The following is a 72089-nucleotide window of genomic DNA, read 5'->3' as shown; positions in this document are numbered from 1 at the left end:
GCTAAAACTCTCTGCGCTTCTTGCTGTGAAGCACGGATGTCATGCAACACTTTCTGGAAATGTTTCCGTTTCTGCAATAATTTACTTGTTCTGTTGGTTACATTCTATTCCATTGTAAGACTAGTCATGAGGCGCTATACAGACATAATACGAGCGTCTGAATCTCCTCTACAAATTTAATTTCCATTATTTAGAAGATCTGCAAGGAACCAACCCTCAATATGAGGATCTAAGGACTCCTATGCTAGAACAGCTCTACTGTAATGTCACTTAGGCCACTTTAACACCACGTTTTTCCTGCACGTTTTAACGTATGCGTTGGGAAAGTTCCTAGCACATACATCAAACATAACCATAGGCTACAATTATACTGATGGAGGCCAAAAGAGTGTTCTTTTGGCTGTCGTCGGGCAGTATACTTTAGGTACACCATTTTTATGCAGGATAGAATAGCGTAAATGACTGCGCTGTTCTATTCAGAGGCATCAAGCAAAAAATGACGTACCACGCGGTGTATGTTTTATTTTTTTTATATGGGAGCCCATGGATGACATATGCATCTGTATGGCATAAGTTACAGGCATTTGATTGGCTTTTCAGGAGTTTTTCATGATGTATACGTTAAATGGAAACCATTGTAGCCTATGGTTGACCAATGCGCTAAATGGATGCCTAACAGTGGCATCCGTCGCCTATAGACTATAATGGTATCCATTTAACGAATACGTTATGAAAATTGTCATGAGAGTTCATGATGTATTTGTTAAACGAATACCATCATAGTCTATGGGTGGCGGATGCCACTGTTAGGCGTCTGTCGCATCCTACGTTTAAAATATACGTCTAGAGCTCTTTTCAGTGTATACGTCAAACAGACACTATAAAACGCAGTGTGAAAGGGGCCTAAAATGGGTTTGTAAGGAGTGAATCAGACCTGGTAATGGCCTGGCACCAGTTAACAACAATGCTCAAAAATTTATTATGGATGTTTTTAGATTACTTTATTAAAAGACAGGAAATATGTGATGCGATTTTGTAATCCAGTATACATGTAGTGCTAACATATTAATTTACACTTTTGGCCCTTGAACCAATGGGGCGCACAATCAAATTATTGTATGTTCAGCACAGGCATGTCCTAAGGTAATGAAACTGAAACGGTCTGTGAATGTATTATATAGGAATATGAAAAAGAACGAAAACCCATAACACAATGGGTTGGTGGCCTACATATACTATAGCCACAAAAAGTAAGAGAGTCATTATGGTACAACCTTGATATGACCATCATCATGGTTAGAGATGGGGTGGAGAGAAATCTCCCTTCTCATCAGAAAACCTGCTACCTCCACCCATTACTGTATGTGTTGCATTATTGCAGTTGTGTGTTATCAGCTACGAGAGGAAAAGTCTGGCAGGGAACAGAAAACAGCTATCTTATCCTAATACATTTCTAGGCTGAATTTTATTTGTGGGATAGCATGGCCTTCTTAAAGGGGTTGTCTGCTTTGGATAATCCCTACTTGTTAGAATGGTCCCATGACGGAAAGTTGATCACAAAGTTTCTCCCTGCTGGAACCCCCAGCGATCAGCTATAATCTGTGGGTAAACTTGACAGTAAACGCCTTTTTACATGAGTAAAATGATTGGGCAAACGAGCGTTCATATGAATGCGGTCCAAATTGGGCAGGGTAAAAGGACTCTAAGTTTTTAATTTCTCTGCGGCGCCCCCACAGTGGAAATTAAGCATTACACAGAAATTAAAGAGGCTCTCTCACCACATTATAAGTTCCCTATCTTGTAAATAATGTGATCGGCGCAGGGGCGTAACTAGGAAAGACTGGGCCCCATAGCAAACTCTTGACCGGGCCCCCCCCCGGGTGCCACAAGCAGCCCCCCTATAAATAGTGCCCCCTGTAGAATGTGCCATACAGCCCCCTGTAGACAGTGCTATATAGCCCCGCCTATAGACAGTGTAACACCCCATTTGTAGATAGCGCCCCCATCTCCCCCTTTTAGATAGTGCCATACAGCCCCCCTGTAGATATCGCCATAAAGCCCCCACTGTATATAGCGCTGTACAGCTCCTACTGTATATAGTGCCACACAGCCTCAATCCCTTGTATACAGTGCCCACAGCCCCCCCTTAGTAGAAAGTGCAGCACACAGACCCCTGTAGATTGCGCCACACTCAGCCCCCTGTAGATAGAGCCACAGCCCTCCCCCTTGTAAATAGTGCCACACAGCTCCCCATTGTGTGTAGTGCCACACAGCTCCCCCTTGTGTATAGTGCCACACAGCTCCCCCTTGTGTATAGTGCCACACAGCCCCCCCTTGTGTATAGTGCCACAAGGCAATGGCAGATCCGACAAAAGTTGTATCAGCCAAGGAGATGTCACTCAAATATGGAAAGTTGGGTTTGGAGGCAGGACTATGTGACTCTTCAGAATAGCTGCACCGCCCCATGACCCTCTAATGAGTAATTAGCATATAGTGTGCGTCGTTTTAAAAGTGGATTTTAAGGATTTTGCTGCATCTGAGAAAAAACATACAAGGGAATGTTCGGAAATATTGTCACGTCATGTATTACCGCATGGAGGCGGTTCGAGGGGTTAAAACTACCTGACAAATGCCTATTAAATTTACAATGAATTGAGAAAAATTCCATCTGCCCTGCAATTTTGTTATTATAAATATATCCTATGTAAACTACAGATCTAGAACCAAGATCTGACATATATATAGTACCACAACCAAGCTCAGCACATAAATACAGCACCAGAACAAAGCTCAGTACATATATACAACACCATAACAAATACAGCTCAATTTAGTGCAACCCCTGCCGTATAGGTTTGTACGGTGTATAACTACAGCTCCCAGCATGGCCCGAACAATGGTGAGGATATGCTGGGAGATGCTGTTTCACAAAAAAAATATCACATCATAATCATGTCGCTGCGGATTACATAGTGACTTCAATACTGATTAGAGGCAGAATAAACATTTACATTATGTGACTCACCGGTGATGTCTCAGATTCTAGTTCTTTTCTTCTCCCTCCGGTCCAGACCTCTAAGATGGATTTTTACCGACCATGACCCATTTCTGTAGTTTTCCGCTCAGATGTCTTCAGCTTCTCACTTTTAAAACATTTCTGCAACTATAAACAAAGTTAAAATTCTCAACACCTCTAAACATAATAAAGCGCCATACACTTCACCTCTAACTATAATAGCGCCATACACTGTGTCCCTGATTATAATAGTACCATACACTATGTCACACACACACCGTGCCCCCTGTAGATAGTGCCCCCATAGCTCCCTGTAGATAGTGACCCCCATAGAGCCTCTGTAGATAGTGACCTACATAGAAGCCCCTGTAGATAGTGCCCACATATGGACTCCAGAGCTGCAAGGCAATAGTGCTAACCACTGAGTCATCGTGCTGCCCTAAATATAGCTTCCCCTATAGATAGTGCTCCACGTATAGCCCACCTCTGTAGATAGTGTCTCACATATAGCTCCCCCTGTATATAGTGTCCCACATATAGTCCACCCCTGTAGACTGTGCACTACATATAGCCACCCTGTTGCTAGTGCCCCACAGGTAACCCACCCCTGTATATAGTGTCCTACATATAGCCCACCCCTGTAGACTGTGCACTACATATAGCCACCCTGTTGGTAGTGCCCCACAGGTAACCCACCCCTGTATATAGTGTCCCACATATAGCCCTCCCCTATAGAAAGTACCCTAAAAATAGCACCCCTATAGATAGTGCTCTACATATAGCCCACCCCTGTATAGTGTCTCACATATAGCGCCCCACATATAGACCCCCCTGTAGATAGTGGCCCACATATAGACCCCCCTGTAGATAGTGGCCCACATATAGAGCCCCCTGTAAATTGTGCCCCACATCCCCACATACAGACCTCCCCTGTAGCTAATGCACCACATATAGACCTCCCTCCTGTATATAGTGGCCCACATATAGACCCCCCTGTGTATAATGGCCCACATAAAGATGACCCCCTGTAGATAGACCCCCCACTATAGATAATGCCACTCACATTTTTATGAGAAAAAAATTAATAAACTTGACATACTCACATGCTCCCGTTCCCACGCTGTTCATGGGCGATGCAGACATGATCTCTTCTGATCATGTCTGTTGGAGGTGAACGAGCGTCGTCCAATGCCGCTGATTGGCGGGGCAGAATGACTTGCCCCGTCAATCAGTACCTTACAAGCATGTAAGCGGCGCGATGATGGAATCGCGCCGCTAGCCAATCATTGTCATTGTAAGACACTAGATGGTCGGGCACGGAGCATGCCTGGCCATTCAGTGCTAAATCATGTATTTGGCTGCCGCTAGCACCCGGGGCCCCCTCCGGTGCTAGCGACACCTACAGGCATGAGAGGGCCTGTATCGCCCAGCCCATACTTGGAGGCTCGGCGGCGCGGGCCCCATAGTAGCGGCGCTACCGCTGTAGCAGCCATAACGGCTGCTAGCGGTGCCACCGGGCATATGGGGGGGCGTGTCGGCTGGCCCCCTCAAGCCCCGGACCCCGTAGCAGCCGCTAAGGCTGCTACCGCGGTAGTTACGTCACTGGATCGACGCTGTAATGTAGATTACAGCAGTGTTTTTTGTTTTAAAAAACAATCATTTTTTATGGAGTTATGACCTATTTTACCTTTATGCTAATGAGTTTCTTAATGCCCAACTGGGCGTGTTTTACTTTTTGACCATGTGGGCGTTGTGGAGAGAAGTGTATGACACTGACCAATCAGTGACACATACGCACACACTAACATTACTCAAGTGTCCTGACAATGAATATACATTACCTCCAGCCAGGACGGGATGTGTATTCAGAATCCTGACACTTCGCTAACGTTTGTGGTTGATTTACAGCACAGCAGTCGTAGTCTCGCGAAATTACCCTGTAAACTGTAATTTACAGCGAGACTACGCCTGCTGTGCTGTAAATCGACCGCAAATGTTAGAGAAGTGTCAGGATTCTGAATACACATCCCGTCCTGGCTGGAGGTAATGTATATTCACTGTCAGGACATATCAGTAAAGTTAGTGTGTGTGTATGTGGCTGCACATAGTGTTCTAGCTAGAACACTATGTACAGTGTAAATGAATGGAGGGAAGTGTATGACGCTGATTGGTCACTGATTGGTCAGCGTCGTACACTTCTCTCCACAACGCCCACTTGGTCAAAAAATAAAACACGCCCAGTTGGGCATTAAGAAATTCATTAGCATAAAGCTCAACTAGGTCATAACTCCGTCAAAAATGATAGTTTTTCTAAATAAAAAACACTGCTGTAATCTACATTACAGCGGCGATCACATAATGTAAGAGATGGGGCACTTATAATGTGGTGACAGAGCCTCTTTAAGCAGGACAGGATAGTTCCTCCAGAGTGTGAGATGCTCTTCGCAACCTCTCACTATTCTTGCCAAGAGATGAGGATCCTGAGTAATGGAACCCCTCTATTAACTCAGCTTAGTCAAAAAGCTTTTTCGTAACACATCCATTAATATCTTCACTTCTTCTACAGCTGCAAGAGGACACAGCAGTTGCTCATTTGCACAAAAGATAACCCACCTGAGGATGCTAGCGTCTAGGCAAGAGGTATCTACTGCTGCCATCTACTCATCAACTGCCTAGTGGTGAGGAGTAGATCATTGCAATGTCAGGCCACCACTGATCTAGACTGTATATTTGCTTGTAAATTTTGGAAATTTTAAACATATACATTTGGGCATTGGTAATAAAAAATAGTAATTCTATATATATGTGTATAGACATTACCCTATAATAATCTTTTCATAAACAACATCTGAAAGCCCTGACTAATGTGAGTAATGCCATCTGATTGTTTATATGCACATTTCCTTGGTACAGCTGCATGAGCAGGTTGAATAATTCTCTGAAAATAGGTAAGCATCAACAAGAGGTTTAAATACCTCATTCTCTCTTCACTTACTAAATAATACCATATGTGAAGAAATTAAGACAGCTTGTTTATCGCTAGTTCATAACACACACAATATATATATATACACAGGTCCAAACTAATTTTATCCAGGTCTAGGAGCCAGCAACGTGCGAGGCTGGCCTTATATCTCATTTGAAGTTTTGCCCCCCCAGTAGTCAGAACAGAGCTTCCCTTGATAGTTACGGCAGTGTCCCTACCCCCTCTCCTATAGTGGTAAATGTTTCCCACACTCCTTCCTCCATTACCCTAGTAACAAATCAGGCTGCCCTTCTTTCTCTGGAGCCCACTGAATTCTCCTGTAGTCTAAGCAGTCCACCCAATTTCCTAATAGTCACTGCAGTCCCGCACTTCTTCAGTCGTTTCCGTAGGCCCTGTGTGTGTGTGTGTGTGTGTGTGTGTGTGTGTGTGTGTGTGTGTGTGTGTGTGTGTGTGTGTGTGTGTGTGTGTGTATATCTAGAATATATGAAGGTCAAATCCGTTATGCTATTTCCAGTTTTATTTTAGGATGTTATATAAATGATGTTGTATTAATAAGCAAGAGCCTGTTATGTGAGAATTAAGAATCATCCAGGACAGAGCGGTTGATGTTGACTCATTTCCTCAATTATTTTGGTGCCGTGATCAACTAAAGCCATTTCCTCAACTTCTCAAATAAAAAGGACAAAGCTGCAAGTATAAAGTAATATAAATTGGAAGACACAATGCAAACACAAGCTGTCCTACAATCTAGGGTGGATTATAAGGGGACATATTCTATGCAGTTGATGATGATGGTGACGATAATGATTAACATCCAATTTCATACTCGAATTATGAATTTTGCAGTTTGAAATGTTGTGAATCATGGAGAAGTAGTCACACATAGGGACAAACTCAGGAACAGCGTTCGGTACATTCAAGAGGTTCAATTTAAAGAGGTTCTGTCACCAGATTATAAGTGGCCTATCTCCTACATAATGTGATTGGCGCTGTAATGTAGATAACAGCAGTGGTTTTTATTTTGAAAAACGATCATTTTTGAGCAAGTTATGAGCTAGTTTAGATTTATGCGAATGAGTTTCTTAATGACCAACTGGGCGTGTTTTTTACTTTTGACCAAGTGGGCGTTGTACAGAAGAGTGTATGATGCTGACCAATCAGTGATCAATCAGCGTCATACACTTCTCATTGTTCCAGCCCAGCTTCTTTCACTGCACAATCGCACTGTAACAATCACACTGTGCTGTGGATTATGCTGGGCTGGAACAATGAGAAGTGTATGACGCTGATTGATCACTAATTGGTCAGCGTCATACACTCCTCTGTACAACACCCAGTTGGTAAAAAGTAAAAAACACGCCCAGTTGTCCATTGAGTAACTCATTAGCATAAATCTAAACTAGCTCATAACTTGCTCAAAAATGATCGTTTTTCAAAATAAAAACCACTGCCGTTATCTACATTACAGCGCCGATCAGATTATAAGAAAATAGACTCTGACCACATATTTGTTACAGGCTGGGTAAAGTTTAAGACACCAACTTCCCCCCATAATTTATCGGATCGACTACTCCATAGTTATTAGACCATACCGACGAGAAAATAGAGCTTATAGTCAAAAATTATGGAAATATATAAATTTTATTACACAAAATAACACACATTTAAAAACACATGATAATAAAGACTCTAGTACTAACACTGTGGTACATGGTTCAGCACGGAGACATAATAGTTAAACGTTATATTGGCATAGAATGCAGGCTATATACACTGCTCACATAGATACTGCACTATCACATCAGATGGATTGTGTATTGGTAGCCCATAGTGACCTCACAATCTTATAAAGTTTAAAGGCAAATGCCGGGTATAGGGAGGATCAACAGGGGCCAAACAATTGTTTAAGGTGGGCACTATAGCAATGCAAACTTACCCATTTTGAAGGGATGAAAAATATCTATGCACATCCGTGCAGGATCCACCACAGGGAACCCCAACGCGCGTTTCGCTGTTAATGGTTGCTTCCTCAGGGGGTACATAACACCCAGCATGTATATGGTCCTTATATAGTGTGTATGTTGTGTCTCAATTGAGTCCACGTCAGCGCCGAGACAAGGAGCGGCGCCTGCCCGCTGACGCGGCCGGAAGCGAGGCAGGCCCCACATCCGCCCCCACATGCTGGAGCGCATATCGGGAGTCCCGACGCGTAACGGGAGTTCCGGACATGCGCAGTGCATGTATTGGAGACGGAGGGGACCAAGCGTCGCCGCAAGCCACAGCAGCACGCATGCGCACGTCATCACGGAGGTGAGTGGACTCCAAGTGGAAAGATCAGAGTCCCGAGCATAATGCATTGTCAGATCCACTATTCTCAATAGTTCTGTCCGAAATTTAATGTGACCCTAAGACAACCTAATAAAATATATAGGGTATGGATCATCAATTAGTGAAAAACTAATAATATGCGAGGATACATAGACAATGAAGCAATAAAACAATAAAAGAGTTGTGTAAATAGACAGAATATATATATATATATATAGAGCATCAAAAAAGTTTTAATATTATATAGGATGAGTACTACACAAGTGAACAAATAACTAGTTATGATATGGCAGCGCACATACTCAGTATTGCGCTGTCATAAATTAAGTGAGTGCAAAAAATAATAACAACATATACTACCCCTAACGGTAACATAATTGTGATAGTGTGGTTAAAGAATTATTGCCAAATAAATCATAATATAATACCCCAAATGAAGTGTAGGGTCAAAGAAAGAAAGAAAGTGTAGGGTCAAAAAAAGGGTATAATTTTTTGTACCTGAAAACCGTATTTGAATATATGGGGAAGTAAAGAAAATTCCTTTCCCCACTATATCAAACATAATAGTAAAATATATAATACTACATATACAGATGTATCTAGATCGTTAAAAAGTTCTCACATAACAGATTTAGCATAACTTTAGCATGCGCTCCGTCCTATGCGAACCTGTTTCTCGGATTTTGGGAGAGGCAGGTTTTTCATGGGGACGGGGCCTGCGCCGCTGACCATGTGCTTTCCTGGACACGATATATTGACGACATTTTCTTTATTTGGCAAGGATCTGAGTCTGGGCTGATGGAGTTTATGCAGCATCTGAATGATAATCCATTCAATATTAAATTGACGTATAAACATCACTTACATCGTGTAGAATTTCTAGATATACAGATTTTTACAGATACTGTGGGCTTTCTACACACAGGTTGTCTTAGGGTCACATTAAATTTCGGACAGAACTATTGAGAATAGTGGATCTGACAATGCATTATGCTCGGGACTCTGATCTTTCCACTTGGAGTCCACTCACCTCCGTGATGACGTGCGCATGCGTGCTGCTGTGGCTTGCGGCGACGCTTGGTCCCCTCCGTCTCCAATACATGCACTGCGCATGTCCGGAACTCCCGTTACGCGTCGGGACTCCCGATATGCGCTCCAGCATGTGGGGGCGGATGTGGGGCCTGCCTCGCTTCCGGCCGCGTCAGCGGGCAGGCGCCGCTCCTTGTCTCGGCGCTGACGTGGACTCAATTGAGACACAACATACACACTATATAAGGACCATATACATGCTGGGTGTTATGTACCCCCTGAGGAAGCAACCATTAACAGCGAAAATCGCGTTGGGGTTCCCTGTGGTGGATCCTGCACGGATGTGCATAGATATTTTTCATCCCTTCAAAATGGGTAAGTTTGCATTGCTATAGTGCCCACCTTAAACAATTGTTTGGCCCCTGTTGATCCTCCCTATACCCGGCATTTGCCTTTAAACTTTATAAGATTGTGAGGTCACTATGGGCTACCAATACACAATCCATCTGATGTGATAGTGCAGTATCTATGTGAGCAGTGTATATAGCCTGCATTCTATGCCAATATAACGTTTAACTATTATGTCTCCGTGCTGAACCATGTACCACAGTGTTAGTACTAGAGTCTTTATTATCATGTGTTTTTAAATGTGTGTTATTTTGTGTAATAAAATTTATATATTTCCATAATTTTTGACTATAAGCTCTATTTTCTCGTCGGTATGGCCGATCAGATTATGTAGGAGGTTCAATTTATACTGTATCTTATTTCTTCTTTACAATTCTGATCCTGACTCTTGTTGTTACTGACCAGGGCCGGACTGGCCTACCGTAAAAACCTCCGATGGACCAGGGCTCTGACACCATAATGGGCCCCATAGGTTGAGCATGAGAGACAGCCCAATTTTCAGCTGAGTTTGGGGACAATGACTTGCCGCTAGTTTCTTATGGGATGCTTAGCAAATAACTTATTAGACCTTATTGATGATCTCATATAACAACAAAGTTTACCATGCAATTGTAAGTGGACGGGCACAGATTCTTTATCGATAGAAGGTAAACCCTCAGAATCATTTCCTCTGGTGAGCCCAAAGAACCCGAGTCTATACCATGCCCAAATAATATCACCATACAGTACCCACATAATAAGTTGTGCTAAAGTAAGACAGTGTGGCACAATATCACAAATAATATAATTATACAGTGCCCAAGTAATAGCCCTAAATAATGGCCACATGATACTGCCATTGTCAAAATGACAGAACCAACCATATCTGTGCCGATATAATAGAAACATCCATATTAATGCCCATAAAAAAGAAGAAAATACATATTTGCTCTACAATAGTGCCAGTCATGGTACCCATAATCTTGTACCAGCCATAGTACCCGTACAGTGTCTATGTACAGATGTAGCCATCTTTATCTTGACTTTTAACGCATTAAATACAAAGTGGCAAGAAACTATAACTTGACTTTTTCAATGACTTTTCTATGGCTTTTGCTGTGTGATATCACGCTGCAGCAAGTTATTAGAGTCAAGATAAACTTGGCTACATCTGTAGTATTAACAGTCCTAACGTTAATTTAATAATGGCAGCTACAGTGAACAGTATATACAATATTGCTAGCCATTGAAAAAGACCATTATAGTGAGGGCAGATTAAAATAATAATTTCCAGCAGGATGCACGCATAGATACATAGACACAAACTTAGATTTTGCCTCAGATTTTGTAGCTGATTTCACCAATTTCAATATAATGTGTGAACTTATTGGCAATCTCTGCAATGCCCAGGGCAAGCTGTAGGTGTTAGTTTCCGCATCATGCCTTAAAATCTGCACGGATTTCTTCATGTAAATATTTATATCAGAATTGATGGTCTTTTCAGTGACATGTTGATTTTGATCCCCCTTAAAATGATTGGCAGCCACATTGCCCCCATACTGGTGCCAGCCAGAATGCCCAGCTACAGTTCCCTGCCCTCTTCCTTTAGCAGCTATTCGGAAGTAACAAGCGAGCAGTGCAGAAAATGGAAAACATATTTTGAAGGAGTGATCAATGACTTATGTAAGAGCTGCCAATAGGACGGGTCTCCTGTACCTATAAAAAAAACCACGCTGGTTAAAGTTTTTTCTAACCAAAAACAGCAATTCTGGCAATGATTTTTAGCTTTTTGTTAACGGCGTTCACAGCGTGGGATAAATAACATTTTTATTTTATAGTGTGGTCGCTGCGGTTGTATTGATTCCTACTATGTAAAGTTTTTTGTTTTTTTTCCATGATAAAAGATTCTTAAGGGAAAAAAATGTTGTTTTGTTTTGTTTTTACTTTTCCTAATCAGCTCATTTGCATGGCAGACCAAGGAGCCTTTGTTAATAACCCAGGTGCCATGGCAACCCTTTGGCACCAATATGTACAGCGTGGTGCGGAAGGTACCTGCTCCCCGCGCCAAACTATAATAGCACCAGAAGGGGTTAAAGGCTTTCTTCTGGTTTAGAAAATGTATGCTCAAATTGCTGTATGAGAATTCTGACTTATTAGAGGAGGGTCCCCTGTTTAGGACCCTCATCTATTAGCCAGAGCAGAAAGCAGCTACAAACAGTGCCTTGTACTGTTGCATACCCATCACCATGTAATACTACATTTGGACTGCGGTGGCACTGCAGAGAAATTAAACACCTGCTCTCTGGTTCTCCCTCAAATTATAACTTCTACTGGGGGACCCAGCAGTATGAGACCCTCTGATCATCTCAAGGTCATATTATCCTTCTAACAAAAAATGTGACAAAATGGACAACCCCTTTAAATCGTTTTCAGTTGTATACAAATGAATACACTGGCTTACTCTTTTTACAAGTATCTCAGTATAATATATATATTCATATTCAGATTATTGGTATAATCAGGGGCCCGTGCTGTAAGGGCTTTGGGATAATGCTGGATTCTAATCCTATAATTTCAGAAAACATCAGACAAAATTCTAAGAATTTAACAGATATCAAATTTATTCATGAACATGTTTTGTGGCAACTGTGTCATGATAAAAATGCAGCTGCTCTCCTCTGAAAATGCTCTGATCGAACGATTAATTATATCCTTTCCTCGTTCCTTTGAGCGGGTTCCAGGCGAATGCAGAAGGCGATGCACCCATCATGCCTCTTCCAGGAAAACCTGTTCCAAGTAAAATAGTAAGAAAATGTTACAGCTTAGAAAACAACGCACAAATATTCAATCAATTCCGGTTATTATAGTAAGTAGTAGTAGTCGTCCCTGTGAAGGAATAATTTCTAAACTCCATGTTTTGTATTTTGTGTCAGTATACACTGCACAGTGTGATATTCATTTTTGTATTTTCTTTTAGTTTGTCTTGTAATGATCTGCAGATGCTCTGCAGAATACTCAGTTATTTCTTTTTAGCAGTAAAATACTTTGGGATGGCGCTCAAGGTCAGAGGGAGGAATTCTCCCTTTGCTGATTACGCTCTGAGTTATGTTCTTTGTTCTGTGTCCTATAAATATACGCTGTATAGGATAATAAATGAGAATCTTTCCTATTGAGAACTTGGTCTCAGCGTCACTGATTCTCCAGCTGGTATATACCTACTTCTAATTTGGAACCTACAGAAATCAAGGCGTAGTGGTACCGTTGCGACCACAGAAATTGGCGCCCGAACAGGGACCGGCAGCTACACCTTGGTGCTCCCCTGACTCTCCGAACACTCTGCGGTGACTAGCCAGGAACGTGCAGACCATCGCTGCAGAATAAGGTAAGAAGCCTTTATTCTTACAACTTTGCTCTGCACCTTCTCTGTCCTACACTGTGAGTTCGGGGATGAGCGGGAGACATAAGGTAAGAGGGACTTAAATGCTGTCCGGTCCATGAATCCTTGTTCCCTCAGGAAAAGTGCCTGATTTCTGTAACGGTTGTGTGAATGTGATTTAGGTAAAGAATGAGTTTTTGATTATGCCTCACTCATGCTAGGATTGTTGTTTTTGATTGCCATTTTTGGAGTTTTGTTACTATATTGGATTGGTCTGTGTGTGTGTGAGTGTCAGAGACCCCGGTCCGCAGTTTAAAGCTCTGGCCAGAGTAGTTTGTGGGTGACTGTAGAAAATAGATTGTAAGTGAGAATCTATCAGCACCGTCAAGGTAGACAAGGTGATGCTGGGACAAGTACGTGTTTTGGGGGACTGTAGAAAATAGATTTTAAGTGAGAATCTATCAGTCTGCCCTACGCTAGTAGATTTAAAAAAAAAAAAAAAAAAAAAGGTAATGCTGGGACACGTAGCGTGACCAAGATGGGGAATTTAGTGACATAACACCCCAGAAGAAGAAACCCGGAGTTTCTCCGGTGGATATAGTAAAACAAAGAGAAGGGAGATATGCAGTCAAAAACCTGAGGAGACCCTGATGAATGGGGTGAGGTATGTAGAACTCATAGAGGATGGTTAAAAGATAAGATAAAGAGTTCACGGAGCAAGCGAATGCCTGGAAAAAAAAAAAGTGCCCAAGGAAGTACAGAGAGGAGGGGCGAGGGAGATCGAATGTGAGGAAAGTATTATTATGATTGTTATGATGGTAAGAGATGGGGATGATGACGGGAACACAGAAAGGAATGAGGAAGTGAAAGAGAAAAAGGGATTTATCCTTTATGAAAGGGTTAAAGAAACCCATAAAAGAAGCTGTAGGAGTAGCCCGCCCTGAATGAAGGAGCCTAGACCCACGAGACCTCATGAAAGTGGCGCAGGGTTTAGAACAAAGTTAGAAACAACAGAGAAAGAAAAATCCTGTAGCGGGAGTGGCTCCCTACTATCCCCAGAATCAGAATCAAGGGGGACAGGGCAGGGGACCCCAAAAACAGATAATTCGTTTGTTACAATTATGCTAAGCCTGGACATATTTCCAGAGATTGCAAAGCCCCAAGGTGACCTAGAGACCCCAATTGGCAGCCACGAGCTCAGTTACAGGAAGGAGCTCAAGAACAACCTCCTCTGCAGCACTCGGGCAGGCATCGCCCGAATGAGGAGGATTATGGGTATCAATCATGAGAAATTGGCAATCCAGGAGCTGGCACAATAGCTTCAATTCTCCCCATTAAATTAGGACCTGTCCCGTTAGTATCTCTACCCATAGAAGGGCAGAGGCCAATTCCTTTTCTCATTGATACTGGAGCAGCCACAACAGTAGTACCGTGTTTCCCCGATAGTAAGACACCCCCGATTGTAAGACGTATCGGGGGTTTCAGGGGGGTCGGCTAATATAAGCCGTACCCCGAAAGTAAGACATATGTCTTACTTTCGGGGAAACACGGGGTATTGCCGCCTCCTGCCCACTTCCGCGCCGCCCCCCTCTCCATACGTCACCCCCAGCACTTGTCAATGCCGCCTCCTCCTTAAAACCCGAGCCATAGACTTTTTACGGCTCGGGTTTTAACTTGCTGCCCGCGCGATCGGGCAGCTGAATGTCGGGTCTCCGGCTGTCAGTGACTGCCGGGGACCCGGAGGAGAAGATAGAAGCAGCTTTAGCTGCTTCTGTCTTCTCCGATGTGTTTTTACACAGCGTTCAATGAACGCTGTGTATAGGAATAGAGACAGCAGCAGCGGCGCTGTCTCTATTCCTCCCGATGATCATGTGACAGGTCACATGATCGCCGGGTCCCGTTAGTGGCAGGCTGCTGCTGTGTCTAACAAGACCCAGCACAGCCCTATTAGTGACAATCGTCACTATGAGAGGGCTGATTTCCCCTGTAACTGGGGCTGCTGTGCAGCTCCAGTTACAGGGGAAAAGATGGTGTAAAAGAAAGAAAAAAATATATATAAAGTTCCCCAAAGGTCTTTTTTGACCTTTGAGGGACAGACCATAGTAATAAAAAAATAATAAAGTAAAGTGCAAAAAATTCGACAATTTTTTTCTAATATAAGACATACCCCGAAAGTAAGACATAGTGGGGCTTTTGGGGATAAAAAGAAAGTAAGACACTGTCTTACTTTCGGGGAAACACGGTAAGTGCCAGTCAAATACCCACTCCCACAGAAATGGTGAAACACAACCATGTGTGGGGATAGAGGGGAAAGTAGTCCAGAACCCCCTCACAAAGACACTTGTCCTCTCGTTTGGTCCTCACAAATCTGTAGTCATTCACATCGTCACTAGTGAAACCACCTTGTAAATTTATTAGGAGCAGATTTGTTACAGAGGCTCAGGGCCAGTATAGAGTGTCTAGAAGATGGGACAGTGCAGCTGACAGGACACTGGGGAGAGGAAGGATTATGTTTTATTGCTTCATGTGATCTTAACCCTTGCGATGAACGGCCATCGTCTCAAGTGTTATGTCTGTCCCCATCAGAAGTGGAGACACTCTTTAGCATGATACCAGTCAGCCTATGGGCAGCTGGTCCTATGGATGTAGGAGTTCTTCCAATCCCACCAGTGACTGTAAGTCTCAATCCTGGCCACCCACTCCCACAGAAGAAACAATACCCTTTGAGCATGGCTCAGTCAGAAGCCATTTCTGCCAGTGTTCAGGATTTTCTGCGGGCAGGAATCCTCACTGAAATAGTGTCCCCATGTAATACCCCATTGTACCCAGTCAAAAAGTAGACGGATAAGGGGGAATCAGCCCAATATCGTATGGTAAATGATATTAGAGCTGTCAATACTGCTACTGTATTTAATACCCCGATTGTGCCAAATCCCCAGACCTTGTTGGCCCAAATTCCTTACAATGCCACACATTTTACTGTAATTGATTTGGCAAATGCTTTCTTTACTGTGCCATTATATCCTGACTGTTGGTACTTGTTTGCCTTCACTCATTTCAGCAAAAAGTACGCATGGAAGGTGCTCCCACAAGGCGCCCAGAATTCCCCCAGTATGTATACGGCTGCAATGGGCCTAGTTCTTGAAGATTGGGATCCCGACCCCGATGTGGTCCTTCTTCAATATGTAGATGATCTTTTATTATGTTGCCCCAATCAAGATCAGTGTATCCAATCATCTCTGTCATTACTGCAGTTTTTGGCAACAAAAGGCTGCAAGGTTTCACGAGCGAAACTTCAGTTTTGTTGTACCACGGTGATATTTTTGGGCCACTGTGTGTCGCAAGGGATTAGACACCTAACACCTGAAAGGGTGCAAGTAGTTTCAAGAATACCTCCACCACAAACTTTTAGTGCCCTACGTACCTTTTTAGGGCTTGTATCATATTGTCGACCCTGGGTCCGCAATGCTTCGGCTCTTATGCAACCCCTTTATGATTGTCTTAAAGCTGAACCTTTTTCTCTCACAGGAGAGGCACTGGATAATTTTTATTCTCTTAAAATAGCCATACAAACAGCCCCCGCTTTAGGAACTCCAGACTATGCCAAACCCTTCAGGCTTTATTGCACTGAATTACACGGACATGTTAGCGCTGTCCTTACACAGACACATGGTCAACAACACCGTCCTGTTGCCTACTACTCTGTCAGACTTGACCCGGTAGCCAGAGGGGCCCCATCTTGTGTCAGGGCAATAGTAGCAGTGCAGGCCGTCCTGGACAAGGCAGCAGATCTTGTACTCAACCACCCTGTGACTGTTTATGCCCCCCATGACATTTCAGCACTACTCACACAGGTCCAGCCAAAACACCCGTCTACTGATCGACATCTGAGATTACAATGTGCTTTGCTTCTTCCTGAGCAGGTGACCCTCCAGAGTTGTACCACTCTGAATCCTGCTACCTTACTGCCTTTGGAGCAAGGGGGAGAAGATACAGATATTTGGTCTAAATTTCTTCCTTCCATGGAAGATCATGATTGCATGGCCCTTATGGCCCAGGAGACTGTGGGCTTTTCACATGTCAAGGATTCACCATTACATAACCCTGACTTTATTCTCTTTGTGGATGGTTCAAGGTACTTTGAGGATGGTAATTTCCATACAGGATATGCAGTAGTAGAAACACAAGTAGTACACAAAGCCGAGGCACTACCATCACACATGTCAGCACAGGAAGCCGAGTTGAAAGCTCTCGCAGAAGCCTGTAGGTTAGCAAAAGATAAGACAGCTAACATATATATGGACTCAAGGTATGCTTTTGGGATTGCTCATGATTATGGCCTTATGTGGAAAGCTATAGCATTCCTCACGTCAGCAGGCACACCTATCAAAAACTCAGACCTGGTAAAAGTTTTAATGGAAGCCCTAATGGAACCTACTCAGGTAGCCATTATAAAAATAAAAGCACACACTAAGGTAAACAGCATGGAAACCAAGGGTAATGACTTAGCAGATAGAGCAGCCAAAGAAGCAGCAAAAACATCTGCCCCCCGTGCTGCCACAATGACTGTACTACATCCAGAGGAGGTGCGTGACTTTGTTAACCCTAAAATGTTACAAGTTCTACAGAAACAAGCCAGCCCAGAGGAACAGCGGACATGGCAGGAAAAAGGTGCAATCCAAAGAGGAGATGGGTTATGGACTTTGAAAGACAGGCTCTGCCTACCCAGAACTTTACACCCTATGATGGCCCAGGATAACTCACGGTAAGACACATCAGTCAAAAACAGCCATGAGCGACATGGTAAATAGAAATTGGTTCGCCCCTGGCTTCAGCTTGATGGCCTCAAAATACACCCAGGGATGTATGATATGCGCTCACAATAACGTGGGAAGAACTGTAAAAGTACCTCAGAAACACACCCCAAGACCTTTGTATCCTTTTCAGAGACTACAGATCGATTACATCCAATTACCAAAGGTGGGAGTTTATGAATACGTACTTGTGTGCATTGATTTGTTTTCAGGTTGGCCAGAAGCTTTCCCAGTGGCCAAAGTGACTGCAATATCCACTGCCAAGAAAATAATGGCTGAAGTGGTGTGCCGGTGTGGAGTTCCCGAGGTAATGGAGAGTGACAGAGGCTCTCACTTCACAGGAGAAGTAATGACTCAGATCATGACAGATTTAGGAATAGATCAAGCATTCCATACATCATACCATCCACAAAGTAGTGGGAAGGTCGAGAGGTTAAATGGAACTCTAAAATTAAAAATCCAAAAGGCAATGGTGGAAACCGGGAAACCATGGACCGAGTGTTTACCATTAGCCCTCTTTTCGGTAATATATACACCCAACAAAAGGACAGGGTTGAGTCCCTATGAAGTTTTATTTGGCACGGTTCCTAATTTAGGATGTTATTTTCCACAGTTGCTCCAAATGCAGTATGGTAGGTTAACCGATTATGTACAAGCTTTACATGGGCACCCCACTAAAATATATTCTCCAGTTTTCTCTTAGATTCCAGATCCAGACAATTGTGAAGGCTTTCATAAGCCTCAACCTGGAGAGTGGGTTGTGATAAAGAGATCTTGACTCCAGATGCGATGGTCCTTTCCAGGTGTTGCTAACCACAAGTACTTCGGCGAAACTTGAAGGAAAACCCAACTGGATTCACACCAGCCACTGTAAAAAGGTTGTACATCCCGAGGAGAAGGACACGGAAGAACTCTAAAATCATGAAATTGCTTATTTACTTACAAGTATTGTCTGGCATATGCTGGTTATGGACGGTTGCCTACGCTCCTGCTCATTTGACTAAACAAATAATGACTGACATCATGCCATGGCACTGGAAATATTCGACACAAAAATCGCACTCAGGACAGGTTTAATTGCACAGCAAACACTCAGTGTAATGTTTTCAATATGAGGGTATGTGCACACGTAGTGACCAAAAACGTCTGAAAATACAGAGCTGTTTTCAAGGGAAAACAGCCCCTGATTTTCAGACGTTTTTTGAGCAACTCGCGTTTTTCGCGGCGTTTTCGCAGCGTTTTTTACGTCCGTTTTTGGAGCTGTTTTCATTGGAGTCTATGAGAAAACAGCTCCAAAAACGTCCGTTTACGTCTGAAAATAGGTTGTGTGAACCCAGCCTAACGCGTTCAAGATCTGATTGCCCCTGGTACATTGGGAGAAGAGACGGACAAGGAGTTGTGTTTGTCAAAATAGACCAAGGAGTAGTTAATTTAACTTATACCCTGCATGTTATTATGACTTGTTGTGCTTTCACCTATAGACAAACGATATCGCACAGTTGAAAGTCACCAGCATTGAAATTTGCTGAACTAAAGCAGGTGTCTGAATCACTCTATACCAAGTCCCAGGTTATTGAATGAGACCATACAAATATTTATGGGCACCCATATTGACACCAAAAACAAGATATAATATTGTCAGCTAACAGACCAGGGTATGTATGTAACTAACAATCTTCTATGTATGAACCTTGTTTAATGGAACACGTAGACAACGTATGTGCATTCACAATAATACCTAGTAAATATCTACATGTATATGTCGAAATCAGTCCACAGCATATATGTATAATAACTAACACACCAGAAACTCTAACACCCGTCAGTAAATGTATGGATAATATTGCTCACATACAGTGGAACAACCAAACCATTGTGTTTCTTCCTAATCTAGAGGAAACTATTAGTACAGTATGGGTACCTGAACCTTTACACTACCAACATTTTATTTTGCCCTTGAATGAACTTAGGGAAATATTACGAGGGTCTGACCAGGTGAGGAAAATGATGACAGTGCACAATGTGACTTTACAAACGGTAAAAATGGCAGCCACTATTACTGGAGGCCATTTAACACACTTGGTATGACATCTTTACAGGGTTCTCACCCACGGTCTCAAAAATATTAAGTTACCAGTTTCAACCACTTATATGTTTAATGATTTTGTTTGTCATACGATTATGTTTTAATTGTTCTGCTTTTTGTAAAATAAGGACGGTTTTTGATAAAAGGCCTCTATTATATAATGAAAGATTGTTGTGAGATATTAGGTCACTGATCTATGGTGAATCAGGTGAAGAAAACCAATTCCGTAAGCCCTGCCTTCGCTGAAGGAAGTAGCCAAAGTTCCATTTATGGGTAATTCAGTAACCTAATTTTTCACAAAAGGTGGGATTTGTGAAGGAATAATTTCAAAATTCCATGTTTTGTATTTTGTGTCAGTATACACTGCACTGTGTGATATTCATTTTTGTATTTTCTTTTAGTTTGTCTTGTAATGATCTGCAGAATACTCAGTTATTTCTTTTTAGCAGTAAAATACTTTGGGATGGCGCTCAAGGTCAGAGGGAGGAATTCTCCCTTTGCTGATTACGCTCTGAGTTATGTTCTTTGTTCTGTGTCCTATAAATATACGCTGTATAGGATAATAAATGAGAATCTTTCCTATTGAGAACTTGGTCTCAGCGTCACTGATTCTCCAGCTGGTATATACCTACTTCTAATTTGGAACCTACAGAAATCAAGGCGTAGTGGTACCGTTGCGACCACATCCCTATTATACTATTTACTATTAACGTTATAATAAATCATTTATTACATATACAAGGAGTCGGTGATAATATGTTACATAAAACAAGACAAGACTAATAAAGTGGTTTCTCCACCATAGAGATTTATGGCATTTTGATGGAAGATCGGTGGTCTTCAACTAGTAGGAACCAAAAGTTGTGAAAATGTGGATTCCCGATGCCGCGTTCCCTCTTGAGAAGTGGCTGTCCATGTGCAGTCACTCTCCATTATAGACTTGCATGTAGTTTATAGTATTTCAACTACATTGCTCCTCTCTGGGAGTTTTTGCGGTATTTCTATAAACTCTGCTGCATAGGTTGATATTTTTGTGCAGGCAGCGACAAGTAATGTCTGAAAGGCTAATTCCCAGTCACTTTCCATTGTTAAAGAGACCCTAAGGCCCTCCTCACATCACTTTTGTGATGTCCGTTTAGCGTGTACATCGGAAAAAGCTTTATCAGCCCAACGAATTCGAAAAAAGTGTATCGTTTTGGCCTTTGTCGGGTTGGTATACATCACTATACCTTTTTTTGAAGAATTGAAAAGTATGGTAGATGACGCTTTCGCCTCCCATTGGATCCAACAAAAAAACCATATACTGCTCAGTATACGGTTTTTTACACGAGAGCCAACGGGTGGATCCATGCCACTGTATGGCTTCCGCCACAGGCAACCGATTAAAGGATATATCATGGATTTTCCAATAGCCTTTCATGACATATACGTTAAACGGATGCCATTAGCGTCTATCGGTGACAGGTCCATTGAATGGATACCTAATAGTGGCATCTGTCACCCATAGCCTATAATGGTATGCATTGAACTCACATGACTCCAGTTCACGACGTATCTGTTTGACAAATACCATTAAAGTCTAAGTTACTGTGCCAGGCCTGGGGAGGGGGGAGGGTATATAGGGAGGAGTAAAATGTAAATTTATGTGATTGTTAAGTTATTTTTTTTCACTGTGGATGTTGTAAAAAAAAATAATTATGGTGAGAATTGCCACTTTTAGGCATTCGTGGCAGCGTACGTCTATCGTTTATTTTGGGAGCTTTTTCCTGACGTATACGTTAAACGTAGGCAAAAAACGTGATTTGAACGAGGCCTTAACCCATCAGGTCAACTTGTCTCTATTTACTCTCCTGGTGAATGTTGTTTATTGTGCAGGGAGCAGCTATTTTGGGCTGGGAGAGGTTGACTGTATGGTCCCTCAATGGAATTAGTGACAAGAAAATGTCTGCCCCCATGATCACTACTTTATTTCATATACCTTGTGTTCTGAGAATCTCCAGATATATATGTAATAGAAATACATGTGTAAATGATATAAGCACCTTATCTATACTAGCTGCTGACTTTGTGTTTTGTATTCCTTTAACGCCTCATGCACACGACCGTGTGCGCCGACCGAGTCCCGTCAGTGATCCGAGGAAAGATAGGACATGTTCTATCTTTCCTCGGATCGGAGACTCGGACCCTTTTTCACCCGCTAAACTGAATGGGTCCGTGAAGACTATTGGGTGCCATTCAGATGCCGTCAAAAACGGCCCGAGTGGCACAACGGTCGTGTGCATGAGGCATAAGGGGCAGTTGGCGAGATAGCAAGAAGGCAGAAGACACCCCCAAACACAATGAGAGTTTCCATTGATTGAGGGGACACTGTCTATTTCTGAAGACTTCACCTTTTTTTATTGTCTTATCTGTTAAGATAAAAGCAAGATACCAAAGACCAGACCATATATATTTGAAGAGATTTCTAAATTATATTAATAGAAAATGTTGATAGAGAAATGTGTGATCTTAGTACTGACCACCTCCTTGTCTCCGATCTAGTACCAGCTCAGAACCACCAAGTTGCCATGCAATACCAATTAAAAGATTATAGTTGTTAGGCAATGTGTCCTTAGCAACCAGTCTGTCTCAAAGGACAAACTGATTTGGCACCTCGCTGACAAGACGAAAGGCAATTTAGCAGCAGTCAGAGCATGGTATTCTCCACAGCAGCCTGCGCCAGTGGCAGGCCTTTCACTCCACTCAGTCCCATGGATATCCCGGGCTGAAGATCCCAACTTCAAATGGTATCCGTGTCGCTCCCAGTGCACTGTTTCTTAATGTCTGTCTGTAAATAGCATGAATCACTCCACAGCCGATGGATCCAGGAGGTGGGGCTGAGTTACTGGGCATGTGTGTCCACTGAAACTGGGCAAATTGGGCAGATGTTCTTAGAGGAGATCAAAAGAACACCAGGGGGCGCCATAAAAAGTATATAATATCATTAGTTACATGAAGGAGGTTTTTTTGTTTTTTAAATAATGATTGTAATTGAAAAATCTGCAGTTTGCCTGATCTAAAAGAAAAATGTAATATTCCATTGTGGGAATACCCCTACACAGCTCCCCCCCCCCCCCCCCCAAAAAAAAGGAATGAATGAAAGGTTGAATTGTGCTTTAAATGTGACTGCTGCATATTGTACAGTAGGATATTTTATGTCTTAACTTACTCAGACTGTTGTGGTATGAGAACGCTCTCCCCAGTGCTTAACATCAGAACTTTGTCACCGACAGCTACCACAGAGGAGCCTTCCTGTAATGTATTGTTATAATAGCACGTTACTATAAAGTATATCATGATTTATTATAATATTACATAGGATACACAACTCCATGTTAACAGCTCTATTCCAGAACTATAAAAAAGATCAATTCATGAGAAAATTGAAAAAAAAATCTCAGCATCCCAACTCATAGCTCAGAGCTCTTGTACCCTGGTGCAAAAGACTTCCCACGGCCGACTCATTAACTTCAAGAAAAAGAATAGGGATTGGAATAAAAGTGGATAACAATTTTCATCATGTGGTGTACTATTTGTGGAGCTTGAGTGAGGCGGTCTATCGGGGACCAGGGACTGGGGACACTGCTGCAAGTTTTTGTCATGCCAATTTTACAGATGCCCCAATGCCCCTATAATAGTAGTAGTAGCCAAGGCTAGTTATTTATTGCACTTGCTCCGCAGCCATGTCTTCTTCATATATGACCATGCCAATCCAACCCTCTGCCCTGCTCTGTGCTAGAGTATATATTAGCAGTCGGGAGTGTGTGAGACCCACGCCAGCTAATAGCACGGGTCATACCTCATGAATCCTTATATGATCTGTCAATGAGTCTTTCACTAGAAAAGGGTGGAGAGAGTTACAATAAAACACACACCTATGAGGCAATGTTGTACCTCAAACTAAAAGGAAAGCTTGGTCCTGATAGGTGTTATCCCAAAATCGACCATTATCCCCTATCCATAGAATAGGTGATAATTGTCTGATCGTGGGGGCCTCACTGAGAACTGGGTTTTCGGATTCCCCGTTCCTTCTCACTGCAACCCCCTTCCAGTGAGGAGATTAAATGAAGCTGAGGTTAAGATGCGCCCGCCACTTTATTTAATGCTTATGACAATAATGTAAACAGCCAAGTGTTGTACTTGGCTAATTCCATCATTTCTATAGACTTTGAAAGGAGCGGGACCGCGGATGGTCAAATGCCAACCCGTTTAATGTCAAGCAGTGAGGAGGAAAAGGGGACTCGGGACCCACCGCTGGGAAACTCACTCATCGCGAGAACGGGGATCCCAAAACCCTTTTTCCTCCTGACTGCTCAACCAGAGTAAGGAGGACATTGAATGCATGTGTGGTGCCATTCTTTTTTTTAAAGTTTATAGGAATGACGGAAACAGCCAAGTACAGCGTTTAGCTGTTTCCGTTATTAGCATTAAAAGGATTGGCAGGCGCATGCTCAACTGCCGCTTCTGTCAAACTCCTCCACACTGCAAGGAGGTGCAGTAAGGAGCAACGGGGAATTCGAACACCCGGTTCCCGCAATCAATGGGTTCAAAGTGGAGGGGCCCTCAATGATTGGATAATTAGCACCTATCCTGTGGATAGGTGACAATTGTCAATTCTGTAAATATCCCTTTAAATTCAAAATAGGCCCGGTCGTTTGACTTTCTGTATCAATTCCCAATTGTTTTCAAAATCTCTGCTTGCTGTCATTCAATAGGGACCTTCATTGTTTACTTCCAGGGTATAAAATTCCGTCTTTGGTCATGTGTTGATCACAGAGGTGCACGTCTCGTCACAAGACAGATCTCTCCCATAATGGAACTGTTATCAGTCTTGCACCTGAGTAATCATCACATGACCATGGAATGATTTGCATCACCTGAAAGTAAACAGTGACGTTTACTATTAAATGACAGCAAGCAGAGATTTTGAAAACAATTGATAATTGATAAAGGAAGTTTAAAAAAAAAAAAGAACATAAAAATGCATAACTATTCATTGTACAAAGAAAAATAATTATTTGCTTAAACCGGAATAAACCTTTAAGACTAAGAAAGTCATGCAACATTTAGAAACTTTAAAAGGAAAATCTAAAAGTTCCCTGAAATTTATTTTTAATATTATCAAGTCACATTGATTTGCTTTCTCGACAGATAGGGCACAAATATAGTCTAATTTTTAACATAATTGCCCTCTCTGTTAAGACACTTGTCTGAGTAGACCAAGGAATCGAATTCTTGTAGCGTAATAGATTTATCCTGCTCACGTAGTCACTCCAGACTTTATTTTTTTAATTGCCCCCCAACCGGAAAAGTAAGATGTTTCATTGGAAAAGATGATAAGTCGGGGCTGTAGGCGGCATCTGCCGAGGATCCCATAGTCCATAGGATTGGTAAAGGTTCCAGTAGCCTGACCTGAACTTATTAAACTTTTATTACATTTCTGATTGATATCACATCATACAAATTCTACAAAAATATAGAAAAATAAAAACAACTGCAACTCCCTAATATTAAAGGGGTTTTCCTGCATGATAGACCCATTATAATCAACAGCCACCCGTTCATTCTAAACAGGGGTCCCAGAGGTTAGAACCCCACAGATTGAACATTTCTGGTATATCCTAGTGATATGTTTGTGCAAAAATTAAAAAACAAAATTAAATTAGGGAAAGAATATAAAGGAATAAGATTTTGAATTGACTATTAAAGCCAGAGATTTCTCCACATACTAGTAGGTCTTAAAAAAGAAAAGGAATGGACTAGAATCACAGTCTTAGCTCCGCAATCTAATAACAGTACATCATAAATATTTGTCATTAAAATGATTCACTGAAAACCACATTTGACGTATCAGTTTATAATAGGTATATTTTTTAACATACCAGTTGCCATAACCAGGTATCTGTGTATAATGTGCTATCCGCAGTTTCTCCAGCTCCGTAGACAGTAGTCTGAAAACAAAAAAGGCACTTTATATACAATGGTAAACTGAAAATCGTCTGAGCCTAGGGAATAAGGGTCATGGGCTCCTTAACACTTACAATACAATTTTGTTTTTGTTTTTTGCTTTATATAAAATTTATTTTTTGGTAAGGAGCTCCCCCTAGTGGTTCCTGCCAGCAAAAAGAATACTATCATTTGACTGTGATGCCTGTTAACTTACAGGGCACCTGTTTTTTTTCTTGTTTTTTTTTCATGCATATCATCATACCTTTGTCTCATATCGATCTTCAAACAAATGTACATATTTTTTGTTCTCTATTTCCAAACGGTGAGTATCTAACCATCTCTGAAAGGAAAATGGTTCCATAACTTTTTCAGTATTTAACTGGAATGGAATTTTTTCTGGTATTTGGTCTTTAAACAAACAAAACAATGAGAAGTTAGTACTAAAAATATCCCATTGTACTACATTGATGTTTATTCTAATATGGCCCTGTCTCCTATACAATATATGAACTATTTTCAGTTTAAACCAAAGATGTAATGGCCCCTTCCAGGTAGACTTCAGACAAAAATAGCATACATATAGCACAGTGAGCGAAATTTACTAAACAAAATGCGCCAAACAAGTGGTGTACATGGTGTCTGCCAAATTTATTATGTGTTTTAGACACTATTTGCAACTTTCCCAGACTGCGGTATTCCATACGATTGAAAAGACGTTTCGACATGTACCAGCTAAGCAGAGGCCAAAAAATGTTGTCTATTTGGCCTCCATTGGGCTGGTTTATGTAAAAATATCTTATTTTTTCAATTAGATTGAATACCGCAGTCTGGGAAAGTTGCAAATAGTGTCTAAAAAAACCATAATAAATTTGGGGGTTTATGGATATGTTTGACATATGCACTGGGGACTTTACCGCTGCATACGCCAATGGGAGGTCAGAGGCGTAACCGCGCGAAGATAGGGCATGTCCCTTCTTTCTCCCACGAGCCGGTTTTACCGCTCGCGGGAGAAAACCGCCTCCACCTCCCATTGAATTCAATGGGAGGCATTTTCGGCCGGTTTTTGGCGAGTTTTGCGGCGCGGTTTCCGCGTCAAAAAACTCGTCAAGAAACTCTGTGTGAACATAGCCTAACAGAGGCGATGTACATGAAGTCATCACTGCCTGTAACCACACAGTGCAGATGGATATTTCACCATTAAACATGACCCTCCATAACACAATAATCTATAGGGCAGGTGACTAGAACTGCTTCTATGGATAGCCACATGTTGGGGGGGGGGAGGCATAAACTAGGAAAATACATAAAATTAGGATTTTTAAAAATCACAATAACTTTTTTCACCCTTTTTAAATGGAGCAGTAGAGCCTGTGTGAACGTTCCCATACACACAGGGGGCTCCAGGCGTATCATATAAATTACCACGTCCTGCGGCTCGAAAGCCATGGCCGGGGCTGAATTTATTGTAATCATTTTTCAGTAGAATTAAAATTAATAATGCAGCCTCCAATTACAGGTATTTCTCATATTCTGCTCTGTTAATGTTGCATTGATTTACTGACCTAATATAATCTCACGTCCTAATATTTAAGCTAAGAAAACTCTAAGATTATTACAAATCATACCCCATCTTCCCGGCTTATTATTACACTGAAAGTTCGGAGAATATTTATTTATGCCGTCCACATTATTTCAGACACAAATATTTCAATCTTAAATCACAGGACATTTTAATATCCTCTACTGTTCTGCCCGGAATGCCCCCAAAATGCCCCTTGGCGGATGTGCGCCACCGGTCATATACTGATGATCTATCCTGTGGATAGGTCATTAGTATGGAAAATCGGCGTGTGCCCGGACAACCCCTTTAAGCCTTCCCGGATGCAAGGTTTAATAGTAGAACACAGATAAAGGCAATAAACGGCAATAAAAATCAATCATAGTAGCATTCAGATTTCACCTTCCAGGTGTCAGAACATTTGGGTGGAGGTTTTATAATCACTATTACCTGGGTCAGGTTTTCCTGTTTTATGTTGTTTTGAGTTGAAAAATCTAAAAAGTGAAAAATTAAACAAGTTGTTTTATTATGTTATGTCATAATTATATTATTTTTAGAGTTATTTTAATTAAGTATGCTAGTAGCAGAAGAACCATGACAAATCTATTTTATATATACTGAATAGAATTGTAGAGAACATATATGCTTTCCAAGCAGGTAACGGTTCCTAAAATAAAGTTGTAAGATTAGCGACACCTGCAGGTAACAGTAAGGTACTACAAACAATCAAATTGTATATCAAGGAGAGAGGTTGCGTCTGGCTGTGAATACCTCTGTGATACAGTAGGCAATAAAACATACATGTATGAACCCGTGGGGAATAAGCCTCTGCATGCTGCGCTATTGTTTCCGGTAAATTTGGCCGCATCTGTGCCGTATCTGTGACGGAGGCCCCTAGCCTCAAAGGCAGATGTGAACAAGGCCTTGACTGCCAACGATAACCTCAGCTCTGCCGCATTGTCAAACTCTGGTTTTCTCCATTTGTATCAACTTAAACACAAACTAAAAAACATCATAATCCACCAAAACATTAAAAAACAACACACCAACCACATAATACAAAGCATAATAGATGACAGACTTACTCATTAATTATTGGTCCAAGTTCTACTCCAAGATCTTTACAATGAAACCACTTTTCAAATAAAACTTCAGTGGAGTTGTCCACATAAAACCTATAAAAAAAATAAAAAAATTGTTGATTAATTTTTTGTGGTGAGAAAGAACAGGACAGAAAAACATAACTAGAAGACATAATGTGGACAGAACTCTACAATTCAGCTGTCTGAAATGGGCCTTACTCTGGGACGTGTTGAAAGACATATCTTAACATTTCCTGGACACCATCCACAAGCTGCTTTTGACGGACCTGCTATTATTGGCCTCTATTTTGTACATTGAGTGTTGGTGTCTTCCTGTGACAAGAAATGGGTGTGATTGAAAACTAGGCTATTTGATTTTTCATGTAGATTTCACACAAGTTTTAATAAAAATGAGATCATGATAAAAATCTTCCTGCTTGTTGATGGTTTCCAGGTGACCAATTTTTTTTTACACTGCAGAACACATCAGTAATAAATGAGAATAGCAAATAGACAATCAAGATATACTACAAATATGCTAGACTATATTTTCTTACTACATAAGCAGTCTTAGTCAAAGTGTAGTATCCCTTGATAATGTTCCTGTACTGTCATGAATAATTTCAAAGACATACAAAACTTACCATAACCTTACCACCTACCTTGTCACAACAGACAACATTGAAGTCTTTCAAAAGCGTAACTTGAAGTTCCTGGGCCCCTAATGAAAAATCTGTAACAGGGCCCCCACCTACCATTTATAATACTGGTGTTTTCTTATGTGGCATATGGACATTTTTACTTCCTCAGGCAAAATGTGCAACTGCTAACTCTGCACCCCCTATTGATCTCCCTGAGTCTTTCTGCTTAAATTCATAATCTATTGAAAATCTATTAAATCTATAATAAGAAAAGTGAAGGAGATTCCTATAGCTGCCACTAGGGGGAGCTCACTGCTTAGAGATTTTTATAGCTCCTATTGAGTTTTATAGTAGCTGTATAAATCCATGTGCACTGAGCTCCCCCTAGTGGTGGCTGCAGACAGCCAGAGTTTTACTATGTACTGTGTGAAGTGAAACACGGGGTGCTTCTTTAATGGGGTCACTCTGATGGAATGCAAAGACGAGGTTTACATGATAAATCCCTAAAATAAAGATTCTGAAAAGTAGGCAAGTATATGGTCCAATATTCTGTTCATGAATGGGGAGGATCAGGATGAGCATTGCTATAAGTTCTATCCAGACAGCTCAGTATGACAGAACGATGTCTAAAAACTGAATTATTGTGAGTTTTAGATTTTTCTTGATAATTTTATCAGTAAGCAATGCTGCATCTGTAATTACTAGAGATAAACTAATCGATTCTACAATAATTAAATTTGGTCCGGATTTCACAAAAGATTCGGATTCAGCAAAATCCAAAACTTTTAAGATTGGTGGCGTACTACTTTCGGCAAAATGCCAGCTGCCATTGGGCAGGCTTGGCATTAAAGGGGTTGGCCACTTTATGTTTATTTACACTAATCTGTGGAAAAAAGCATTATGTGCCACTTACTAATAGATAGTTATTAGAAGAACAGCGCCAATGTCTTGCTCTGTGAGGCGCCACCCACTGGTTAGTACAGCCTTCTCCACAGACTTGCACTCCCGTTCTAAACATGGCCGCTGGTGGAGGGACATGTGACCAGGCATGGGAATAACACTGCGCACAGCACTGCACATGCCCTAGATTACCCTTGCTGTGTGCAGTGTTATTCAAGGGAGGACGCTGATGGGCATGCAGGACGCATGCACCTCCATCAGCGGCCATGTTTAGAACAGGAGCGGCGCTTCACAGAGGAGGACGTTGGCGCTGATCTTCTAATAACTATGTATTAATAAGTGGCACATAATGCTGCTTCCCACACATTAGTGAAAATACACAAAAAGTGGACAACCCCTTCAGTCCTAGAAGACATCAGAGAGTGAGACACAAGTTTTTAGGGACTTGAGATTTGCGGTGAATTTATTTGGACCGAATCAAAACAGATGGCTGGTTCGATCGGATCGGACCCAAAACTAATTTCAGAAAATTCGCTCATCTCTAGTAATTAGGATTGGTAACAAATATAACATATACCTCAAGCCGTCTCTCTCTGCATCTGATCTCCTCCTCTCAAACACAAGCCCCACCGTGTGCGCAAATCTTTGCGGAGAATGCGGTATCCGAGCAGGAAGCAGAAACATCTGTACAGACGGAATATATTATAGTAGGAGACGATTCACACAGATATAGAATTATAATAAACCCCAGTTATCCTCAAACATGACAACGACTGTGATCAGAGAGGAGCAAACACATGAAATGTCTTGTAGATGTCTTGTCTGATCTCCACATTACAATTATCCCTGTGGTGAGCATCATATATCATGTCAGCCTCTCAGACCTTATCCCCTAATGACAAAAATTATGTGTTCTGCTTTATCTACAAGAAAACCTCATGCGCCTATAAACAATGACTTGTTATTTGAAGATCCCATCACTTGCTGCAGGATCCTCCAAGACTTATGTATTTTAGGTATTTCCAGACCTCTTTGGGCATTCGCTTACACAGGTATTATTTTATCCCCTTCCCCACCTCTCCCCCCAATTAAGGCCCCCTGCACACGACCGTGCATGTAATCACTGTAGGTAATTATGGGCACGGCCGGCTGCTGACGGCCACAGACAGCCATCCGCATTTGTGGGCTGTGCTCCCATATAAAGTATGGTAGCACGGTCTGTAAAAAGCAAAAAATAGGATGTGTCCTATCTTTTTCGGAGCCTTTCTACGGCACGGAGACATTCACGTAAATATACAGGAAGGTCTCCGTGGGCAATAGAAGTGAATGGGTCCATAATTACGGACCGTAAGTATGGATGAATTCTACGGTCGTGTGCATGGGACCTTACCGTGTTAGAATTGTCTGGCAGCCGCTCCCGAACGTCTCTATAAGAATCAACATTAATGTTCAGCTGAGCCAAATTAGTGTACAGATGTGTCCACCATTACCTTTGCCTAAATTTGGTTAAGGACTCCAATTTATCATGAAATGAATTCAATACAATATCGTGACATGTTAGTAAAACCTTTAAGAAGCTGCAATCCACATCAACGCCACCGGGTGACCACACATAGACATATAGCATAGACATCTTGTGATAGAGTATCGCAAAATCATGTTTGTTTGTTTTTTCAAAGCTAGTCATTTCATGCCACACATCTCAGGATATGTTGAGATTATTTACCTGCAGCAAATAAGCAGTACATAGTTCCCATAGAAATCAATGGATGTATGTTTAATGTACAGACGTGCCGGGTCCTTTGGAGCGGGTGATGTCCTTTGTCATTGCTCTTTATCCTGGCTAATAAATAAGGGTGGCCTACCTACATTATATCAGCATTTTGGAAAATATATATTTTTTTAATACAGACAACCCCTGTAATGTCAATGAAGGATGGCAGACCACTGACCAAAGTCTGCTTTTGGAGGAAATATAGATAGAACAGGTAAGATTTTTTTTTACTCTACACCATAGTCATCATCAACTGTTTTTTCCACCTGCTCCACAGAAATGAACAAACGCAATCCCTGGGACACCGTTGGCTAATCCCTAAACTAGGGCCCTAGCTAGGGGGAGTCTGGTGGGGCAGGTGCCCGAGGTGCTGGATGCCAACAGGGTATCACCAAATTATTTTGCCATGGCCAGGATATTTAGATATAAGGCTAGGGCAGCAAACCGAATATTTGCCCTGAGCCAAACTTTTCATTCAGATGTGTCCTTCCTTACCTTTCCTCTTATCTCATAATATCCTGAGTTGTGTGGCTTAAGATGGCCAGCTTTGAAAAAAACATGATTTCACGATACTCTGTCATGAGATGTGTATGCTATATGTGTCTGTGTGCGGCCACCCAGTGGATTTGATACGTATTGCAGCTTGTCAAGGGTTTTGCTAGCATATCATGATATTGTATTGAATTTGTTTAATAAGAAATTTGATTTCTTAACCAAATTCTAACAAAGGGTAAGAAAGGACATATCTGTACATCATACTGGCACTTGTTTGGTTGAAGCCTTAACTGAGGCTAAAACTTTCTGATATACTAAATCCAATTTCTATATAAAGATTATACTATGGTTGCGTGGACATTATTGTGCTTGTGGGAGCCCATTCAACACCGCCCTGGCTCCTACATTTCCACCACTGTAACCCAAGGGTTTGCAGAGTCGTAAATCTACACATAGTCTTTATTCTACAGATTTAGGCTTTCATACTTTAACCAATGACGTGTTGAGGTTTGGTACTTGTTCTTTACTTTTTTTAATAAAAAAAATCCAATAAAAGAATGTCAATATGATTGCCGGACTGGTGCTGTAGGGAAATATCAGCTGAAACAACGGTATCTGTCTACCTTGGTGTAAATGGAATACATCAGAATGTCAGACCCATAGAGTATTTTACAGAAGAGTGAACTGGGACCAAAACCAGGAGATGCCGTCCAACGTAATTTTGGAAAATTATATTAATCCCATTGTAAAATGACTCCGTGCTTGATTCCACGTTCACTTGTTTTTTCAAAAGTTGCAATGCTAAGGGACACATCACACTCCAAATATCCACAAAGTCACATAACCATAGAAAGCCTAAATAGTATCGTCTTGCCAATGGAAATGTGTAATTACGCAGAATTAAAGAGCTATTTAATCTTAATTGCTTTTAGTATTAGTAAAGGGAAGCCTGTAATGTAGAACAATGATTTCATAGCTGCAGTGTTATACAGCAGTAATTCACGGGAAATTACATTATTATTAATATAGTCAATTATTTGGGGCTGATAGATCTAACTCTAAATGCGGTCATAAACTCTAACCACCGGGGGTTTTAGATCCAACATTCTCTGCTAAAATATATTTATGGTGGTTGGAGATTCATTTTTCTAATATGAAGCTCCGAATCCCCTGCATAGACAGAATGAAATTATAAACATCTGTACCTGTAGCCACCACTAGGGGGTGCTTACTGCACGTTGTTTTATTATTGAGATGGAGTCATGGGGCTCCACTGAGCTCTGTAACACCCTTATTCTAGCAATTGGTAGGGGTCACAGCGGTTAGACCTTTACCGACCAGTAAGTAACGGCAACACTTAGTAGTATGCTGGTAATTTCTGGAGTCGGAGTACCCACTTAATGATTATCTTTATTTGTATATTACTAAAACAGACGGTTCTGGCCAATGCAAATTTGTTCCATTGGTTATAGCAGTTTATGGCTTGCTTTAAGTGTTTCTTGCTACTTCATCTCTGGATGCACGGGAGACTTGACCTATGTATGGCCACCTTTAGACTTTTTTGAGAAACTTCCCATAAAGTTATTTTAGGGCAAACATATAGGATACATTGATAAACTTACCTCCCCTTCTTTAATGTATATGTCCTTATGTTCTCCATTCTCAATTATCTTCAGGCACATATCTCCTTCCAACTGGTAAAATAACTGTAAAACAGGAAGTTGCACCCCGTGAACTTATTTTATCATCATCATGATCAGAAATCTGAGAACATCTTCAATTGGCCTGACCAACTCATATCTACATTGTATGTCCAACATCGGGGATAGAGGGATCAGGCAGGTTGGATTTTAGCCATCCCCGATTTTTCGTTCCCATGGGAAATAAGCAGTGCCAGTTATGTCTGGCATCTGCTTAGGCGTCGCAAAACAACGCTCAGTCCGTACTTACCTGGGCAGACGGTTTCAGCGGCAGGAGCTCCCTCTAGTGGCTGGAATGCGAGGATACACGCCGGAGCTCCCTCTAGCGGCTTGAATGCAAAATACAATCTGGAACTCCCTCTAGTGGCTAGTACGTGGCATTACCTACAATTCTGGTAAACTCCCCGCTGACGTCACATGACACCTAGCTTAAGGACAGCCCATATAAGCCTCTCTCTGAGCACAAACAGGCGCCAGAGTATCAGGTCATTTCTACCTAGCGCCAGCATTGCACCATACCTTATCTGACTTCCTGTGTAACGACTTCCGCTTGTATCTCTGACCTCTGCATCTGTGCCTGTGACCCTGACCTCGGCTATTCCTGACCATGCTGCTGTGTCCTGATCCTGTACTGCATCCGTGGTAACATCTGCACGGTTCAAGGCCGCTTCCTTTAATGGACGTGATCTGCAGATTCCGCACGGCGAAGTCCAAACGGCCTTGTGGCTGTCCCTGGTGAATACCGGGAAATCTGTTGGTATCGGCACTTCTGTGCTTTTAAGCGCTACTAGATACTGGCGAAACTGAATCTCATCCTTAGGGCTTATTCAGAGGAACGTGATATACGTCTGTGCAACGCGCGTGATTTTCACGCGCCTCGCACGGACCTATATTAGTCTATGGGCCAGTGCAGACAGTCCGTGATTTTTAGGCAGCGTATGTCCGCTGCGTAAAACTCACGACATGTCCGTTCTTTGTGCGGCTTTCACGCATCACGCACCCATTGAAGTCAATGTGTGCGTGAAAATCCTGCGCACCACACAGAAGCACTTCCGTGGGACAGGCGTGATTCGTGCAACAGCAGTAACATTACGAATGTAAACAGAAAAGCACCACGTGCTTTTCTGTTTACAAACATACAAACAGAGTGTCATAATGATGGCGGCTGCGCGAAAATCACGCAGCCGCGCACCATATGCTGCTGACACACGGAGCTGTCAAGTGCCTTTTGCGCGTGCAAAACGCCGCGTTTTTTGCGCGCGCAAAACGCACACGCTCTTGAGGATCCGGCCTTACTGCTAGGTTTGTGACGGTTGGCAAATGAACATTTATCACAAGTCTGTTTTCTTTTTTGGAGTGAGAATATCAGTCTCAAAACCTTGAATGCAAATTTGGTGTCATTTTAAAATTTAGCAATTTCCGCCCAAACTGAATAATTAATGGAGCCAATGTTCCAAACTTATGTTCATAAGAGCTATACAAATGTAACATCATTAGCACATCATAAGAAAACACAGCGCACAAGTATATAAGTCATCAGAAAATGATTGACAAAACTTTGCCTTCCCAATATTTCTGCAACCCCAACCACTTCAAACCCTTCCCAACCACTCCAACAATCACCCCATGCCCTCAATTCAGACAATCCTATCAAGGTCTAAGATTCAGCTGTGGTTGGCAATTTGGCTCTTTGGCAGGCACAGGGAACTTTTGGCTAGCACTCTATGGGGGCTGCATGGCTGACAATTGGGTCAATGTGGCTAGCTGAAGGGCTCTATGGCTAGCAATAGGGTCTCTGACTGGCACTGGGGACAGTATGGCACCTCTGTGGTTGGCAATAACATAAGGAAACGTTGACTGATGGTGAATTGAGTCACAAAAGGGGTCTAAATCTTTTAAGGTTAGTAGGACATGTTCACATTTAGTAGCTTTGCAGCATTTTGCCCATTGCATATTTGCAATGCAGCTAGCAGATGTTATACAGTAAGGCGGTCATATTTTTGCGCCTGTATTATGGCTGCAAGTAATACTATTGATACTATGATACTATTAGTCCGTGTCATCAGTTAGGCCAGGATTTAATGGGCTAAAACGAGCATTAAATCTTCTAAGGAGTCGGATACATCGCAGTTTCTTGGGAATATGTCACAGTTTTTTCAAAGCCCAAATCCTAACTTTTTGTCGTTTGTAATGTGGGATAAAAGATGCTGCATAAACCCCATATAAATATGTATTTTTTTTAAAATTTTAGATGCCATGTTTCAGTAAGGCCTGATTCACACAAACGTGTTAAACGTCCGTGGGACGGCCGTTGAAACAGCTCGTCCCACAGACCTATGTAATTCAATGCGGCCGTTCACAAAGCCGTTGTTTCAACGGACCGTGTGAAGGGTCCGTGGGAAAATAAGACATGTCCATTCTTTGCACGCATCGCACATCCCTCCATAGACTCTCAACTATGGGGGGGATGCGTGACATCGCGTCCCGCAGCGCTGAGCACGGATGCACCTCGGACGTGAAAAATGGCAGTTTTTCATGTCCGAGATGCGCAGCGCTCATGTGAATCAGGCCTTCCAGTCACATGGGAACATTTCTGAAAATACAGATATTATTAGGATATTATTTGGTTAAAGGGTTATTCCCGTCTTCACTTTTAAAAATTATCTTCCCCAAAACTAATTTTCTATTCAAAATAAACATGTTATACCCCTTCATGTTTTCTTACCTCTCCTTTTCCACTTTTTCATGGCGTGGTCCTGCTCCTCATTCCCTGGCTTTTCTGACATAGTGGGCGGTACTAAACCCCTTTCTGTGTAAATCCAGCAAGTGGCGCTGCAATATTATCACTGCACTGCTTGTAGGTGTGCGCGCGCTCCCCACACTGCTGCTATGAATATTACTACATGCAGCATCAGGGGGAACAATTCTGTGCCACTATGTTCTAACAGGAATTGTAAAGGAGGTTTCCCATTCCCCTCTCGTTACCATCTCCTGTTTCAGTGTAATAATGTCGGTAATAAGGATTGGTGGAGTGGACTTCTCGGTCAGCAGCTGTTTCAGCTGATCTGTGCAGGACCGTGAGAAGATGACTGTAGCAGAGCCCGTAATCAGGCCTATCACCAAGAGCTTACTTTACTTAGGCTTCGTTCACATCTGCGTCAGGACTCCGTTCTGATGTTCCGTCAGAGTTTTCCATCAGAACGGAGAACGGAGCCCTGACTGACACAAACGGAAACCAGGGATTTCCGTTTCCATCACCATTGATTTCAATGCTGACGGATCCGGTGTCAATGGTTTCCGTTTGTCTCAGTTGTGCAAGGGTCCTGTTGGGTTCCATTGTTTTGATGGAATCAATAGCGTATTAGATAGATAGATAGATAGATAGATAGATAGATAGATAGATAGATAGATAGATAGATAGATAGATAGATAGATAGATAGATAGATAGATAGATAGATAGATAGATAGATAGATAGATAGATAGATAGATAGATAGATAGATAGATAGATATGAGATAGATAGATATGAGATAGATAGATATGAGATAGATAGATTAGATAGATAGATAGATAGATAGATAGATAGATAGATAGATAGATAGATAGATAGATAGATAGATAGATAGATAGATAGATAGATAGATAGATAGATAGATAGATAGATAGATAGATAGATATGAGATAGATAGGTAGGTAGATAGATAGATAGATAGATAGATAGATAGATAGATAGATAGATAGATAGATAGATAGATAGATAGATAGATAGATAGATAGATAGATAGATAGATAGATAGATAGATATGAGATAGATAGATAGATAGATAGATAGATAGATAGATAGATAGATAGATAGATAGATAGATAGATAGATAGATAGATAGATAGATAGATAGATAGATAGATAGTTAAAACAAGTGATGAACAAAGAATCCCCACTTTATTAACTCATTAATAGGGTATATATACGAAACTGGGTTTCCCACCACCCCCGTTCCGCGGCTGACAACGGTCATCACTGAAGACTGGTCAGCGGCAGCAGAGCGGGGGATCAGTGAGGTAAGTATGGCTTTTTAAAAAAAAATTGTTCAGCATTGTGAGCTGTTTCAAAATATTTTTGGTTTGGTGAACGGGAGGGCCGCTGTGCAATTAACTAGCGCTGTGTTTCCTTCATTCTGAGGATTAGTGGGGGTTCCATTAGTCACACCGATCTGGAAGTGATCACATATCCTAGCAAAATGCCATCTCTTTAATGTTGAGAAATCCATAGGGCATATGCATGTTATGTAGGGGGTCGCCCTGCTCTATGAGACAGATCGTAGGGCCACTAACAAGCAGCGGCTCTCGCTCTGGCAGAACCGGTCCATCCATGTATTACCTGGTTGACTATAAATTTAAATGGCCGCATGTAATACTATACTTCCCCTGTCGCAGTCGCTGCAGGGAAAACGAGCAGCCAATGGCAACTTCCCCGAGCCAAAATCAGCTGTTCGCCCAGGGTCTCGGTGTGGGACCTTCAGTGTTCAACTGATCACCGCTGTAGATTTTATGTTAAAGCGGTTGTCTGAGGAGAGTACTCCCTTAATGGTATTATACAAGCTAATGGGGAAAATTACCTCTTCTCCCTCTTCAATGTGATAATCTTTCCTCTGGTTTGGGCCTCCCACAAACATTACTGTCAGCTGATTATTGTGCCTGTAAAAACAAATATTAAATATTAATATCAGAAAAAGATGAGTCAAGGAAGCGAATCCTAATTACTGTAGCAATTCTCCGGGTTCCCTGCAAGCTAATTGTTACTCCAGCCAACGAGATGGATTCCTTTGTTATTGTTTTTGCTCATTGATTTTATGCCCAAATTGCACCATGGGATATATTGGTACATGAGGCATAAATTATAAACAAGGTAATGGAGCTAAGTATAATAAATTAAGGTTTATTCAGGTCCAGTGGTGTGAAAAAGAAAACAAAACATTAGTGTATATGTAACCTTGAAAAATAGCATTTAGTAATGGTGACGGATTACAGTACATAAATTAACAATGCAAAAAACTAGAGTGTAATCTCTTGTTCGTTCAGCCCAAGTCATTACATACCCAGGTATTAGAGATACAGCAGCACCTATAGGCCGGGGGTGGCCAAATAGTCGATTGCGATCTGTTGTATTCATATACTCCTGTGCAGTGACTAGTAGATCGCAATGCCGGCCACCCCACTACACACAAGTTCACCTTAAATCGTTAGACCGAGCCACCTTAAAGAGGCTCTGTCACCAGATTATAAGTGCCCAATCTCCTACATAGTCTGATCAGCGCTGTAATATAGATTACAGCTGTAATGACGGGGTAGGGAGACAGACAGGTGAGCCCTAATCTACCTGTCCCTGCCTACTTGCAACAGCCCGTCCTAGGTGACGGCATACAACTGGGCGACGGTCCCTACGCTCAATATGTGCACGACAGACAAACAGACAAGGGTACACAGAAGTTAAGGAAATGGGGCAGTTGCCCACGGCAGCACCGTGAGCAACGAGAGTAGTGAACGAGCCGAGTCAAACCAGGAGTGTACGAGGTACCAAACGCAGAGCAGGAGAGTAGTGAACGAGCCGAGTCAAACCAGGAGTGTACGAGGTACCAAACGCAGAGCAGGAGAATTGTCAGTAAAGCCAGGGTCAAAATGAAGCAGAGGACAAAATGTTCAAGCAGCAGCAGCAGAGCCAGGACACAGACAGAATCACAGGCAAAGGAGGAGCAGGAAATGCAGGTATAAATAGACAGAGGGCGGGAGCTAGCTCCATCTGGCCAGGCTGTGATAGGCTCTCCCACTCCTCAGCCTCCCAGCCTGACTGGTAGAAGATCGTGTCACTCTCTCAGACTTAGGAGCAGGTGCAGACTGATTACCCACGGGTGTCGACACAGAAGCTGTGTCTGGCAGATCCTTTACAACAGCAGTGGTTTTTATTTTGAAAAACGATCATTTTTGAGCAAGTTATGAGCAATTTTAGATTTATGCTAATGAGTTTATTAAAGACCAACTGGGCGTGTTTTTACTTTTGACCAAGTGGGTGTTGTACAGAGGAGTGTATGAGGCTGACCAATCAGTGACCAATCAGCCTCATACACTTCTCATTGTTCCAGCCCAGCTTCTTTCACTGCACAATCACACTGCTGTGGATCATGCTGGGCTGGAACAATGAGAAGTGTATGAGGCTGATTGGTCACTGATTGGTCAGCGTCATACACTCTTCTGTACAACACCCACTTGGTCAAAAGTAAAAACACGCCCACTTGGTCAAAAGTAAAAACACACCCAGTTGGTCTTTAATAAACTCATTAGCATAAATCTAAAATTGCTCATAACTTGCTCAAAAATGATCGTTTTTCAAAATGAAAACCACTGCTGTTATCTGCATTACAGCGCCGATCAGACTATATAGGCGATAGGGCACTTCTAATCTGGTGACAGAGACTCTTTAAAGTGTACATGTCGTTTCAGGTGAATTTTCAGAATCAGCTGTCGTGTGTTTACATGAGAAATAACACAATTCCTGACCATTATATGACTTGTATTTTGCATTTTTTAGCAGTTTTCCTCCACCTCTAATTGTTAGCTGAACTAAGCTCAAGATGGGGTGGAGACTTGCTGCTATGATGTCTCCCATACACATCACACAGAGAGAAGAGGAGATCCTGCTCCCCTAACATGTACACGCACACACACACACACACACACGCTAGCACGCACACACACACACACACACACACATACACACACACACACACACCAGCAGCAGCATGGAGGAGATTATACAGCATTACTCAGCAGTATTGCTGGGAATCCAGCCCTGGAATGGGATAGAGCACTTACTAGAAGTAACAGCATCTGTGTGTGTCTGCACCTCAGTCTCTCTCTGTAGCTACTTCTTGCTCCCCTCCCCTCTCCATAGACATCTATGGGCAGCAGCTGTAACGTGATCCCACAGTAAGGCCTGATTTACACGAGCGAGTACGTTTTGCGCACGCAAAAAATGCGCGTTTTACATGCGCAAAATGCACTTAACAGCTGCGTGTGTCATCAGTGTATAATGCGCGGTGCTTTTCTGTTTACATTCAGAGCTTGACAGCTGTTGCGCGAATCACGCTGTTCGCACGGAAGTGCTTCAGTGTGACCTGCGTGGTTTTCACACACCCATTGACTTCAATGGGTGCGTGATGCGCGAAAAACGCTGAAATATAGAACATGTCATGAGTTTTACACAGCGCACTCATGCTGCGCAAAATCCACGGACTGTCTGCACTGCCCCATAGAGTAATATAAGTGCGTACGACACGCGTGAAAAGCACGCGCATCGCACGCGCGTATATTACGCTCGTGTAAATGATGCCTACAGCTGTCAATCTGCCTCTCTCAGGACGTCTTATGTCTGCCTCTGTCAAGACGTATTTTAGCAGCAAATTTAGAGTGAGTGGTCAGTTCATGCAACAGGGAAGGAGGAGAGGAGTATAAAAAGTGGAGAAAAGGGCATTTTCTGTAATAAGAATTACAAGTTTCTTATCTTTGCTTGTACTATTGTTTTATGATGTCAAACATCACGATCCAGGGCCCAGCTCCTAGTTCAGGTCTCTAAGAGAAGATGGCAGAGGAGCAACTGGTTGTGGGGCCATCTGTAGCTGGAAGCAAAGTGTGGTTATCATACAATGTCATTGAAGCATCGATGTCTGTAATGGAACTTCCCTGGCAGGCATTTATTGGGTAATTGGGACAGGCGTTTAAGGACAGCATTGTATGGGGATAGTTCTGTGTGCTATTAGCTCACACAGCACACAAAAAAATATTGAGCCATTTGGCCAATAGCGCCTAACAAAAAATACAGCAGAGTCCGATATATTCATGAGTGAAGCGCTCACCCACCACCCTCACCAGTGACTGACAACCCTCATATATCTGCATGTATACACAGAAAATATAAGTCAGATAGAACGTCTATGTGAGCCGTCTTCAGTCTGAAAGGGTGCGCCGTTCCCAACCGAAGATGCGGGGCGCTCAGCTGAGCACTTTTGCACCATCGGTTCAGTGCCGTGAGGGTCTCAGCACCCGGATCCCCACCTATCCAAACTTTTGATGTGTCTCTATGACATATCAAAAGTTTGCAGAAAGTGCAGATACTCTGTACACATCTAAATATTTTAGAATTTTTTTGAGGGGGGGGGGGGCTTATAATACAAGACGGGGTAGTATGACAGATCTGTTTTATAGAAGGTGCGCGGGTGAGAGGCAATTATTGTGATTCTGCCAGGAATCCGATTGAAGGGGAGAGAGAATGTGAGAGTGCAGAAAAAGCAGAGAGCGGCCATGGATAGTGGGGTGCGGGGAGAGGAGACACAGGGGACAGCATGAAGACCAGAATAATCATAGCCTTTCCATGTCCTGATCTCGTGCTGATGTTGGAGGTTGTAGTAGTATAGTGGAGAGAATACTATTCCATGTTATGCTTTGGGACCTCATAGTTTCATCTTGCAGTGCTGCTAATGGTACCAATAATCTTGCTGTACGTCCATTCGGCGATGGTGGAGTCCAGATTATTATGAAAATCGGAAGGGGAAGGTTGGACTTTTTTGTGCCTAAATGGACTGTTATTGCGGTACACTACGTATCATGTATAAAGCTTGAGAAAAGACTCTTTTAGGAAAGTTTTAGGCTACTCATATCATACCTCCCGACCATCCCGTTTTTCGCGGGATCGTCCTGCCTAAATGGACCTGAAGGGGGTCATAGCTTGTGCAAATATGCCCAAATGTGGGAATTTCTTGATGGTTTTGTAAGCGTTTCTGGGCTTAATAATGTGATTGGGTATTCTAATGTTGGGAGTTATGTCATAGCCAGGGCTCATCTGTCTCATCAGCTTCCCCGAGACGTCTATATCTTATCAATAGGCCTCTAAGTACTCAAGATAATGGATGAATACAGATGTAGTATAGCTTGAATAGTCATTTAACTCTTTACTTTGTGCACCTTATTAACTCTCCAAGTTAGGATCTGTATATTAATAGGGGTTTTGTGACATTGGAAAAATGGTCTGCATTTATTTTTCCAGAAACAGCGCCACTCTTATCCACGGGTTGTGTCTGGTATTGCAGCTCAGATTCACTTGCATGAAAGCTACAAGTTCAAGTAGGGCATGATAGCTATTGGATGGGCAATCATTCATTGGATTGCCCTATTTACCCCTTCCCCACTAATCCTTAACTTAATTTTTTATAATACATGCTCCCCATTTGACTCCCTCAATGGGGCCCTAGGCAGCCGCTTACTCTGCCTACCCCTTTGTCCCGCCCCTGAGCAGTGTTGTGGGACTTTTTAGTATTACGTATCTTCCCGTCATACCCTTCGAATACAATAATACATTTATAACATTCACTCGCTTTCACAAACAGCTGTTAAATGCACTGACACCATTATATGCCATCTTATGTCTATATACCCTGGGTGGTAAATTGGCGGCCAGTTCTGAAACTTTATGTATGAATAAGTAATAGTTCAGCAATAACATGGACGAACGGCTTGTACTTACATAAGTTTGTTGCACACAGGGGGTAAAAAATAGGTTTTGTTCTCTTGTATCCATTTGTTTACATTGATCGGTCGCATCTCCATATCTGACAGCAGCCGCTGGTATGATAGATCTGGATGTTCGAAAAATATAAAATCCTGTAGAGAAAAAATCGGAGCTTGTATTCAAAGACCACTGCATGTTTACTGAGCAAAGGTTGGACGGTGCAAAGGTGAAGACATGCGGAGCTCGCTGCAAATTTAAAGAACACACGTTCATATGGTGTTAGCATAATTTATTCGTGTAGCAAGACGTAAGTCTGAGACAGTATATAATATATACAGTGTATTAAAATTCATTTCATCTGATAGATACCGGATTATCAGATATTTTGGATTATTAGACTGTGACAGAAAAGCTAGAGCTGGGGCTTGAGTTTTGGAAAAGAGGCAAAGTACAGGAATATATTCAATGTTCAATGAACAATATGGAAGAGCTTTTTACATGCTGTAGCACTAGATATAAATCTGCTATTACTATACACTGCACATGCAAAGTCTTCTTCCTGCTCAAGTCTTTTTTTAAATTTTCTTAGGAGTTCACAATAGAAAATTAGAATACAGTAACATGTATGCAAGGAAATACCAAATACCATGTATCACTTTGTATTATTACTGCTAACAATGATAATAATGATATTTCAGGTTGAGTTTTTACATTTCATACGCTCTTTGGCGCCCCCTTGTGGCCATTATAGAGAAATGTAGTTATAAACCATGTACTTTGGTAATGTACGACCATAATTTTGTCTTTATTCTTTCTTGGTGTAAGACTTTCCACTGTAGAAGGTTGCCAAGATAACCTGCGAGGACTTTGACTCCAAACCCATTGGCAACATCCCTGTGTAGGTGAGCGCTGTTGTAGTGGGCAATAGATACGACACCGATGTTGGGTTAACTTTTTACTGTAGACAATCAGAATCTGATCTCTTCCTTGTGATAAAACATTGAACTTCAGATAATAAATGTCTTCCTAAATGGGTGCTGGAAACCGGGCATGAGGTAGCCACGGGTGGGAGGTTGGGACGTTGAAGTGCGCGGCTCAATGTCTGTTTCGTCTTCCCCGTGTGGAAAAGTCACTGGTGCACGACTACGGGATTTAGGCTTCCTTGTCCTCGATCAGGGGAAAAACAAGTCCAGGCATGTGCTCCTCAGCGTCGTCTCCCTCGTCCTTGGAGCCGCGTCCACGATCTGGCTGCTGCACCTCTGCAGGGCTGGACCTCTGCAGGGCTGGACCTCTGCAGGGCTGGACCTCTGCAGGGCTGGACCTCTGCACGGCTGGACCGCTGGACACCGCACGGCTGGCGGCTGCTGGGCGGCTAGTGCTGGTGGCTGCTGGGCAGCTAGTGCTGGTGGCTGCTGGGCGGCTAGTGCTGGTGGCTGCTGGGTTGGGGGCTGAGTACTCACTGAGGCCTCTTCCCTGGACAAACTCGCCCTTCACGGGTCTTCTCTTCCTGCTGTGTCTCTCCTCTTTCTTCCCCTCTCCGATGCTGCCTATCTCTCCCTTCTTCCTCCCACACGCACTCAACCGGCTCCTTCTCTTTCTTCTCCTTCCGCGGCTCTTTGCTCCCTTTCCTAGCCACCGCCTCTGCACATCCCTTCTGACTCCTCCTCTCCTCCTGTCCTCTCCCAGCTTCCTCCTTCTCCTGCGCATGCGCCCAGAGCACCCGGCAGTCTACTCCCGCCGTCATGACAATGATGATGCGCGTCCGCCCGCATTCGACTTCCGGTAAGTGTCCGATTCCTGCGCTGGCCTTTGGTATTTACAGGCTCTGTTTTAGCTTGTAGGTTGCATGCAGAGATTTGGATGTATTGGAAAGCACTGAGCCTGCCCACAGCAACCTGACTTATTCTCTGCAGGTTTTTCTGTGGATAAAGTGACTGTATTATGAGTGGTGTGGCTGGCTGTCACTGCAGGAGAACAGTGTCTGGAGGGAACAGTTATGGGGACACTGTGGCTAGAGGAATTGGGGCTTTCAGCCACTGTGGCTGGCTGCCATTATTACGGTGCATTGCAGCTTGCTGCCTTTTATGGAGGAATTGTCTGACACAATTATGAGGGCACTGTGCTTGTAAGATACTTAGGGAACTCTGAGTAGCTGGCACTAGTATGGGGATAAGTTGTATACACTTATCCATGTTATCCAACTCCAGTAGCTAGGAAGTATGTATATATATATATATATATATATGTGTGTGTGTGTGTGTGTGTGTGTGTGTGTGTGTGTGTGCTTGTGTATATACACTGATAGGCCATAACATTAAAACCACCTGCCTAATATTATGTAGGTCTCCCTCATGCCACTAAAACAGCTCTGACCTATTAAGCCACAGACTCCACAAGACCTCTGAAGGCTCCTGTGATATCTGGCACCAAGACGTTGGCAGCAGATCTTTTTAAGTCCTGTAAGTTGTGTGGTGGGGTCTTCATAGATCAGACTTCTTTTTCCAGAACATCCCACAGATGATCGATTAGATTGAGATCTGGAGAATTTGGAGGCCAAATCAACACATTTTGTCATGTTCCTTTTACCATTTCTGAACAGTTTTTGCAGTGTGGTGGGGGCATTATCCTTCTGAAAGAGGCCACTGCCATTAAGGAATACCCCTGCCGTGAAGGGTTGCACTTGGTCTTCAGCAATGTTTGGGTCAGGGGTACATGTCACATTCACATGAATGGTAGGACCCAAGATTTCCCAGCAGAACATCGCTCAGGGCATCACACTGGCTCCGCCGGCTTGTCTTCTTCTCATAGTGCATCCTGGTGTCATCTCCTCCCCAGGTAAGTGACGCACACGCACCCGGCCGCACACATGATGTAAAAGAAAACGTGACTCATCAGACCAGACCAGACCACCTTCTTCCATTGCTCCCGCTCCAGTTCTGATGCTTACGTGCCCATTGTTGCCAAAATACGGCGCGTAAAATGACGACTCGTCAAAAGAAGTGCAGGACATTTCTTGGGAAGTTTTTGGAGGCGTTTTTCATTGACTCCATTGAAAAACAGCTCTAAAAACGGCTGTAAAAAACACAGCGAAAAACGCGAGTTGTTAAAAAAACTTCTGAAAATCAGGAGCTGTTTTCGCCTGAAAACAGCTCCGTATTTTCATACGTTTTTGCTCACTGCGTGTGAACATACCCTTACACTTTTCCCATTTTCCTGCTTCCAACACATCAACTTCAAGAACTGACTGTTCACTTGGTGCCTAATATATGCCACCCCTTGTCAGGCGCCATTTTAACCAGATCATAAATATTATTCACTTCACCTGTCAGTGGTTTTAACGTTACGGCTGATCGGTGTATAACCCCATTTCCGGATTACACGACACATCACAGAATAACTTCTGAGAAAATCACATAACAGTAAAAAAGGGAATAGAAAATGACAAGCGGCATACTGGAAGAACAGCGGCAGGTTCCTCTTATCGTAACACTTGTAACGTAATATTCAACAATATAGATGAATTTGTACCAATAGTTACTGTACGGGGGATTTACCTCCAGTGTTGATGTAGGGGCTTGAGTCTTGAGGGACCCGTCTATTTGAATGTGGATGGAGACATCGTCAAGTGAGAGATGAGTGGAGCAAATAAGGGAAGTGGTTTTGGTAAATCCCATACAAGATTCATTGTGTAATGATTTTGGTATTGAAAAGCTGCACAACTCTCCATGGACTAAACTTCACATTACAAAGCATTTCCCTGTGATAGAGAACTTTTTATAACAAGCGTGAATGGTGATCAGAGCCGTATATCCCTCATATAAGTTTAATAAATCGTCTGTTATAGGGTTAAAAAAATGTGACATTCTACCTTTGTAAGTATATACAGTACTATATAGTCAGTAAATGGGAAATACTATTATTATTTTTATTACAAATTTCAAATAAATAATATACAGTGTGATACATAAATATATCATTTACAATACTGAGTAAAAATATAATAGTAAACCAATAAAAACATAGCAACAGGACAACGGGATTAGCATTTAGAGTATTAAACTCAGACATACAAAAATATATGTATCATTAAATAACATAATAACGTAAATGGGAAATCTTACTTTGCAATCTGTCTTTGTAATGAAATAACTCGCTGTTGAGTTTGTTTTCCTTCTGTGCTGTATAGAAAATATTCTACTTTTATTATCTGGAAACAATCACCAAGCTGGATTTCTGTGTGGGAATAAAACAGTACTACGTTCTCTGGGAAACTACAAGTACAAGCGTTTGGACTTGTAGTTTGCGAACGGACGGACAGATGGATGGACAGACAGATCAATAGATACATATATACATAGATATGAGATGGATTGATAAAGATATAGATCGATCGATTAAAAGACAGACAGATAGATAGATAGATGATAGATAGATAGATAGATAGATAGATAGATAGATAGATAGATAGATAGATAGATGATAGATAGATAGATAGATAGATAGATAGATAGATAGATAGATAGATAGATAGATAGATAGATAGATAGATAGATAGATAGATAGATGATAGATAGATAGATGATAGATAGATAGATAGATGATAGATAGATAGATAGATAGATAGATAGATAGATAGATAGATAGATAGATAGATAGATAGATAGATAGATAGATAGATAGATAGATAGATAGATAGATAGATAGATAGATAGATGATAGATAGATAGATGATAGATAGATAGATAGATAGATAGATAGATAGATAGATAGATAGATGATAGATAGATAGATAGATAGATAGATAGATAGATAGATAGATAGATAGATAGATAGATAGATAGATAGATGATAGATAGATAGATAGATAGATAGATAGATAGATAGATAGATAGATAGATAGATAGATAGATAGATAGATAGATAGATAGATAGATAGATAGATAGATAGATAGATAGATAGATAGATAGATAGATAGATAGATAGATAGATAGATAGATAGATAGATAGATAGATAGATAGATAGATAGATAGATAGATAGATAGATAGATAGATAGATAGATAGATAGATAGATAGATAGATAGATAGATAGATAGATAGATAGATAGATAGATAGATAGATAGATAGATAGATAGATAGATAGATAGATAGATAGATAGATAGATAGATGATAGATAGATAGATAGATAGATAGATAGATAGATAGATAGATAGATAGATGATAGATAGATAGATAGATAGATAGATACAGGGGCGGACATACCGCATGTGCAGCCGGTGCAGCTGCACAAGGGCCCCGCGTGGGAAGGGGGCCCGTTCCTCTGCTGGCCGACTCAGTTCTCAGCTGCGCGATGCTGAGGACTGAGACAGAGGCCCGTGGACCACTGGCGTAGCTATAGGGGTCGCAGCGGTCGCAATTGCGACCGGGCCCCGAAGCCAGGGGGGCCCACGGCCCCCCGCACCACATCAATAAAAAGTTACTATAGTAACTCGGGCCGCGGGCCCCTGTTACTATAGTAACATACTTTACTTACCTTCCTGGTTCCGGATCGCAGCGGAGGTCCTGACGTCAGGCGCTGTGCGCAGCGCATGACGTCACAGCGCTATGCCGCCGCGCACAGCATCGAGACTACAGAACTCCCGCCGCGGCCGAAGAGGAAGGTAAGATAGCCCTGACTGGCGGGGTCCGACTCCTGGGACCCGCCAATCAGCTGTTTTGAAGGGGCCGCAGCACTCGTACGAGAGCTGCTCCCCTTCATTCCTGTCACTTCATTCCGGTCACACTGTGAATCGGTTTCGGCGATTCACAGTGTGGGCGAGTAGTGAAATGAAGGGGAAGCAGCTCTCGTACGAGTGCTGCGGCCCCTTCAAAACAGCTGATTTGCGGGTCCCGGGCGACACATCAGCTATTGATGGCCTATCCTGAGGATAGGCCATCAATGTTTAGGGACTGCACAACCCCTAAGCCTACGATGTAGCAGGCTTAGGGGGCCCATGAGACAGGATCACAGATTGTGTGATGCTGTCTGCTGGGCCCTGTATCTAAGCCAATCACATGGTAGGCTTAGATACATGGCCCATGCGTGATCCTGTCTGCTGGGCCCTGTATCTAAGCCTACCACACTGTAGGTTTAGATACAGGGCCCCAGCACACAGTAATCTTATACTGTATAAGATTACTGTCTGCTGGACCCTGTATCTAAGCCTACCTTGTGGTAGGCTTAGATACAGGGTCCCACAGACAGTATCACACATGGGCCCTGTATCTAAGCCTTAGGGTATGTGCACAGACACTAATTACGTCCGTAAGTGACGGATGTATTTCGGCCGCAAGTACCGGACCGAACACACTGCAGGGAGCCGGGCTCCTAGCGTCGTACTTATGTACGACGCTAGGAGTCCCTGCCTCGCTGTGGGACAACTGTCCTGTACTGTAATCATGTTTTCAGTACCGGACAGTTGTCCGGCAGCGAGGCAGGGACTCCTAGCGTCGTACATAACTATGATGCTAGGAGCCCGGCTCCCTGCAGTGTGTTCGGTCCGGTACTTGCGGCCGAAATACGTCCGTCAATTCCGGACGTAATTAGTGTGTGTGCACATACCCTAACACATGTGTTACTAATCATTTTTTGTGTGTTTTCTTACAGGTTCGGTCGTTGGACTACGGCGGATTCCAGGACTACTTCGATGACAGCTTTTTTTTTTATTAATAAAATGGTTAATGAGGGTTGTGTTTTTTTTTTTTATTTCAATAAAATATTTTTTCTATGTCTTTGTGGTTTTTTTTAAACTATATTACTACCGCCTTAGTAATGGCCGCCGGCTGATTGACAGCATCCATTGCTAAGGCAGGGCTTAGTGTTAGCCGGTGCATAGGCTAACACTAACCCCCTTTATTACCCCGGTACCCACCGCCACCAGGGGTGCTGGGAAGAGCCGGGTACGATCCAGTACCTGACCATCTGTAGTGATGGTCGGCCACTGGGGTGGCCGCAGGCTGGTATTATCAGGAGGGGAAAGGCCAGATACAGTGGCCCTTCCTACCCTGGTGATGCTAGGCTGCTGCTGCTTTATTGTATCTGGCTGGTTATGAAAATGGGGGGGACGCCACGTCATTTAAAAAATAATTGGAAAGAACGATGTCGGGTCCCCCCCAATTTTCATAACCAGCCAGATACAACACAGCAGCAGCAGGCAGCATTACAAGGGTGGGAAGGGCCACTGTTTTTGGCCTTCCCCAGCCTAATACTACCAGCCTGCGGCCACCCCGGTGCCTGCCCGTCACTACAGCTGGTCGGGTACTGGTTTGTACCCGGCTCTTCCCAGTACCCCTGGTGGCGGTGGGTACCGGGGTAATAATGGGGGTTAGTGTAGACTCTGCACCGGCTAACATTAAGCCTCGCCTTAGTAATGGAGGTTGTCAATCAGCCAGCGGCCATTACTAAGGCGGTGATAATAAAGTTTAAAAAGATACAAGCACATAGAAATTTTTTTTATTGAAATAAAAACACAACCCTCATTAACCATTTTATTGAGAATAAAAAAAACGCCGTCATTGAAGTCCTCGTATCCGAAGTCCAACAACCGAACCTGTAAAAAAAACACAAACACACAAAAATAATCAGTAACACATAAAGAAGCAAAATTATTATTCTTACCTTTCCTGGGTCCAGCGCTGGAGCCGCAATGTCAGCGAGCTGGGCCCTGTATCTAATCCTATCATGTGTGATACAGTCTGCTGAGCTGTGTATCTAATCCAATCATGTATGATACTGTGCTGGGCCCTATATCTAATCCGATCATGTGTGATACTGTCTGCTGAGCCACTGTATCTAATCCTATCATGTGTGATACTGTCTGCTGAGCCACTGTATCTAATCCTATAATGTGTGGTACTGTCTGCTGAGCCACTGTATCTAATCCTATCATGTGTGATACTGTCTGCTGAGCCACTGTATCTAATCCTATCATGTGTGGTACTGTCTGCTGAGCCACTGTATCTAATCCTATCATGTGTGGTACTGTCTGCTGAGCCACTGTATCTAATCCTATCATGTGTGATACTGTCTGCTGGGCCACTGTATCTAATCCTATCATGTGTGATACTGTCTGCTGAGCTGTGTATCTAATCCTATCATGTGTGATACTGCCTTCTGAGCCACTGTATCTAATCCTATCATGTGTGATACTGTCTGCTCAGCCACTGTATCTAATCCTATCCATAGTTTATAGGGTCGTAGTGCTATAGATATGCTATGCTGTCTCCTATACACACACTTTTTTTTGGGGCGGACACATATGTATTGGGGCTATTTCCCGGACATTTTAAGCCCTGAGGGTATGTTCACACGGCAGCGTCTGTTACGGCTGAAATTACTGTGCTGTTTTCAGGAGAAAACAGCACCGTAATTTCAGCCGTAATGGCATGTGCAGGCGTCTTTTGCTGCGTCCACTACGGAAGTAATTGAAGCTGGTTTTCCATGGAGTCCATGGAAAACGGCTCCATTTACATCTGAAGAAGTGACAGGCAGTTTTTTACGCGCCGCCTTTCGACAGCGGCGCGTAAAAAAAAATGACCATCGGCACAGAACATCGTAAGACCCATTCAAATGAATGGGCAGATGTTTTCCGACGCTTTTGAGCCGCATTTTCGGATGTAATTCAATGCTAAAACGCCCAAATTACGTCCGTAAATAGTGTGTGTGTGAACCCAGCCTTAGTGACGCCCCGGCTGCTAGTGCTGCATTGTTGGGTCACTTAGGAGACCCAGCGATGCAGCTGAAAGCGGACCGTCGGCCATGAGAAGTTTGCGGGGTGGGGGGGGGGGGGGGCCCTGGCACATTATCTGCACAGGGGCCTTTTGCAGTCTGTGTCCGCCACTGGATAGATAGATAGATAGATAGATAGATAGATAGATAGATAGATAGATAGATAGATAGATAGATAGATAGATAGATAGATAGATAGATAGATAAGATAGATAGATAGATAGATAGATAGATAGATAGATAGATAGATAGATAGATAGATAGATAGATAGATAGATAGATAGATAGATAGATAGATAGATGATAGATAGATAGATAGATAGATAGATAGATAGATAGATAGATAGATAGATAGATAGATGATAGATAGATAGATAGATAGATAGATAGATAGATAGATAGATAGATAGATAGATAGATAGATAGATAGATAGATAGATGATAGATAGATAGATAGATAGATAGATAGATAGATAGATAGATAGATAGATAGATAGATAGATAGATAGATAGATAGATAGATAGATGATAGATAGATAGATAGATAGATAGATAGATAGATAGATAGATAGATAGATAGATAGATAGATAGATAGATAGATAGATAGATAGATAGATAGATGATAGATAGATAGATAGATAGATAGATAGATAGATAGATAGATAGATAGATAGATAGATAGATAGATAGATAGATAGATAGATAGATAGATAGATACACAAGAAAGTTTGATCAGCACATTCCGGCAAGATGAAAAAAAAAAAGTGTACAGGTGCAAGTACGCCCGTGACTGCAAAACAATACACAAAAAAATGGCAACAACACTCTACGAACACCAATGCCACCAAAAACACTGCATACAAATAAATATGCATTACTGCTGAATCCACTTACAATAGTGAGGTTCTTAGCGCACATTTTTATCAAATTGTGTGAGCCCTTCTGTCACGACAAGGCGACCTCTCTTATAAGGTGGGTCCCTACACTGCACAATGGCTTCAAGGTGAAACGTCTCATTAATATCATTGTGAATAATAACTTTGTGGGAATTTTCATCCATTTATTGACCTGTTATAAAGATTTACTCTGTGCAATTGATCAATATATTCATGTCAGACTGAAATACTACTATTTAGAAATTCTATTAAAATAAACAGCAGGGCAACCGATTACGAGGGTAAAAGCTGGAGGTGGGCACGACACAATGATTAACTAACGCTGGCTTGATGAGTTTGATGTTATTGAGAAGGTTAAACACACAGCAGACGACCGATGGAGGAGGGAAAGTTCTCGACATCATTATCCAGATGCATAACCTAAATTTGTAACAGGGCCCCACCTACCGTATGCCATTTATAATACTGGTGTCTTCTTATGTGGCAGACAGGACTTTGGGCCCTCTAATACACCATGGCCCAGGAGCAACTTCTACCTCTGCACCCCTACAGGTGGGACCCTGTCATTATCTGCATTCTATAGAAGACGTGAAGAGTACAAAGTAATCGTATTGCATACTCAATTAAAAACCCTTATTGCGGATGTCTGCGAATTAAAGGGATTCTCCATTTAAACAATCCCTACTTGTTAGAAGATTCTCTAGACAATAAACTGGTAATAGTGTCCCCCTGCTGGAACCCCCAGCGATCAGCTGCAATCTGTCAGAAGGCTATAAGTAAGTGATCAATTTCCATCCAGCGCCTCCACGGGTGAAATTAAGCATTACACAGTGCCCATTCAAATCAGCAGGTTGTCTGCGTAATACAGGGCAGGTCCTCCAGAGCGAGAGACACTCTTTATAACCACTCTCCACTCGCCACGAGATTAGGTCCTAAATTGAGGACCCCCCTCTATTAACTCAGAACTCCCTAATAGTATATATAAAAACAGGTTTTTTTTAAACTGGACAACCCCTACAGAGTTTTCGTGTTACAGCTGCAAAAAATACAAAACAGGGTTCTATGGTGAAATAGCTTCAACTTGTTAAGGGTCCGAGTGTTGCGGCTATAATATGGATGCTAAAACAGGGGGTTTTCCCATAATCATTATTTATCACCAATCCACAGGATAGGTGATAAATATCTGATCGGTGGAGATCCGACTTCTGAGACCAGCAATCATGAGAACGGGCTTACCTTGCCGTTTTTTGGGAGCCCCATAGGAATGGAGCGGTAGTGTTCATGCTCGACCACTACTTCATTAATTTCTACAGTGCTGCCGAGCAATATCTTCAACAGCCCCACAGAAATGAATGGAGAAGTGGCCGAGCATGCGCACTACCTCTCCATTACTATGGGGCTCCCAAAAACGGCAAGGTAAGCCCGTTCTCATGATTGCTGGTCTCAGAAGTCGGATCTCCACCGATCAGATATTTGTCACCTATCCTGTGGATTGGTGATAAATAACGATTATGGGAAAAGCCCTTTAAGCACATGGGCAAGCGTACAGATCTGTACGGAGACGTAATACCGCACCCATAGCAATCTATAGGCTGTATTGTTCCTCTGTATACGAAGACTTTTTTTCTGTTGGTTCCCACATGAATTCGACAAAAAATAATCATGACATGCTCCACTGGATGCCATATAATAGAAGTATTCCCCACTAGAAGCATTAATACTAGAGGAGAATAACTCCATCATACGGTGACGTAACGAAGCACCATACAGCGGCACACAGAGCCATAGGGACTTCATACTGGCTCCCTCCACAAAGCTCTGCCCTATGCACGAAGGCTTATGGGAACAGGGGACATGCCATTGCCGATCAGAAGTTTTGGAAAGCTGAGTAACAAACTCTATGGGAGCTGTTACTGCAGCCATATTAGTCGTCTGACACAGATATAACTAGCTAGGCCTTTTTTTACTACTTTTAATGGCTGGATAGGAACGGTTGTGTCCTCTTCCGTGATGCAGGACGCTTCCTTGTGTTTTTCGTCACATCAGTATCATTTAATTTCATCCTTTGAAGTGTTTTTGAAACAACTGTAACAATACGTTAAGTTGTATGACATGTAGGGGACATGTTTGTGCTTAGCGGGGGGCAATTAGCCACAGACTGGAAAGTTTTAATGACTTTGGTTCTCATGGAGAAGAAAGTGCAGTAAAGCCGGCAGCTGCCTGAAGCTTGGAACATGGAACCGCCACTCTCTAGGGGGACAACTTCAATAGCAACAATGAGCACTGACTGATATAAGCATTATGGGATGCCGAGCTTCTCTGGGATCACTTATACAACCAGTTTATGATGGGAGAAGCTGAGGCTGTGAATTGAAGATGGAACGTCATGTATTTAGGATAGTAAAAGTAATAGAAAATCAATTTTTTTTACCCGAGAAATACATTATACAGTAATTATATTATTATTATTATTTTATTATTATTATTTTTATTATTATTATTTTTATTATTATTATTTTGTTTATTAATATTATTTTTATTATTATTATTATTCAATTTTGTTGTTTATTATTATTACTACTAGCTTTTATACCCGGCGTTGCTCGGGAGGTTGACTTACAGTATAGATAGATTAAAAGCTCACTATTTAAATACCTCTCAGTATGAATTTAATTGCTAAGGCGTACTGGGAACTGTTGCTGCTTGAACTCGAAAGGAACATCATTTGGAGCGAGGGGAATGCGAGGAATAAAGACAACTTCGGCCTCATGCACACAAACATATTTTTTTCTTCCCGTAAATACTGGCGTAAATACGGGTCCTTGGTCAAACGTACTCGACCCGTATTCCACCCGTATTTACGGACTCAATTTCTCTGCATTAATTGGCAGCCCCTTCTCTCTATCAGAGAGAAGGGGCAGCCCTTTCGGACAGCGTTTCAGCAGCGATTGAAAGTAAAAGAAGTTCATACGTACCGTTGTCTTGGTGACGCGTCCCTCTTTTGACATCCAGTCCGACCTCCCTGGATGACGCGGCAGACCATGTGACCGCTGCAGCCTGTGATTGGCCTGTGATTGGCTGCAGCGGTCACATGGGATAAAACGTCATCCCGGGAGGCCGGACTGGAGGAAGAAGCAGGTAAGTTAACTTTTAATACTATTAACTTCAGCGGTAGTCACTGTCCCGGGTGCTGAAAGAGTTACTGCCGATCAGTTAACTCTTTCAGCACCCTGGACAGTGATTATCCCCTGACGTCGCCTAGCAACGCTCCCGTAATTAAGGGTACACACACATAGTCACCCGTAATTACGGGAGCCCCATAGACTTCTATGGGCCTGCCCGTGCCGTAATTATGGCCTGAAATAGGACATGTTCCATATTTTTCAACGGCACGGGCACCTTTACGTAAGCATACGGGAAGGTACCCGTGACCAATAGAAGTCTATGGGCCCGTAATAATGGGACGTAATTACGGCCCGTGATTATGGGCATGGCCTCGATTATGTAATCCATTTTAAACCAATGAAAAATCGGGCTTCAAACAAACTTTCGAAAATATATATAAGATTATTATTATTGTTATTTTTATTATTATTATTATAGGGGCTGGCCACTTTGTAAATATACTTGGCTTATCATTTATACTTACGAGACTTACTTATAAGGGCCTGTTCACATCAGCATTGGCTTTCCGTTCCGGGGTTCCGTCAGAGGAGTCGACTGCGCTACTGATTCCGTCATTAAAATGGAAACCTGCCGGAATGGTGACTAACGGAAACCATTAACAATGTCAATTGTGACGGAAATGGAAGCTGTGATTTCAGTTTGACTTTCCGTTGCAGGGTTCACCCGACGGAGACCTCAGACTGAACCCCGGAACGGAAAGCCAATGCTGATGTGAACAAGCCCTAAGATGTCTTCATAAGTTGTGCTTCCCCCGCCTGACCTGTAAGGCTTCGTTCACTTCTGTGTCAGGACTCTGTTCGTGGGTTCCATCGGACCCTTCTGTCAGGGGATCCCGTGAACAGAAGCCAAACGTAAACAAACAGAAACCATAGGTTTCTGTTTGCATCACCATTGATTTCAATTTTGACGGATCCGGTGCAAATGGTTTCCGTTTGTCACCGTTGTGTAAGGGTTCAGTCGTTTTGACGGAATGAATTGCGCAGTCGACCACAGTATTGATTCCGTCAAAATGACGAAACCTTTGCACAACGGAGACAAATGGAAACCATTTGCATCGGATCCAGTTTGACGGAAAGCTCAGACGGAACCCATGAATGGAGCCCTGACGCAGATGTGAACGTAGCCTAACAACCCCCCCCCCGGGATGGGGGAGCGTGTCAACAATTGCGGCCCAGTGATGGATGTGACGGTCATGTGATGTATCATGTGACCTCTGCGTTCATATTGTCCCTGCCTGTGTATGTGTAGACATATACAACCGCCGTACAAGTAATTGCAACAGAGGACGCTAAGTACGCTGAGATCACATAACACATAGCGTGACTGCCATCTCAGTTACTGAGGCGCAATTATTTTCATGTTCCTACGTCCGGCGGTTCATGTTACAGATTAGAGGGGAGAAGCAAATCGTGTAAGTTTCGTAACTTTTAATGTTAAAGGGTAACTAAACTTTTAAAAACCGTTTGACATGTCGTAGTGACAGAAGTTTTGATCAGTGGGGCTCCGAGCACTGGGACCCCCACCAATCGCTAAAACAAAGTGGCAGAAGTGCTCGGGTAAACGCTGTGCTGCTTAGTTTTTGATCAGTTTGCCTGGGACAGCCGAGCCAGCGGTGTACGGGCTCATAGACTTTTTATTACACTTCTACGAGGAAAGGCGATCAGAAACTAAAGCAGCACAGCGCTGACCCGAGCGTTCCTGCAGCTTCGTTTTAGCGATCGGTGGGAGTCTCAGTGCTTGGACCCCACTAATATATTTTTTTAAAGTTTAGTTACACTTTGAAGTGTACTCCTCTGCTCAAACTGACATCGGGCATTAGTACTTATTACTAATGGAGATACCAGGTGGAGGCATACAATTACCTAGCTGGTTTTTATTTGCATCTTTTTCTGCACTGAAATCACTCAGTACCAAGGTTGTAAGTCCAAAAGCTGGCTGTCTATTAATCTTCACTTCAAACAGTGATTTTCCGTCATAGCCGTCATCTTCATTGATTAAATTTGCGTGGCACAGTTGCCGACCCCCGGAGAGTATTGTGCATGGGTCCTATTAATTAGAACTGGAGGTACACTTTAAGGCATGTGCCATTGATTTTTGCAAAGTGGTCAAAAATAATAATAATAATAATGGCCACTAAACCTCACAATAGACTGATGCTTCCTGTTCTATAGAGATCACATTTCAGTCATCTCATCATCACATGATACACTGACAGGTAACACCTATATATAGATAACACAGGATCCACCATTCATAATAGACTGACCCTTCCTGTTCTGTAGAGATCACTTCTCAGCAGTCATCTCATTATCATCAAAGGCAAGATTACAATGACAGGTAACACCTCTATATAGATAACACAGGATCCACCATTGACAATAGATGATGGACACGGCTCCCCTCCTCCCCCTCCCGGCACAGTGACCTCTTTACAGGTCACAGAGCATCCCTAGTAAACTCTCCCATAGAAGTCAATGGGTCAGCTCCAGACTATTGTTTACTATGGTTCACGTGGCTGCTGTAAAGCATATCTCTAAATGCTGTTAAGAGCAGCTCAGGCAAGATGGCTGCCCCATAATCATGTAAATCTACAATCAAAAAAACAGATTAGATAAAAGATTATCTTTCACTCTATGGTTTTAATTAGGAAAACGAATATCAGGGATACTTTCCCTTTAACCCTTTCCCGACCTATGACGTAAATGAACGTCATGGTCAGGTATTAGTTCCCACACCAGGATGTTCATTTTCGTCACTATTTCAAACTGTCACTGAGCGACAAGACCGCGCTGCCAGCTGTCCCAGACAGCTGACACAACAGTCTTGCCGGTCAGCGGACCATCGACGCTAACTTAGTCAATTAACCCCTTAAATGCGGCGACCGATTGTGATCGCCGCATTTAAGGTGTTTGAAGCATTTCGGCAGCCCCCACGAAGTGATTGTGGGGGCTCCCGATGCTTGTTGTGGCCAGACAATGGCCTCTGGGTTGCCATGTACAGAAGCCTAGGAGGAGCAGCCGGAGGCCGGTACTCATAGGCTTCCTGTCAGAGTGACTGTCACGTCACAATGACAGTTGGAATGCATTACACTACGTAGGTAGTGTAATGTACTCTAGCAGCGATCAAAGCTGCAAGTCTTAGGCTATGTTCACACAGAGTTTTTTGCAGGAGGAAAATTCCTCCTGCAAAAACTGCTTCAGACGGTTTTTGCACAGTGGTTTGACAAAAACTCGTCAAAACACTCGTCGAGGCGATTTTTTCCTCTTTCTGACTAATTGAAATGGGGTTTTGGAGGCGGAAACCACCTCAAGATGGGTCATGACGCTTCTTTTTACCGCGACGCGGTTTTTTTACTCGAGGTAAAAAAACTTGTCCAACTCCCATTGAAATCAATGGGAGGCATTTTCGGGTGATTTTTGAGGAGTTTTGCGGCGCGGTTTCCACGTAAAAAAACTCGTAAAAAAACTCCTGTGTGAACAGGGCCTAAATGTCCCCTAGTGGGACAAGTAAAAAAAAAAAAAGTAATAAAAGTATTTGAAAAAAAAGTGGAAAAATAAGTTATAGGTTACATAAACAAAAAATGCTTTTTTTTTTCCCTATAGGGCTGGGTTCACACAGAGTGTTTTGCAGGCAGAAATTCTGCCTCAAAATTTCGTTTTGACGTTTGAGGCAGATTTTCCTCTCCCTGCACGCCGATTTTCATGGCGTTTTTTGCCCGCGGCCATTGAGCGCCGCGGGCATAAAACTCAGCGATATACGCTTTCTCTGCCTCCCATTGATGTCAATGGGAGGTCAGAGGCGTAAACGCCCGAAGATGGGGCATGTCCCTTCTTTCTCCCGCGAGACGGTTTTACCGCTCGCAGGAAAAAGACGCCTCCGCCTCCCATTGAAATCAATGGGAGGCATTTTCGGGCCGTTTTTGACGAGTTTTGCAGTGCGGTTTCCGCGTCAAAAAAACTCGGCAAACAACTCAGTGTGAACCCAGCCTAATAAGACTTTTATTATAGGACAAAAATGAACACGTTAAAAAAGTACACATATTTGGTGTCACCGCGTTCATAACGACCCAATCTATAAGGACACGGCCAGACGTGGCTGAGTTTTTCCGCTGCAAATGTTGGTGCAAATTTGGGGCAATTACGCAACTAATCTGCACCAGCATTTGCATATTTGACAGGTAATTTAGACATTGCAGATATCACAGCGGACTTGCCACAGATTTCAGTTTTTGCATTGCAAAGGCTGAAATCCGCAGTGAAATTCCGCTGCTTCTCCGCAACAGACAGTGCATGCTGCGGAGGGGAAATTCTGCACCGCAGCCTATGGTCCGCAGCAGAGTTTTCAGCAACGTCTGAAATAACTTGCCTTAAAATGTATTGAAACAACTGTAAAAAACATCCGCTGGAGAATTCCACCACGTGTGAATGTGCCCTAAAACTATAATATTATTTTTCCCGCACAATGAACACCCCCAAAAAAATCTACAAAAAACGACGCCAGAATCACTATTTTTTTGGTCATCACCCCTCCCAAAATAAAGAATAAAAAGTGATCAAAAAGTCGCATGTACCCCAAAATGGTACCAATGAAATCTACAGATTGTCCCGCAACAAATAAGCCCTCACACAGCTCTGGTGGAGAAAAAATAAAAAAGTTCTGGCTCTCAGAATATGGCGATGCAAAATGTGCAGTGTTTTCTAAAGGCAGATAAGATCGGACGCCATTTATCAGTGCGACACCGGCCACATATCTGCGAATTATTATTTATTTACCCCATTATTTTACCCTCTTATTATGCCCTGATGTACTCCGCACAGTTTACATATATCCTGATGTACTCTGCCAAGATTACATATATCCTGATGTACTCCGCACATATTACATATACCCTGATGTACTCCGCACAGCTTACATATACCCTGATGAACTCCGCACAGATTACATATATCCTGATGTACTCCGCCCAGATTACATATACCCTGATGTACTCCGCACAGATTACATATATCCTGATGTACTCCGCACATATTACATATACCCTGATGTACTCCGCACAGATTACATATACCCTGATGTACTCCGCACAGCTTACATATACCCTGATGTACTCCGCACATATTACATATACCCTGATGTACTCCGCAGAGCTTACATATACCCTGATGTACTCCGCACAGCTTACATATACCCTGATGAACTCCGCACAGATTACATATATCCTGATGTACTCCGCACAGATTACATATACCCTGATGTACTCCGCACAGCTTACATATACCCTGATGTGCTCCGCACAGATTACATATACCCTGATGTACTCCTCACATATTACATATACCCTGATGTACTCCGCACAGCTTACATATACCCTGATGTACTCCGCACAGATTACATATACCCTGATGAACTCCGCACAGATTACATATATCCTGATGTGCTCCGCACAGATTACATATACCCTGATGTACTCCTCACATATTACATATACCCTGATGTACTCCACACAGCTTACATTTACCCTGATGTACTCCGCCCAGCTTACATATACCCTGATGTACTCCGCACAGATTACATATACCCTGATGTACTCCGCACAGCTTACATATACCCTGATGTACTCCGCACAGATTACATATACCCTGATGTACTCCTCACAGCTTACATATACCCTGATGTACTCCGCACAGATTACATATACCCTGATGTACTCCGCACAGTTTACATATACCCTGATGTACTCCTCACAGATTACATATACCCTGATGTACTCCGCACAGCTTACATATACCCTGATGTACTCCTCACAGCTTACATATACCCTGATGTACTCCTCACAGATTACATATACCCTGATGTACTCCGCACAGTTTACATATACCCTGATGTACTCCTCACATATTACATATACCCAGATGTACCCGCACAGCTTACATATACCCTGATGTACTCCGCACAGATTACATATACCCTGATGTACTCCGCACAGTTTACATATACCCTGATGTACTCCTCACAGATTACATATACCCTGATGTACTCCGCACAGCTTACATATACCCTGATGTACTCCTCACAGCTTACATATACCCTGATGTACTCCTCACAGATTACATATACCCCGATGTACTCCTCACAGATTACATATACCCTGATGTACTCCGCCCAGCTTACATATACCCTGATGTACTCCTCACATATTACATATATCCTGATGTACTCCGCACAGATTACATATACCCTGATGTACTCCGCACAGCTTACATATACCCTGATGTGCTCCGCACAGATTACATATACCCTGATGTACTCCTCACATATTACATATACCCTGATGTACTCCGCACAGCTTACATATACCCTGATGTACTCCGCACAGATTACATATACCCTGATGAACTCCGCACAGATTACATATATCCTGATGTGCTCCGCACAGATTACATATACCCTGATGTACTCCTCACATATTACATATACCCTGATGTACTCCACACAGCTTACATTTACCCTGATGTACTCCGCCCAGCTTACATATACCCTGATGTACTCCGCACAGATTACATATACCCTGATGTACTCCGCACAGCTTACATATACCCTGATGTACTCCGCACAGATTACATATACCCTGATGTACTCCTCACAGCTTACATATACCCTGATGTACTCCGCACAGATTACATATACCCTGATGTACTCCGCACAGTTTACATATACCCTGATGTACTCCTCACAGATTACATATACCCTGATGTACTCCGCACAGCTTACATATACCCTGATGTACTCCTCACAGCTTACATATACCCTGATGTACTCCTCACAGATTACATATACCCTGATGTACTCCGCACAGTTTACATATACCCTGATGTACTCCTCACATATTACATATACCCAGATGTACCCGCACAGCTTACATATACCCTGATGTACTCCGCACAGATTACATATACCCTGATGTACTCCGCACAGTTTACATATACCCTGATGTACTCCTCACAGATTACATATACCCTGATGTACTCCGCACAGCTTACATATACCCTGATGTACTCCTCACAGCTTACATATACCCTGATGTACTCCTCACAGATTACATATACCCTGATGTACTCCGCACAGTTTACATATACCCTGATGTACTCCTCACATATTACATATACCCAGATGTACCCGCACAGATTACATATATCCTGATGTACTCCGCCCAGATTACATATACCCTGATGTACTCCGCCCAGCTTACACATGCCCCCCACAATATAAACTGAAATACCAGTAAAACCCCAAACAACTAATATCAAGCAAAATCTGCGCTCCAAAAGCAAAATGGCGTTCCCTCCCTTCTGAGCCCTGCAGCGTGCCTAAACAGCAGTTTGCACCCACATATATGGCATCGCCATACCCGGGAGAACCCTCTTAAAGTTTTATGAGGTATTTGTCTTCTGCGGTACAAACTGGGCACAACATATTATGCACTAAAATGGCATATCAGTGGAAAATTTCAATTTTCACTTTGAACCATCCGCTGCGCATTAACCCCTTTGCGCACTATGACTTAATAGCACGTCATGGTGCGGGAGTTGATGTATGGAGCCGGCTCACGTGCTGAGCCCGCTCCATACGCTGCGGGTGTCAGCTGTGTATTACAGCTGACACCCAGGACTAACGGACAAGAACAGCGATCGTGCGGTTATAGAAGCCTGTAAGAATAACAATATACTGCAATACATTAGTTTTGCAGCATATTGTACCCGGGGATCCAATGATCGCTGGATCAAGTCCCCTGAGGGGACTAATAAAATGTGTAGAAGAATTAAAGTTATTAGTAGTGAGAATTATTATTTTTTTTAAAGTTCAAAAAAGAAAAACCTTTCCCCATTGTTCTTCTAAAGTAATGTAAAAAACAAGAACAAAATTGGTATCGCTACATCCGTAAAAGGCCGAACTATTACAATATACTATTATTTAATTCCCATGGTGAACACCGTAAAAAAAAATGTCATAATTTAAACCGCCGAAATCACAGTTTTTTTTGTCACCTTAGCTATCAAACAAAATGTAATACAACTTTTTAATCACTTTTTATGTACCAAAAAATGGTACCAATAAAAACAACAGCTCGTCCCGCAAAAAATAAGACCTCCCACCGCTCAATTAACCGAAAAATAAAAAAGTTACGGCTCTCAGAATGTGGTGAAACAAAACAAGTAGTATAATATAAAAAAAACGATATCAATTTGGTATCACCGTAATTGAAATGAGCCGCAGAATAAAGTCAAGTTTTTGTTTTTACTGCATGACGAAAGCGGTAAAAATGAAACCCCCAAAAAATGGAATCCGATTTTTTTCCAATTTCAACCTGCAAATAATTTTTTTTCAGTTTCCCAGTACATTTTATGGTACTTTAAGGGCACGGCCAGACGTGGCGGAGTTTTTCCGCTGCAAATGTTGGTGCAGATTTGGGTCATTTACGCAACGAATCTGCACCAACATTTGCATATTTGACAGGTAATTCAGACGTTGCAGATATCACAGCGGACTTGCCACAGATTTCAGTTTTTGCATTGCAAAGGCTGAAATCCGCAGTGAAATTCCGCTGCTTCTCCGCAACAGGTAGTGCATGCTGCAGAGGGGAAATTCAAGAGAAAACCACTCCTGATTTTCAGATGTTTTTAAGTCACTCGCGATGGGGGTTTTTCCAAAATGGCGTCACTTTTGGGGGGGGGGGTTTCAACGGTTTTGGTCCCTCCAGTGCATTGCAAACGCGACTTGGCACTGAAAACCAATCCAGCAAAATCCGTGCTCCAAAATCCAAATGGCGCTCCGTCCCTTCTGAGCGCTGCCATGAGTCCAATCAGCAGTTTATTACCACATATGGGGTATTTACGTAATCAGGAGAAAATGCTTTACAAATGTTGTGGTTCTTTTTTTTCCTTTATTCCATGTAAAAATTAAAAATGTCTCTGTTTTTTCTGGAAAAAAGTATATTTTTATTATCACAGACTAATTCCAATATATTTAGTGAAAAACCTGTGTAGTCAAAATGCTAACTATACCCCTAGATAAATTCCTTGAGAGGTGTAGTTTACAAAATGGGGTCACTTTTGGGGGTTTCCACTGTTTAGGTCCCTCCAGGGCGTTGCAAGTGCAACATGGCACCGAAAACCATTCCAGCAAAATCAGAAATCCAAAATCCAAATGGCGCTCCTTCCCTTCTCTGAGCCCTGCTGTGGATCCAATCAGCAGTTTATTACCACATATGGGGTATTGCCATAATCGGGAGACATTGCTTTACAAATGTTGGGGTGCATTTTCTTCATTATTCCTTGTAAATATTAAACATTTCTATGTTTTCTCAGAAAAAAAAGTAGATTTTCATTTTTACAGACTAATTCCAATATATTTAGCGAAAAACCTGTGCGGTCAAAATGCTAACTATACCCCTAGATAAATTCTTGAGAGGTGTAGTTTCCAAAATGGGTTAACATTTGGGGTGTTTCCACTGTTTTGGCACCACAAGACCTCTTCAAACCTGACATGGTGCCTAAAATATATTCTAAAAAGAAGGGGGCCCAAAATCCACTGGGTGCTCCTTTGTTTCTGAGGCCGGTGTTTCAGTCCATTAGGACACTAGGGTCACATGTGGGATATTTCTAAAAACTGCAGAATCTGGGCAATAAAATATTGAGTTGCATTTCTTAGGTAAAACCTTCTGTGGTACAATTTTTTTTTTTTATTAGAAATGAATTTTGGCAAAAAAATAAAATTTTTACATTTCACCACTATTTTGCTTTAATTCCTGTGAAACGCCTAAAAGGTTAAAACACTTTGTGAATGCTGATTCGAATACCTTGAGGTGTGCAGTGTTCAAAATGGGGGTGATTTATGGGGACTTTCTTATATATAAGGCCCTCAAAGCCACCTCAGACTGAACTGGTCCCTGAAAAAATAGCATTTTGAAGTTTTCTTTAAAATATGAGAAATTACTGCTAAAGTTCTAAGTCTTGTAACGTCCTAGAAAAATAAAAGGACGTTCAAAAAATTATGCCAACATAAAGTAGACATATGGGAAATGTTAACTAGTAACTATTTTGTGTGGTATTATTATTTGTTTTACAAGCAGATACGTTTACATTTAGAAAAATGCACATTTTTGCTAATTTTCTCTAAATTTTGGTGTTTTTCAGAAATAAATACCGAATTTATCGACCACATTTTTCCACTAACATAAAGTACAATATGTCATGAGAAAATAATCTCAGAATTGCTTGGATAGGTAAAAGCATTCCAACGTTATTACCACATAAAGTAACACATGTCCGATTTGAAAAAATCGGCTGTGTCCTTAAGGGGTTAAGAACCACAGAAATGCTCACATTTTTGCGTCTCTGCATTTCATCATTGACGTGTCTGTATGAGGCCTTGTGATAAGAGAAATCAGTTGAACCTTCTTTAGACACCATTTTGGGGGTACATTTAATTTATATGGATTTCTATTTTGGGGCCAATAAAAAAAAAACATAGTTTTTCTTTTGTTTCTTTTTTTTTCAGTTCACCAATCCTGAAAATGAAAGTTTTATAGTCAAGGTTGTTACGGTTATGGCGATATCAAATATGAATATATTATCTTATGTTATGTGGTGTACACTGAATAAATATAAGAATAAATAAATATGTAAATAAAATCTGCTTTTACATTTCATGTTTTTGCGTTCAGGGGATTAATAGGACATTATAACATTCTGACATATATTACATATCAAAGACCCGCGTGCCTCTGATGACCCAGGGATCAGTATTGATTGCAGAGTTTCCATCGGGCGCGCATGAACGTCACAACGCGGGAAGGGGATAAATGTAGAAAAAACATTAACCCCTTCAAGACATTTGACGTATCCATACGCCAAAGTCGGGTAGAGGAAGTATGGAGCGGGCTCACAGAGTGAACCAGCTCCATACGAGGCCGATGTCGGCTGTATGTTACAGCCGACACCTCAGAGTAACAAGCGGGATCCCGCTAGTTTAACTTGTTAAATGCCGTGGTCAATAGCGACCGCGGCATTTAAATCGTTAGAAAGAGGGGGGCGACCCCCTCTAACAGCTCATCGCGCCCCCTGCAACGCAATCGGGGGGGGGGGGATGGTTGCTATGGCTGCCTGGGGGCCTAATGAAAGGCACCCAGGTCCGCCATCTTTGTGATCCTATTAAGTGCTGCCTCAGGCTCAGCTTAAGGCCTGATTTACACGAGCATGTGTGTTTTGACAGCTCCGTGTGTCATCAGTGTATGATGCGCGGCTGCTTGATTTTCGCGCAGCCGCCATCATAGAGATGGGGCTACTCGACGTCAGTCACTGTCCAGGGTGCTGAAAGAGTTAACTGATCGGCAGTAACTCTTTCAGCACCCTCGACAGTGAATTCCGATCACAATATACAGCAACCTGTGAATAAAAAAAAGACGTTCATACTTACCAAGAACTTCCTGCTTCCTCCAGTCCGGTCTCCCGGCCGTTGCCTTGGTGACGCGTCCCTCTCTTGACATCCGGCCCCACCTCCCTGGATGACGCGGCAGTCCATGTGACCGCTGCAGCCTGTGATTGGCTGCAGCCTGTGCTTGGCCTGTGATTGGCTGCAGCTGTCACTTGGACTGAATCGTCATCCCGGGAGGTCAGACTGGAGGAAGAAGCCGGGAGTTATCGGTAAGTCAGAACTTCTTTTTTTTTTCCACGTTCATGTATATTGTGATCGGACGTCACTGTCCAGGGTGCTGAACCAGTTGAACTCTTTCAGCACCCTGGACAGTGACTGTCTCCTGATGCGTACCGGAACATTTTTTGCCGGGTTCGGTCAAAACTAGTTCGGCCGAACCCGGTGAAGTTCGGTTCGGACGGTTCGCTCATCTCTAAGACACTCCGTTTGGATGTTAGTAAACAGAAAAGCACGTGGTGCTTTTCTGTTTACATTCTGAGTTTGACAGCTCTTGCGCGAATCACGCAGTTCGCACGGAAGTGCTTCCGTGCGACCTGCGTGGTTTTCATGCACCCATTGCGTGATGCGTGAAAAACGCAGAAATTTAGAACATGTCGTGAGTTTTTTCAGCGCACTCACGCTGAGCAAAACTCACGGACTGTCTGCATGCCCCCATAGACTTGTATAGGTCCGTGCGATCCGCGTGAAAAGCACGCGAGTCGCACGGACGTATATCATGTTCGTGTAAATGAGGCCTAATAGTTGACTGTCAGAATCACGATATACTGCAATACATTAGTATTGCAGTATATAGTGCAAGTGATCTAACGATCGCTGGTTGAAGTCCCCTAGGGGGACTAATAAAAAAAGTAAAAATGAGTAAAATAAAGGGTTTTTTTAATGTAAAAAAAATTAAAAAATTTAAAGTTAAAAAAAAACAACCTTTCCCATTGTCCCCCTAGAGCATAGTAAATAAATAAATAAACATAATTGGTATCGCCGCGTCCGTAAAAGTCTGAACTATTACAATATATCATTATGCAACCCGCACGGTGAATGATGTAAAAAAAATAATAATTATAAACTACAGCTTATCCAACAAACATGAAGCCCTCATGCCACTTAATCGAGGGAAAAATTAAAAAGTTATGGCTCTCGGAATTTGGCGACACTAAATACATTTTCTTTTTTACACTACTTGTAAAAGTAGTAAAATATAGAAATAACTATACATATTTGGTATCGCCATAGTCGTATTACAGAATAAAGTTAACATGTTGTTTTAATTGCACAGTGAATTCCGTAAAAACGGCGCGCAAAAAACAATGGAGGAATCGCTGTTTTTTTCATTTTCTACCCCACAAATATTATTTTTCCTCGTTTCCTAGTACATTATATGGCACAATAAATGGTGCTACGAAAAACTACAATTCCTCCCGCAAAAATTCAGCCCCCATAGGACTATATAGACGGAAAAATAAAGACGTTATGGCTTTTGGAAGGTGGGGAAGAAAAAACGAAAATGAAAATCTGAAAAAGGGCTGCGGCGGGAAGGGGTTAATGCTTTTAAATGCTACAAAATTTGTACACCACAAAAAAAAAACAAATAACTCCACACTCTCCGAGTATCTTTAATATTGAGATCACAAATTACTGAATTTTTAGATTTGTTTCAGCTCCACTAATCTCAGATTGGCAGAATATGTGGCATCCTCAATGCCGGGAGTTTCTCTGTTGGGTCATTTTCCGATTTCTGTTGCTGAAACACTGAAAAGCCGCATTGACCTGTCAGGAGATCTGATCGTAGCGGCACCAGATGCAGTGAAGCAGCACACCATGCCTGTATTTTATGAGGGGACACCTGTGGGGGCACCTGTCTGGCTGTGTTATGGGGGATTGTGTCTAGTTGTGTTATGGGGCCATCTGGCTGGCTGTGTTATGGGGGCATCTGGCTGGCTGTGTTATGGGGGCATTTATCTGGCTGTAGTATAAGGGCACCTGTGGCTGGCAGGTTTTTCTATCTGGGACACTAATATAAGGCACCTGTGGCTGACAGAGTCATTGGGACATCAGTGGTTGGCACATTGTCAGGTGGCCTTTTGTGGATGGGGCACTATTTTGGGGTCTTATGTGGTTGGCAGTGTTCTGGGGGCTTCTATGCCTGACACAATCCATATTGCCATAACATGGTGGTTGCAAAAAACATGCAATAACCTCTCTTCAAGTAAAAGCTCCTGACACACAGAGAACAGCAGATCCGACAGTGAACTGAATAAACAAGACACGTACTTATACTACAGATTTTACGATTGAAATATCACATTCCGCCGCTAGAGGTCAGTGGCACAATGATAAACCCACACTACATGAGACTACACAGAGCTGCACGGAGCGGGGCAGGGGAAGCTCATTGAGTGACGTCTAATGCGCGATCCTCGGAACTCCAGGCTGACATTAGACGCTGAATACAAGGAATTGACGGGGAGTGTGACGTCATATGACCGCCCTCTACGAAGGCTGATGAAGCGTTCTGTAGGAACACATGTCAGAGCTCCAGTGGCGCAATCGGTTAGCGCGCGGTACTTATACAGCAGTACAATGCAAAGCAATGCCGAGGTTGTGAGTTCGAGCCTCACCTGGAGCATCATCTTTTTCCTTCCCTTTAAAAACATGATTTTATTATAGTGATGTGCATTGTAAATATCAGTGATTTATTAAGTATGTATTATAACGATTATATATATATATAGTATATATAGTCCAATGCCTTTAATCCAGTGTCAAGTATTTGCAATGAAGGATGAAGGTCTGATAATCTAGATCAGAGGTTCTGTAACCTGTGGTTCTCCAGCTGTGAACCAACTACAACTACAGAACGGACATTGGGAGTTGTAGTGTAGTTTAAAGCCCCTGACATGACTGCCCATAAATGGACAGTGACATCAGGGGTTCCTGCAGGAGCAGAATCCCTGGACGCTCTGGCGGGGGATTCCAACAACTCAATGCCCCGAATGTCACTGCCCATATTTAGGCTGGGTTCACATGGTGTTTTCTGCAGGCGAAAATTCTGCCTCAAAATTCCGTTTGGAAGTTTGAGGCAGATTTTCCTCTCCCTGCACGCCGATTTTCGCTGCGTTTTTCGCGGCCTTTTTCTCCCGCGGCCATTGAGCGCCGCAAGCATAAAACTCAGCGAAATACGCTTTCTCTGCCTCCTATTGATGTCAATGGGAGGTCAGAGGCGTAAATGCCCGAAGATAGGGCTTGTCCCTTCTTTCTCCTGCGAGACGGTTTTACCGCTCGCGGGAAAAAGACGCCTCCGCCTCCCTTTGAAATCAATGGGAGGCATTTTCGGACGTTTTTTGACGAGTTTTGCGGCACGGTTTCCGTGTAAAAAAACTCATAAAAAAACTCAGTGTGAACATACAAGTAGCGATGTGCCCGGGGAGTCTGGGCGACGCATCCCTCTATTTTATACTGCGCACACCTGTCTAGGGTATGCCAAAAGGACAGTCTCTTGGTATACCCAGGGTGAATGAATATGTTTGGCATATGTCATGTGTTCCTGCACTGTGGTCATCACTAGCCCTGACCTTCGTACGTTACAGCGTCCCCTAATTCCGATGGAGAACAAAGCAAAGATAACCGGCAGAGGATAAGCTGTTAAATGTCAGAGGATTTTAGCCCTTCCCGCCGCAGCCATTTTTCATATTTTGACTTTAGTTTTTTCCTCCCCACCTTCCAAAAGCCATAACGTCTTTATTTTTCCATCAATATAGTCCTATGAGGGCTTGATTTCTGCGGGACGAGTTGTAGTTTTTCGTAGCATCATTTATTGTGCCATATAATGTACTTGGAAACGGGAAAAAAAATATTTGTGGGGTAGAAAATGAAAAAAATAGCGATTCCTCCATGGTTTTTTGCGCGCCGTTTTTATGGAATTCATTGTGCAATTAAAACAACATGTTAACTTTATTCTGAGGGTCAATACGATTACGGCGATACCAAATATATATAGTTTTTTCTATATTTTACTACTTTTACAAGTAAA

General features: G+C 42.4%; 1 protein-coding gene and 1 non-coding gene across 3 annotated transcripts; one reads left to right on the top strand and one right to left on the bottom strand.

Moving 5' to 3' along the window:
- Window positions 1-12340: 12340 nt before the first annotated feature.
- On the bottom strand, window positions 12341-43902 carry HAAO (3-hydroxyanthranilate 3,4-dioxygenase). Of its 2 annotated transcripts, XM_075863238.1 has the most exons (10): window positions 43733-43902; window positions 38778-38856; window positions 34083-34166; window positions 30769-30875; window positions 28654-28743; window positions 28019-28062; window positions 26273-26418; window positions 25944-26012; window positions 23231-23313; window positions 12341-12533 (listed from the first exon to the last, which is right to left on the bottom strand). In XM_075863238.1, exons 1-10 carry the CDS (start codon window positions 43813-43815, stop codon window positions 12452-12454), a joined length of 867 nt encoding a protein of 288 aa, XP_075719353.1. In that variant the 5' UTR covers window positions 43816-43902; the 3' UTR covers window positions 12341-12451. The 2 variants fall into 2 exon arrangements, with proteins under 2 accessions (XP_075719353.1, XP_075719354.1); XM_075863239.1 differs by lacking the exon at window positions 34083-34166.
- A 26689-nt stretch (window positions 43903-70591) lies between these two features.
- Window positions 70592-70685, top strand: TRNAI-UAU (transfer RNA isoleucine (anticodon UAU)). The gene is made up of 2 exons: window positions 70592-70629; window positions 70650-70685. It is a non-coding gene; the product is annotated as a tRNA-Ile (tRNA).
- Window positions 70686-72089: the final 1404 nt, after the last annotated feature.

Source organism: Rhinoderma darwinii, chromosome 4, assembly GCF_050947455.1.
Source record: "Rhinoderma darwinii isolate aRhiDar2 chromosome 4, aRhiDar2.hap1, whole genome shotgun sequence".
Classification (NCBI taxonomy): Eukaryota; Metazoa; Chordata; class Amphibia; order Anura; family Rhinodermatidae; genus Rhinoderma; species Rhinoderma darwinii.
This window is presented reverse-complemented; position numbering and strand designations above follow the sequence as displayed.

What these genes read in the sequence shown, in the direction of transcription:
- HAAO (XM_075863238.1), bottom strand. Translation starts at nt 43,815, where the DNA reads ATGGAGATGCGACCGATCAATGTAAACAAATGGATACAAGAGAACAAA. An exon ending in CTTGGACCAATAATTAATGA is followed by an intron (nt 28,063 to 28,653) that starts GTAAGTCTGTCA and finishes TTCACTTTTTAG; the next exon opens with ATTTTTCAACTCAAAACAAC. An exon ending in AAGATCGATATGAGACAAAG is followed by an intron (nt 26,013 to 26,272) that starts GTATGATGATAT and finishes TTTTGTTTTCAG; the next exon opens with ACTACTGTCTACGGAGCTGG.